Source organism: Stegostoma tigrinum, unplaced genomic scaffold (genome assembly GCF_030684315.1).
Source record: "Stegostoma tigrinum isolate sSteTig4 unplaced genomic scaffold, sSteTig4.hap1 scaffold_94, whole genome shotgun sequence".
In the NCBI taxonomy this organism is placed as follows: Eukaryota; Metazoa; Chordata; class Chondrichthyes; order Orectolobiformes; family Stegostomatidae; genus Stegostoma; species Stegostoma tigrinum.
Genome location: NW_026728819.1, coordinates 291,797 through 363,885, shown reverse-complemented (window position 1 = coordinate 363,885; position 72,089 = coordinate 291,797). Strand labels below are relative to the sequence as shown.

Genomic DNA, 72,089 nt, shown 5'->3' with positions numbered 1-72,089 from the left:
CTGATTAAACTCATAGGCCTCGACTTGCGAAAAATAAAGCAGCCACATGCACATCTGTTTGATTGGTTGCTTTTGCACTCAAATGAAAAATGTGCGTTGTATACACCATATGCTTTCCTGGCTCACAGTGTTCCCAAAATCTCTCGTTCAATACATCCAAGTCATCATCATCAAATTCAAAACTCGTGAATACTTCGATAGCATTTTTTTCTGAAATGCTATTTGTAATGAGGTAGTGTTGGCAGGTGATTTTCTTTTACTTCTGATGCCATGTGTGAGTATTCAGGGATGGTGTTGGTGGGAAGGTGCAGCATGTACCAGGGATGAGGCAATAATATTCGGAGCAAGTGCTGAACATGCAGGAAAGGAGAGATTAACGTTTACCTTGGAACAAGCATATTTAGAGAAAGTTGGGTGAAAGTACTGAGAGAAAGCATTTTAGTGGCACGGTGGCTCAGTGGTTAGCACTGCTGCCTCACAGCACTCGGACCCGGGTTCGATCCCAGCCTTGGGCGACTGCCTGTGTGGAGTTTGCACATTCTCCCCATGTCTGTGTGAGTTTCCTCCACAGTCCAAAGATGTGCAGGTTAGGTGGATTGGCTGTGCTAAATTGCCTGTTGTATTCAGGGAGGGGTACATTAGGAGTGTTATAGATCTGGCTGGGATGCTGTGAGGTTTGGTGTGGACTTGTTGGGCTGAAGGGCCTGTTTCCACACTCTAGGAATTCCATGATTATGGTTCCAGAGCATTGAGCATATCCCAGCATATAGCTCTTCAAGGATTGCAGGAACTTCAAATGCTGGAGAATCTGAGATAACAAGGTGTTTACACCTAGGATTTTTCAAGTTTTGATCAGTCTGCTTTTAAAATTGGTTTAATAAGACTTCATCATTCCTGGGAACACTGCAATACCACAATAATGCATGGAGAAAGCTCGTATTGCAACTCCCTGCTCCAAAAATCAGTTTAATATAGGGTCCTGAGGCAAAGGACATATCGGATATTAAAGCTGATAGGGACAAATGCTTTTTCTGTGGTGTTGTCTTCACACCAAAGCCACTAAAAGCAAGGCCATGTTTCCACACATGAGATAGCCACCAACTGTGAACACTTGGTATAATAAACACTTAATCCTATTTTCCACCAGCCTGACTGTGTGCAAAGACTTGTAAATCACTGCTGACAGTTTTTACTGTTGTTCCCAAACTCCTGGGCTTCTTAACCAGGGCAAAAAAGTCAATTTGCACCAGTGCTTTTCCATCACTTTTCTAGAAAACATCTTCGTAGTGAATGTAGATCATCGAAAATGTACCAATCAGATGAGGTAGGGCAGAGCTGACGTCACCAACAAGCCTCATCAACCAGCTCCATGACGAGCAGCGGGTCAGTGAGATTGCAGCAACAATCGGCAGAGAACCGCACACTCAGAGAATGTCCCAGCACAGAGGAAGGTGCTTCAGCCTGTCACTCTCTGCATCAGCTGTCTGTACGGGTAACTTCACCAGTCCTTCCCGATGCCCTGTAAATCTCTCATCATTCAACTCTCTCCTGAGGGCCATGAATAATTCTGCTTCCAGCGCCCTCTCAGGCAGTGCACAGCCGGCAGGAACCACTTGCTGAAGATGGTGGGTCCACCTCCCTTGATAAATGTGACTCTTTGTTACAAAAAACAGGCAAATCACTATCCCCTGCCCTCCAAACCCATCCCACCCCGTCTGTTTCTTTGGAATGTGTAACTGCCTGCAGTGTCAATGTGCCTCCAGTTGCTAAAAGGGTTTGATTTTTGTGCCGTTCTATTCTGTGCACTAAGCAAACTGAACTGTTAGCAATGCATAAAAATGCCTGCCTCTTCCCAAATCAAATCAAATACTTGAAACAAATTCTAATTCCGATCAAGTAATATCCCTGTCGGGAAGTACTGGGTCACAGTTACAAACAAAATTTCTTAGACTAATCCATCTGACCTGGAATACATGAACTCTGGTCCCCAAACCACTCCAACATCCCTAACGTCACTCCCCGCCCTTCACGGAAATGAGCAGCATGATGCTGGATATTAAGTTCAGTACATTGAAAAGTCACAAATGGTTTGGCTTCGACTCCAAACATTCCAATTACAATCTGGTAATTTAGAATTGCAATTTAAGATCCAAGAGCTGTCGAGATATAACGGATGGAAACAGACTGATTGCTGCAATTTATCTATTCGAACCAGATATCCTAAGTTATTTTAGTCCCATTTGCCAACATTTGGCCCCTATCCCTCTGTCCCCTTCCTATTCATTTACCAATCCTGATGCTGTTTAAGAGCTGGGATTATACCACCTCCTCCATACATGCAGCATTCTCTACATGTAAAACTGTCCCTCAGGTCCCTATTAAACCTTTCGCCTCTCAACTTAAACCATGCTCTCAGGTTTGGATTCCTTTCCTTGAGAAAAAGATATTGACAATTCACCCCATCCAAGCCCCTCATGATTATATAAACCTCTGTAAGGTCACGCCTCAGCCTATGATGTTATAGGGAATCAGCTCCAGCCTATTCAGCCACCTCTTCCTGTCGCTCAAACTATTCAATCCAAGCACCACTCTTGTAAATGTTTTTTTTTTTCTGCAACCTTTCAGTTAAACAATTTTCCTGCAGCAGGGATATTATAACTGAATGCAGTATTCGAAAAGTGGCAATGTTCTGTACACCTGCATTATAACGTCCAAACTCCGATACTCAATACATTGATCAATAAAAGCAAGCGTGCCAAATGCCTTCTTCACCACCCTGTCTAACTGTGGCTCCGCTTTCAAGGAATTTTGCATCTGCACCCCAATGTCTCTGTTTGGTGACACTCCCCAAGGCCTTACCATTAACTTGTAAGTCCTGCCCTAGTTTGCCTTACCAAATCGCATCACATCACATTTATCTGAACTCTATCTGTCACTCATAGGCCCATCTGATCAAGGTCCCGTTGTACTCTGAGATAACATTCTTCACTGTCCCCAACAACATGAATTTGGGGGCCATCGGCAAACTTACCAACCATCCCTCCTATGCTTCCATCTAAATCATTTATATAAAGTTATGGCTAAGCAGTGTCCCAGCACTGATTCTTGTGACACACCACAGGTCACAGGTCTCCAGTCTGAAATATAATACTCCGCCATCACTCTGTGCCTCCTGCCTTCAAGCCAGTCTTGGATCTAAACCACTAGCTTCCACTGGATTCCATGTGATCTAAACAGTCTACCATGAGGAACCTTTTCAAACACCTTTCCAAAGTGCATTCAGACAATGTTTACCCTCTCTGTCTTCACCAACCTTCTTTGTCACCTCTGCAAAATCCTCATGTTAGTGGGACATGATTTACATCACACCAACACCAGAGTCAGATGACTGGGAACAGTATGTGAAGCAAAATGTGTACATGAGATAACAAAATGTGGAGCTGGATGAATACAGCAGGCCAAACAGCCCACAGCCTCCACAGCCAGCAGCCCCAGAGGAGACAGCCACGCTGAGCCCTGCCGAATTTTCACCATCCCCCAGACCTCCCACTGACTGAGGTCAAACGGTTAGTCCTCAGTCAGGGGCTCTCCTTTGTCCTCATTCACCCACACATCCACGAATGGCAGTCACGTTCGGACATTGAGCAGTTTTTCTGCCACCTTTGCCTCTCCAGCTATCTTCTCCTCTATCCATCTTTGATCCGCTACTCCCTCGCTCCCTATTTATATCAGAACCCTCTCCCAAATTCCGCTTTCCTGATGAAGGGTCTAAGCCCGAAACGTCAGCTTTTGTGCTCCGAAGATGTTGCTTCGCCTGCTGTGTTCATCCAGCTCCACACTTTGTTATCTCGGATTCTCCAGCATCTGCAGTTCCTATTATCTCTGATACAAAATGTGTACATTACTGGCTAAAAAAATAATGAAATAATTTCATTGTCTTCAACTTTAAAATCAAATGCTGGAGTCTGCAGCTCAAAAGATATCAGAACCACTGGGGTCAGAGGAAACCCACAGTTCATGAAATGCCCAGGATTCAGGGTGATGTCACTGAGCAATTGCCCGTGTGTGATAACATCACCCACTTGAACACAGAGCATTCGGGTCTGCACAAACAGGTGGTGTGCACAAAGGATGTGAGGGTCTGTGGAGTGATTGAAAGGAGATTGATCAGAATGATTCTGGAACTGAGGGATATTAATTGTAAGGTCAGGTTGGTGAAACTGAAGATGTTCTGCACAAAGCGAAGGAGACTGATGATCTTTGACAAAGATGTCTCGGTCTATGATACTCCCAATCATCCCAGATGTCCTCTTTTTTTCAAAAACCACAACTTCCCCTCCACAGTGATCAAAAATACCCTCGACCATGTCTCCCGCATTTCCCGCAAGTCATCCCTCACACCCCCTATTCGCAATAATAACCAAATTTGAATACCCATTGTCCTTACATACCACATGACCAACCTCCAAATCCAACGCATCTTCGTCTGACATTTCTGCCATCTGCAATCCGACCCCACCACCAAAGACATTTTTCCGTTCCTACCCTTATCTGCTTTCCGGAAGGACCACTCTCTCTGTGACTCCCTTGTCCACTCCACTCTCCCATCCAACCCCACCACCCCGGGCATGTTTCCCTGCAACCGAAGCAAGTGCCATGCCTGCCCCTATATCTCACCCTTCACCCCATCCCAGGCCGGAGGAAGACTTTTCACATCAAATAGATGTTCACCTACACATCTGTCAATGTTATACACTGTATCCGCTGTTCCCGTTGTGGCCTCCTCTACATTGAGGAAACTATACGGAGGCTTGGGGACCGCTTTGTGGAATACCTATCCTCTGTTCGCAACAAACAACTACACCTCCCAGTTGCGAACCATTTCAATTTCCACCCCTCCCAACTCCTCGGATGGCATGTCCATCCTGGGCCTCCTGCAATGCCACAATGATGCCACCTGAAAGATGCAGGAACAGCATCTCATATTTCGCTTGGGAACCCTGCAGCCCAAGGGTATCAATGTGGATTTCACAAGCTTCAAAATCTCCCTTCCCTCGACCACATGCCAAAACCAGCCCAGCTAGTCCCTGCCTCCCTAACCATTCCTCCCATCTCAAGCCCCACCCCCATCCCCTATCCACTATCCTCACGCAACACCCTCCCGACCTATCCATCCTCCCTGGTCTGACCTATCTCCCCTTAACTCCACACCTACAGTCACCTTCACTGGTTTGAACCCCAACTCTTTGACCTGTCTGTCTCCTTTCACCCTATCTTCTCCTTTGTCCACCTTCTATCCGCCTCCCTGTCTCCCTATTTATTTCAGAATCCCCTTCCTCTCACCCATTTTTGAATAAGGGTCCCGACCTGAAACGTCAAAATTTCCTGCTCCCCTGAATCTGCTTGGCGTGCTGTGTTCATCCAGCTTCACACCGTGTTATCTCGAATGCTTGGAGACTGCTTTGTGGAGCACCTACACTCCCCCCTCACTGACCAACCCCCACCCCCACTTCCCACCTACACTAACCTCACCTCGACTAGTCTCATTCCTGCCTCCTCGACCTGTCCGTCTTCCCTCCCACTACTCGCCCCTCCCTCCTCACTGACCAACCCCCGTCAAATCTCCCTACCTACGTCACCTTTACTGGCTTTATCCCCAACTCCTTGACCTGTCCATCCTCTCTCCACCTATCTGCTCCACTATCTACCTTCTATCACTGCCTCCCCCTCTCTCTATTTCAGAGCTCTGTTCCCCTACTTTTTTTCTGAAGAAGGGTCCAGACCTGAAACATCAGCTTTCCTGCTCCTCTGATGCTGCCTGGCCTGCTGTGTTCATCCAACTCCACAGCTTGTTATCTCAGCCTTCAGCATCAGCAGTTCCTGCTGCCCCCATCACCATTCATGACTGGTTGTAGCAGAATAGTTGCAATCCTTCCACCCTGTCTGTAATGCATTAGTTCTGCTGTTTGTAATGCAAGCAGTTGAATGCAGTCGCTATCATGGGTTGGCATCAGTTTCAGGTACGCATGGTTCTGACCCCGGCATGTTTGCCTGCACTCGTCACTGAACCATTGATCAGCTTCATGGGAATCATAGACTGAGGGATTATCCGGGACAAAGTGTCAAAGATTCTGGTGGAATACAATTCTGCTTCTGCTGCTGCTGCTGTGGTTTCCATCACCACATGGATGCCCAGTTTTGAGCTGCAATAAGTGCAATGTAATGTTCCCTAGTTCAGACTGAGTCCCCATTGCCCTTGTACGCAGTGACCTACTCTATTTTCTGATGTGGTAACACTTACATTTTAATATTCTCATTCTACTGACAGTCTCTCCATGGTGTCACATCTCCAATTTGTCACATTGCTCAAAACCCTTTGACATATTCATCTGAACCTTTCCCTTTCCAGTAGGAACATCTTTGGGTGGCACAGTGGCTCAGTGGTTAACACTGCTGCCTCACAGCCCCTGTGATGTCGGCTCAATTCTACTCTCAGGTGACTGTGTGGAGCTTGCATGTTCTCCCATGTTTGCGTGGGTGTCCTCCAGGTGGTCCACTTTCCACCCACAGACCTAAGCTGTGCAGGCTCGGTGAATAGCCCATGCTAAAGTGCCCATTGTGTGGATTAGGTGAGTAATAGGGGGCTGGGTCTGGATGGCATGCTGTGAGAGTCGGTGTGGATTTGTTAGGCTGGTGGGCTTGTTTCCACACTGTAGGAAGGTTTTTAAAGTGAATGTTTCTCTCCCTGACCATGATTAAGAGCTCTGTACTGTCAGTGAGGCTAGAGTTATGTAGTTTCAGAACCAAGTAATTTTTTCACCTTGCACTCTCACTCACTTCTCAGTGTTTGGTGATCCATGTTGGACAGGGTGTTTGAGCAACTTTGACACACGTTTTTGGGATTTATTCAAAAACACAATTTGCTGAAGAAACTCAGCAGGTCTGGCAGTGTCTGTAGAGTGAAAGCAAAGTTAAGCTGTTGGACCCAGTGATGCCTTTTCAAAGCTTCAAAGCAGCAATTTTTCATTTTTCAGATTTCCAGCATGCATGGTTCTTTGTTTTGTTGAAAATTCAGTCAGTGCTGATTCATTTCTGGAGAAATTCAGCAGGTTGAGATGCATCGGTGGAGACAGAGAAACAGGGTTAAGGCTTTAAGTCCAGCAAGACCCTTCTTCAGAACTGAACAGGTTCGGGAAATGGCCTTTTTAATACCTTACGAGAGGTGGAGGAGGGCTAACAGAAAACAGAGGGTGTTGGGGTGCCGTGCAAAATCCAAATCGGCTTTTAATTGTGTTGAAAGAGAAGCAGATGTACAATGGGAGTAAATAAAGTTATGAATGGGGGAGATGGGTTCCCTCAACTGAATGCAATGTTAACAAGACACAAGCAAGACAAGGTCACATCGTCTATGCCATATTGTGTACATCATATCTTCATTAATAACCCTGAGTGTGTTGAGCATATGTGAACAATCTTATATGTCTACACACATACGCTGATTAAACAGTGTATATAAAATCATTTCTCCTCCGTTCCGTTGCAACCTATCGTGTTTTTTTCACCTTGTCAGTCGCCATTCCTTCAGCCAAATTTATTCTGTCTCTTTCTCTGTATTTTGTTTTATTCCATCTATGAAGAAGAAATTGCCTACTGGGCAATATCAAGTTCATCCTGTCCAGACTGCACAGCCACTGTCCCCTCTTCCTCACTGTTTCTTAATCAATCACATAGATATTGTCTCTGACCCTTTCCTCCCAATAAGCAAAGCTATTGGAAATGTAATGTTTACTTTTGGGCTCAGGCTAAAAACATTGGTCAGGAAAGGCTGTATAAACTGCAAAAAAATTGTTTGCAACTTTAGAAGCAAATTATTGAAAATATTGTGTTAAAGATAAAATGTTGCTTTATTAGGGCAGTGAGAGGAAAGTTCAGCAAAACCCACATTTCCTGTCTTTCTCCAGGTTGTTGTGGCCAGAGATGTGTTTGGATTGGCAGTTGTTGTGGTGGAGGAGACTTCGGTGAAATAACAACCTCTCATTTGGCTCTCAGGAAAATGGTTACATACGTCACACATGTGGATAACACAGCAGAATCATCGAGCCTGTGCAGAGAAAGTATCAACTTTCTCCTCTGTCTCTATCATTGTGAGATGAATTGGAGATGGGCATTGAGACCAATAGCAGGCAATGTCACCCAAACCAGGTATTGTTGTTACATTAAAAGTGTCAGAGTGGAAGGGGTTAACGGGAGCTGTTTGTTCAGTGACTCGAATTAATGTCAGTCTCCATGGATACTAACTGTGTCACTGGAGGGTTTCCCTCTTCTATTAATAAGGGGTTTCTCCCAATGCGTTATCCCACAGTATCTGTGGCTGTGGCATATTCAACACAATTGGGATCAGCAGCTCCAGAGATGTGGAGAGATCAGAATCTGTGACCAGCAGATTGGGATGTTCCAAATTATGGATCAGAATCTCAGAACCACAGCCGGGAATGTGACAACAATGTATAAGAATCTGAGAGGAATAGATTGGAATGTTCCAACAATGGACAGGAGTTTATCCTCTGGCCTTTACTATCTTTCTATCAATTGGTTACCATTAACATTGTGGATAGAAGCTGTCCTGATGATTATTCAGGCGGGTTACTATCCCATCCTCGCTATTGTTGGTGTTCCCGGTAAGTCTCTCTATCTCTGTCCATTCATTTATTCTGTGACCAGCGACTCAATTTCTAAGCTCTGTATTTGGCAACGAAGGAAACTATTGTATTCACTTTCAGTGACAAACTCAACTCTTATTCCAGGGTTTTTTTCACCTTCACTTACAAACACCCGAGGAGGAAGAAAAGTGTTCATAACCACCATTGGCCCATTTTGTCCTGATCTGATTTATAACACAATATTCCCTTTATCACCAATAATATCCTCAGTTTTCACTTCCGCTTCAGTGCTGTTTCTGATTAAATCATAATCTGCTCCTTTCCAGTTGCAGCTCTCTTCTGGCCACACTTGCAGTTACTAATATTTTGATTGTATTCTTATTTTTATCTCTACCTCGACCTATGCCAGTTGCAAAGTGTGAAGCCAGTTTGATTCTAAAATGAGGAGGTTACAGCTTTGTGTCAGTGGTTTCAGCATAACCCGTCGATGGCCATCAAATGACAGTTCATTGAACTGTTTAGATTCTAGAACTTTCCAAGTAGCAGTGGTGCCATGTCCATTATCTCTGAAGTGCAGTGCTCCGATGTGTTCACTTGTTGACAGAGGCAGTGTCTCTTCACCCCAACCCCCACTGACCCACTGCTGAGTGGGATACATTACTCTGTCTCCACAGAATAAGATATAGGAAATCTTCCAGAAATTCTACAGGACCGTGACTGTGAAAATGAGAAACTGTGGGAGATTAGAATTAATAAAGCGGAACTGCTCAAAACTAATTGAACTGAAGTTTGGTACTTTGCTCTGGTATGTCCCAGAGATTACATGGAGGTGGGAATAGAGCTTGTGAAAGAGTTACAGGGTCAGACAGCTCTTCAGTCCAACCAGTCCATGTCAAACATAATCCCAAACTATCCCAGTCCCACCTGCCTGGGCTTGGCCCATATCTCTCCAACTGTTTCCTGTTTATGAACTTGTCCAAATGTCATTTAAAACTTGTAACTACGAGAAAGAATTATTGATTACCATTCAGAATTCTTCAGATTCGGGAATTGCCAGTTCCTGCAGAATGGAAGTAGCTGTTGTAACGCACATTAAAAAAAAACTGGAGTGAGAGGGAAATCAAAATAAAAATAAATTTTGGACAACTTGATATCTGTTATGAGAAAAATATGGAACCTTTTTTGAGGGCTGTAAAAACTAGACACTTGGGAAATCATGATATGACTTGGCAGAGTCAACTTCGATTCAGGAAAGGGAAGTTATCTTTGGTAAACCTGTGCAGTTTATGTTAATTGAAACATCCAAAAATTTCAGATGTGTGTCCAAATTATCCCCAGAAATGTCTTCCATTGCTACTCCACCATCTTCCCTAAGATTCTATTCCTAATAACTCCAGCCCGTTCCTTCCTCATGATGTTTTTTTAGTTTCATCACTCAGTTGTAATTGTGTCACATCCAAATGCAAACAATACATTTAAACTGAAAGAGGGAGCTTTGAGAGATAAAACATGGAGAAAGATTGGAGTATTCATTAACTTGATTTATGTCATGTATGTATGAGATAGAGAGAGAGAGAATATGGGTGATGAGATGTGAAAATAGAGAAAACTGCATTATCGACTGAAGTTGATGTACTTTCCAACTTGTTTTGGCAATTCCTGTGTGTTGTGATCCTTTGCCCAGTGCATGTACGACTGAGTAATATGTATATAATAGTTGAAGTATCCACACATGAGAACCAGTGAGAGCGGTGTATTTGAATTTACAGAGTACTTTTGATATGGTTGCACACAGGTGAGTGAATAAAATTAGAGTTGAGAGGTAAGGTGGAATATACTACATGGATTGAGAATTGTTTAGTTGACGCAATACAGAGAGTGGAGCCCTTTTCCAGGCTGAATGCTGCTCGTTATGGGGTATCACATGAATCAGTGTTTGGACCACAGTAATTTAAAAGGCATACAAACTATTTGGATGTGGCCAGCAACAGCATACATCTCATTTTGTAATGATTAAATGATGTGAGGTTGGGAAGTGTTGTGGTCACAAAAGGGCCTGCATGTCCTTGATCATAGGTCACCAAAATTAGTACATGCAGCGCTATCAGTCATGTGGGAAGTAAATGGTATGTTGTCCTTCATTGTAAGATGATTCATGTACATGAATAAAACCATATGTCTGCACATGTACAGCCTTGATGAAAGACTATTTATGGGCACTGTGCATAGGCTTGATCCCTTTTGTAATGAAAGAACTCCTTGCCACAGACACGGTACAAATGGTCATCACCAGTCTAATCCCTGAGATGATGGTACCATGAGGAGCGAGTGAAGAAAGTGAGTGTTTAATATGTTGTGCTGTGAGAGAATCAGAGATTACTGCATTAAAATTACGAAGTTGGTGATGAACTCTTTTATCCACAAAAGAAATTGATAGGGTGAGAAATCCCATACGTGACCCATGTAAATACATGTGGATTTTACATATAAAATGACATAGAGCCCCACAGTGATTCAGAGAGAAGCACAGGCTCTGAATGAACTCTCCCCACATTAATCTGTGACCCTACACTGAACCCGATGTTGTTCACAATCCTGACAGCAGCCCAAATACCCTCTTTGTGACATTAGCCAGACCAACCAGATTCTGATCTCCATAGAGAACGGAAGCATGTATTTTCAGAGGATGCCACTTGTGATTTTGCACAAAACATTAGTCTTCCCACCACACTACTGTAAAACTGCATTAAAGTACTGCATGTGTACCATGAACAATGGAGGCATGTTGACCAGCGTGAAGCAGACTATCTGTACAGCCTAGCTCCATTTGCTTGTCATGTTACCTAAGTCTGTTTACATGTAAGTGACTGTAGGGTCTCGATGGCCTTCTCCTTTTCATATGTAGGGACGCAAGGGGCTGTACAGCAGGGCCAAATGCTGAATTGATCCACCCTGGGCTCCTGAGGAACAGTTCGATGTGTTCATGTGACATTGCTGTAACTGTAAGATATTATTTTATTTTGGTTTCTTTTAAGAGAAGGATTGAACGAGAGGCACAAAGCTGTCTAGTTAAGACCATTGAGTAAACAGTCTTGAGAGGGTTCGGGTTTTTTTTAAATGCAGCCTGAATGAGTGCGACGAGCTCTCACAGATCAGAATTTCTGAGTTTTGCTTTTCTGTTGCATCAGAAGCTATTGGTGTCTCAATGGAGTTGGAAGCTTCAGTGAATGTCTCCTGACTGCAGAATTTTCTTTGGATGATTATTTTCTCCTCCTGAATTGGAGAACCGCATGTGAGAACCTTCTCTGAATTTTATTTCTGACCAAAGTGTCTGTTTATGGGCTGCTACTATGCTGGAACAGTTAATTAGTAATATTTGCTATAGCTATTATACTATAAGTTTATCCACCAGAGCGAGGTTATTCTAAATTCCTTTTTTTTGGTTCTACTTTGACTACAGTGTTTAAATAAATTGTGTTTTGTTTAACATCTGTCAACTATTTCATTAATGTATCTCTGAATAAATGTCAACACAAAGGCAGCACAGACCTCTAGGGAAGAGAATTCCCACTCCAAATGCCCTTTTCAAATTTCTTCTCATCTACCTGATGGAATCAGAAAGTCACACAACGCAGAAACAGATTATTTGCCCCCACTGACTTGATATGTAATCTGATCTATTCCCATTTGCCAATATTTGGTCCATATCCCCCTCAACTTTTCCTATTCTTGTACCAATCCAGATACTTTTTTAGCTGTGTAATTGCACACACCTTCACCACTTCTGACAGCACTTTCTGATCACACACCTCTCTCTGCGTGAAAACGTTGCCCGAAGTTTCCTTCTAAGTCGTTCCCCTCTCACCTTCAACATCAGCACTTTACTTTTGGCCTCCCCTCTCCTGGGAAACCGACCTTGGCTATTCAGGCTATTCATGCCCCTCATGATCTTATAAACATCTGTCATGTCACCCCTCAGCCTCCACACTCCGGGGAAAACACTTCAAATTGTTCAGCCTCTCCCTACAGTTCAGACCCTCCTGTCCTTGAACATCCTTGTAAATCTGTTTTTTTCTGCACCTCTCAAGGTTAACAACATCTTTCCTTTAGCAGAGCCAACCGATGTGTGCGCAGTATTCTTAAAGTGGCCTCATCAATGTCCTGTACAGAAGCAACATGCCATCCCAACCCCTATACCCAATGCTCTGACTGATTAGGGCAACCATGACAAATGTGAGACATTTTTCCATCCCCATCCCTGTCTGCTTTCCGGAGAGACCACTCTCTCTGTGACTCCCTTGTTTGCTCCACACTGCCCTCCAACCCCACAACACCCAGCACCTTCCCCTTAAACAGCAGGAAATGCTACACTTGCCCCCACACCTCCTCCCTCACCCCTATCCGAGGCCCCAGGATGACTTTCCATACTAAGCAGAGGTTCACCTGCACATGTGCCAATGTGGTATACTGCATCCACTGTACCCGGTGTGGCTTCCTCTACATTGGGGAAACCAAGCGGAGGCTTGGGGACCGCTTTGCAGAACACCTCCAATCGGTTTGCAATAAACAACTGCACCTCCCACTCGCGAACCATTTCCACTCCCCCTCCCATTCTTTAGATGACATGTCCATCATGGGCCTCCTGCAGTGCCACAATGATGCCACCCGAAGATTGCAGTAACAGCAACGCATATTCCGCTTGGGAACCCTGCAGCGCAATGGTATCAATGTGGACTTGACCAGCTTCAAAATCTCCTCTTCCCCCACCGCATCCCAAAACCAGCCCAGTTCGTCCCCTCCCCACACTGCACCACACAACCAGCCCAGCTCTTCCCCTCCACCCACTGCATCCCAAAACCAGTCCAACCTGTCTCTGCCTCCCTAACCTGTTCTTCCTCTCACCCATCCCTTCCTCCCACCCCAAGCCGCACCCCCATCTCCTACCTACTAACCTCATCCCACCTCCTTGACCTGTCCGTCTTCCCTGGACTGACCTATCCCCTCCCTACCTCCACACCTATACTCTCCTCTCCACCTATCTTCTTTACTCTCCATCTTTGGTCCGCCTCCCCCCTCTCCCTATTTATTCCAGAACCCTCACCCCATCCCCCTCTCTGATGAAGGGTCTAGGCCCGAAACATCAGCTATTGTGCTCCTGAGATGCTGCTGGGCCTGCTGTGGTCATCCAGCCTCACATTTTATTATCTTGGATTCTCCAGCATCTGCAGTTCCCACTATCACTGTCCTTCCCTACCCTGTCTCACATGCTACTCCACCTTCAAGGAACTATGTGTGTGCACTAAAGGTCTCTTTATTCAGTAACAGTCCCCAGGGCTGTCTAAGTCCTGCCCAGCATCACCTTACCAAATGCAAAGCCTCTCATTTATCTAAATTAAACTCCATCCGCCATTCCTTGGCCCATTGGCCCATTTGATCAATGTCCCATTGCACTCTGAGATAATCTTCACCACTGTCCACTGCATCACATTTTAATATCATCTGTAAACTTACTAACCATGCCTCTGATATTCACACCCAAACCCTTTATATTAATGATGGACAGCAGTGAACTCAGCACTGATACTTGCAGCACGCCGCTGGTCACTGGTCTCCAGTCTGTAAAACAATCCTCTGCCTTCAAGCCAATTTTGAATTCAATTGGCTATCTCCCCCCGGATCCCATGTGATTACCCATTACTAATCTGTCTACCATTCGGAACGTTATCGAACACCTTCCTGAAGCCCATATAGAAAATGTCTGCCACACTGCCTTCATCAAACTTCTTTATCACCTCTTCAAAATAATCAAGTTAGTGAGACACGATTTTCACTGCGCAAAGCAATGTTTACTATCCCGAATCAATACTTGCCTTTCCAAATGCATGTAAATCCTATCCCTCAGAATCCCCTCCAACAACTTACCCAGCTCTCATGTCAGCCTCACTGGTCTATGGTTCACTGGCTTGGCTGATCATTGTTTCCTTTTCGAGTCCCACTCCTCCACTGGTCACAGCAAATTTTAAATGCAACCAGGTTGGTGATGTGGCCGATGATATAGGGCTCAGACTGTGTCAGCATCAGTGTAAGGAGCAAGTCAGGCAGTTTACTTTGATCTGCGAAAACAACATGTTTATGATCAAAACAAATTTACTCAAACTATGATGGAATGAAGAATGACACATGCAGTTCACAAACACACACACACGCACACACACACACACACACACACACAAAGAAATGTGATCAATTCTCACAAATGTTATTCTGGTGCAAAATTTATTCTGTTCGCACAAGTTGTTGGCAATGGGATTACTTCCTGCAGCCCTTAGATTTGGCTGAATTCCCTTTGCTACAGCTGGTGGGAGATTACAATTAATCCTCATCATGAATCCTCCATGAGTGGTAAAGATGATTGGTGCATTTTCAGCTCTCATACATTGATGTGATGAGGAACAAGGAAATAGAGACGGAGCAATAGGCTGTTGCTTTCGAGGCAGGTTACTTTTTTTTCCTCTGAGTTGAATCGCACAATAACACTATCCAACCCACAAACTGGAACATGTGAGGTCTCCTTGAACATTGTCTCCATTATATGCGTACATCACATTCCCTGCTCCACGTAGATGTATCATTGCTGCTGTAATACACAGAGCCACATATGACCGCACTCGTTATAAAGGTATGTTTATATGTGCCTGCATAATATAAAAATAACATGTTTAATATATGTTTAATACATATATAATCTGTGTTAACAAGAATGTGTCTTATTCCTAAAGAAATACAAAAATTACTGGAAAAGCTCAGCAGCCTGGCGGCATCCATGAAGAGAAATGAGAATTAATGTTTCAGGTTCAGTGATCCTTCCTCAGAAACTGTTTTATTTTTAAAATTATTTCCCCAGTTTTATTCCCCATACAAGAGGAAATATCAGTCAGGTCTTCACCATTAACACTCACCTCAAGCTCTTACATAGTCAAGAACATTTCTCGTTCTCAGGCCTAAACTGTTAATCCTCCAGGAACTGAATGCCTTCATCACAGGACGGTATATACAAGTTAGCAAGGAAGGAGCTGAAGGAAGGGCTTAGGAGAGCTATAAAGGGGCATGAGAAACCCTTGGTGGATAGCATCAAGGAAAACCCCAAGGCTTTTTGCACGTATGTGCAGAACAAGAGAATGAACAGAGGAATGGTAGGGCCGATCAAGAATTGTAAAGGGAATTTGTGCACAGAGCCGAAAGAGATAGGAGGGGTCCTTAATGAATACTTTTCTTCAGTATTCACAACTGAGAGGGACCTCATTGTAGAGGAGGACATTGTGAAACAGGTAGGCTAGAGGATGTGGATGTTCGTAAAGAAGATGTACTATGAATTCTGAGGAAGTTGAAGGTAGATATGTCATGCAGCCCTGATGGGATTTATCCAAGGATTCTGTGGGAAGTGAAGGACAAGATCACAGGGCCTGTGGCAATGATCTTTTCATCCTCACTGTCCATGGTTATATTGCTGGAAGATTGGAAAGAGGCAAACATCATTCCCTTGTTCATAAAAGGGAACAGGGATAACTCCAGAAATTACAGAACACTTAGTCTTACTTCAGTGGTGGGCAAGTTATTGGAAAGGGCTCTGAGAGATAGAGTTTATGATCACTTGGACAGGCACAGTTTGATTCGTGATATGCAGCATGGACTTGTAAGGGTTAGATCATGCCTCACAAACCTTACTGAATTCTTTGAAGTGGTGACCAAACACATGGATGAAGGTGGAGCAGTGGATGTGGTATCTGCGGATTTGACCCAGGCCTTTGATAAGGTTCCCCAGGGTAGGCTTATGCAGAAGGTAAGGAGACATGGGATATGGGGAAATGTGGCAGATTGGCTGACCCTTATAGGACAAAGGGTGGTAATGGATGGGAAATATTCAACATGGTGCTCTGTCACAAGTGGTGTACTACGAGGATCTGTTCTGGGTGTTCTTCTGTTTGTGACGTTTGTAAATGATTTGGATGAAGGGGTGGAATGATGGATTAGTAAGTTTGTGGATGATATAAAGGTGGGTAACTGTGGACAGTGTGGACGGCTGCTGTAGGTTACAAAGCGACATTGATAGGATGCAGAGCTGGGCTGAGAAGTGGCAAATGGATTATAACCCTGAAAAGTGTGACGTGATTCATTTCTGAAGGACAAATTTGAAAGCAGAATACAGGGTTAACGGAAAGATTCTTGGCAGTGTGGAGGAGTAGGGGGAATCTTGGGCTTCATGTCCACAGTTCCCTGAAAGATGCCACCCAGGTGGATAGAGTTGTTAAGAAGGCACATGGTGTGTTAGCTTTCATTAATAGAGGGATTATGTTCAAGTGCCATGAAGTTTATGCTCCAGCTGTACAAAAGCTTGGTTCTGCCACATCTGGAGTAATGTGTTCAGTTCTGATCACCTCATTACAGGGAAGATCTGGAAGCATTGTAAAAAGGTGCAGAGGAGATTTTCCAGGATGTCGCCTGGAATGGAGGGAAGGTCTTCTGAGGAACGGTTGAGAGAGCTAGGGCTTTCCTCCCTAGAATGACAAAGGATGAGAGGTGACTTGATAGAAGTGTACAAAATGATCGGAGGTGTAGATAGAGTGGAGAGCCAGAGACTTTTCCTAGGGTGGAGGTAGCTTTTATGAGGGGACATAGTTTTAATGTGAGTGGAAGTAGATATAGTGGAGACGTCAGAGGTAGGTTCTTTACTCAGAGAGTGGTAGGGGCTTGGAATGCATTGCCAGAGAGGGTAGTGGAGTCAGCCTCATTAGGGGCATTTAAGTGGCTATTAGACATGTAAAAATGTGATAGTATAAGGTGGGGGTGGAGGTTAGATAGACCTTAGGTTTAGGGTAAAGGTCTGGCACAACATTGTGGGCCGAAAACCCTACACTGTGCTGCACTGTTCTGTTCTATATAGAGACCCATCTTTGAAAAGTTTCAAAGGCCATCATTTTTTATTAGTTTAGGGCATGATACCTACAGACAGTGCATTGGGTAGAATCTCAGCAATGTCCTGTAGAAATGCAGGGAAATATGCCTAAGATCATACCCAGCACCCTTTGCAGGAAACAGCACCATTCCATTTCCTTTCCAAATCACTTGTGACATCTTCAGATTAACTTTATCTGATTTATGTACCAGGACCCACAACTCCCTCTTTCGCACGCAAACTCTGTGTTCTCCCTCCAGTTAAATAATTTACTGCCGTTTTACCCTTTCCCCAAAACACAAACTTCCCATAACCCACACTGTACTGTTTTATTTGCAATGCTGAAAGTTCGCTCATTATCATCCCCTGTCTACAGCCCGTTATAGATGCTCCGCCTCCACTTGACATCTTATTGAATGACTGTACTGGTGTACTAGCAAATTGAGCTCCAATCTTGTCAGACCTTCGTCCAAATCGTTAATCTAGATTGTGAACTGTTGATGACCTCGCACTCATCCCCAAGGAATTCCAGTCGCTGCAGCTTTTCAAACTGAAAATAAATAATTATCTCTACTCTGCATTTCCTGTTAGCGAACCAGGGCTTGCTGTGTAGCAGCCAAGAAAGGTTGCAGGGCCTCTACTGCAGTGTGTAACTCGTAGACGAGGTGTATTTGAGCTCAGCAACACACCATTAGGGCTATTTGTTGTCAGATCATCAGGTAGAGGTTGTATTGTCAATGATTCCGATCCTTGAGCATTTAAAAAATCAAGCATAGAATATAGACTGACATTTGAGTAGAATGCTGTACGGTCAAAAATGCTGTCTTTTAGATGCAGCAATAAATCTAGTCTACCCTCTCAATCAGGTGCTCAATTTTCCCTGGACACATATTGAGGAGGAGCGGAGATTTCCTATCAGCCTGGTTAACATTCGCCCCTTTGCAAACACCACAAATACAGATAATCTTCATAATTAATTTCATTTCTGGCTGTAGGTGCTGTGTGGAAAATTTCCCATAACAAAATAGAACAAAGTCTTTGACGAGTGACCTTGCAGACGTTTGCAAAGTCATAAGGGGCACAGATGTGCAAACAGCCAAGGTCTTTTCCCTGGGGTGGGGGAGTACAAACCGAGAGGGCACAGCTTTAAGGAGAGAGGGGAAAGGTTTAAAAGGGACTTAAGGGACAACATTTTCATGCAGAGGGTGATGTGTTTATGGAATGAGCTGCCAGAGGAAGTGGTGGAGGCTGGTCCAATTACAACATTTAAAATTATCAGGATGAGTATATGTTTCGGAACAGTTTAAAGATGTATGAACCAAGTGCTGCCAAATGGGCCTAGATTTATTTGGGATATCTGTATGGCATGGACGAGTTGGACCGAAGGGTCTGTTTGGATGCTGTCTATCTCGATGTCTCTCTGAATCCATGTTTGACTGCTCCATTTGTGTAACTCCTGAGAGGGGAAGAATGATCCCCTATCTCATTATAACTTCCTTTCCCTTTGTAACAGCTTTGAGGGGTGGAGTGAGAGAACAACACACAGGATAGGAACTGCAGTTGGCCATTCAGACCCTCGAGCCTGCTGCTCAACTTAGAAAGATCATGGTTGATCTGTTTGTGGCTGAACACCCGTTTCCTGTTTATTCCTAATAATGGACTCTCTTGTCCATTAAAGGTCAGTTGATCTCTGCATTGAATATCTTCACTAACCCAGTCTTCACTGTTCCCTGCGGATGAAAACACCACAGACAGCACAATATTAAAGAGAAAGATAAATTCTTATCTCAATCTTAATTGGGCGACTCCTTAAAGTGGGTTACCCTCACAGCAAGTTACCTCCTCTTTAAAGAGCACAACAAATAGGAGCAGATGTAGGCCATTCATTCCCTCAAACCTATTCCATATTCCGATTGGCTCTGTTCAGTAAAGTATTTATCAATCTCAGCCATCACTGCTCTCTTGGGAAAACATTCCCGATACCTTCAGACCAGACAGCAGAAGAAGTTGGAGCAGAATTAGCCATTTGGCCCGTCAGGTCTGCTCTACTGTTCGATCCTGCTTGCCAAGTTTCTCAAAATAATTCTCTTGCCTTCTCACCATAACCCTCAATCTGCTCATTGATCAAAACGTATCTATCTTTATCTTAAAGACGCGAGTGTGTCTGTGTCTCTGTGTGTGTGTGTGTGTGTGTGTGTGTGTGTGTGTGTGTGTGTGTGTGTGTGTCTGTCTGTGTGTCTGTGTATTTCTGCTTTATGGCAGGAAATATCATGGTCATGTGGGATTGTCCATCAGACTGGAAGCCTGTGATTCGCTGTGATCCACAGGGATTGGTGCTGGATTTATTTTTGGTTGTCATTTCAATAAATGATTTAGATGAAAATGATAGAAGGCATGGGTAGCAAGTTTACATATAACACTGAGATTATTTCAACTGTCAACAGGGAAGGCTTTCCAAGATTACAAAGTGAACTTGATTAATTGAATGAATGAATCATAAAGATGTACAGTATGGGAACAAATCCTTTGGCCCAACATGTCCATGCTGACCAGGTATCTGAAATTAATCTAGTCCCATTTTCCAGTGTTTGGCCTATATTCCTCTGAACCATTCCAATTCATATACCCATCCAGATACCTTTAAAATGGTGTTTCAACAAGCCTCTAGCATGTCATCTGGCAGTTCAATCAAATGTTTTTAAAATCTTTCCCCTCGCACCTTAAACCTGTGCCTTCTAATGTTTGACTCCCCATACTCTGGGAAAAAGACCCTGACTATTCACCCTATCCATGCCCTTCATGATTTTATAAACATATATAAGGTGCACATTTTACTCCAGTCCACACGAATGGCTGTGCTTTCTGTTATCCCGGGCCTGAATTCTGTAATTCAACACTGATCCTTCTCAATCAAGTCACAATTCTGGAAAAAAGTTGAACCAATTTGTTCAGACATTTTATGAAACACTGCTGTGGGAATTGAACCCAGACCTTTGGGCCCAAAGGTGGAGACACTGCCACCACACTGCAAAGGCCCCTGAATCTGCAACATTACTCTCCTGTAAATTTGCTCATCAGCCTGTTCTGACAGGCTGTGACACACCTCTGTGACTGGCAGCACTTGAATCCAGAACTTTTGCTCCGGGGCTAGTGACATTGCCACAGGTTCAAGGACGGAAATCGAATCCAGAGCTGTAGCACAGAGGCATTGGCACTACCCATTACACAAGGCCTAAGTCATGTTCAGATTTTGAGTCACATTTTGCCTGCCAGCTGTCAACTGAGTTTTGGTTTATCAAATCCTGGTTAACTTTTCTGAAGTACACAGGGAAGATTTTTCAGTGTTGACCAAATGCAAGGTACTTGCCTCAACTATTAGCATGTTGAGTGCATTTCTGTGCCATTGAGATCAACTAATAACATCTTGAATTGCTTGGCTATGATTTCCAACTTTCATGGTTATTATCTGAAACCCTCCCTCCACTGACCCTTTCTCTCTCTCCTCCTGGACACCACCCCAAGGCCTCTTACTCTCCCTTGACCTCTTCATTTCCAACTGCCATTGAGACATCAAACACCTCAACCTCTCCAGCCTCTCACCCACTCCAACGTCTCCCCCACAGAGCATTCAGCCCTTTGCACCCTCCGCTCCAATCCTAACCTCAGTATAAAACCCACGGACAAGGGAGGTGCCGTTGTAATATGGCGCACTGACCTCTCCATCACCGAGGCCAGGACCAGCTCTCTGAAATCTCCTCCTACCGCCCCCTGGATCATGACGCCACCCCCGACCACCAAAACATCATCCCCCAGACCATCCACAACCTCATCGCTTCAGGTGGCCTCCCACCCACAGCCTCCAACTTCATGGTTCCCCAACCCCGCACCACCCGCTTCTATCTCCTTCCCAAAATCCACAAACCGGACTGACCTAGTCGACCAATTGTCTCTGCCTGCTCCAGCCCCACCGACGTTGTCTCCACCCTTGTAGACTCAACTTTCTCCCCCTTGGTCTGGGAACTCCCTACCAACGTCTGTGACACCACCCACGCCTTCCACTGCCTCCAAAACTTCCGACTCCCTGGTCCCCAACACCTCATCTTCAGAATGGACGCCCGATTCCTACATACTTGCAGTCCCCATGCAGACGGCCTGCAGACCCTCTGCTCCTTCATGTCCCGCAGGCCCGACCAGTCCCCCTCCACTGACAGCCTTGTCTGTTTAGCTGAACTCATCCTCAACCTTAACAACTTCTCTTTCAATTTCTCCCACTTCCTACAGACAAAGGGGGTGGCCATGGGTAGCCGCATGGGCCCCAGCTATGCCTGCCTCTGTGTAGGGTACGTGGAACAGTCCCTCTTCTGAAGCTACACCGGCCCTATCCCCCACCTCTTCCTCCGGTACATTGATGACTGTATCGGTGCCGCCTCATGCTCCCACGAGGAACTCGAACAGTTCATCCACTTCAACAACTCCTTCCACTCCAACCTTAAAATTATCTGGACCACCTCTGACACCTCTCTCTCCATCCAGGACCTCTCTGTTTCCATCTCTGGCAACCACCTGGAAACCAATATCCATTTCAAGCCTACTGACTCCCACAGCTACCTAGAATACACCTCCTCCCACCCACCTTCCTTGCAAAAATGCCATCCCCTATTCCCAATTCCTTCGCCTCCGCCGCATCTGCTCCCGAGATGAGGCATTCCACTCCCGTACATCTCAGATGTCCTCGTTTTTCAAGGGCTGCAACTTCCCCTCCAAGTGGTCAAAAACCCTGTCGACCGGACCTCCTGTGTTTCCCACAACTCATCCCTCACACCCCCTCCATGCAATAACAACAAAAACAGAATCCCCCTTCTCCTCACGTACCACACCACGAACATCCGGACCCATTGCATCATCCTCCGGCACTTCCGCCACCTGCAATCGGACCCCACTACCAAATCTGCTTTCCAGAGGGACCACTCTCCCCCTGACTCCCTTGTCCGCTCCACACTCCCCACCAGCCCCACCATCCCCGGCACTTTTCCCTGCAACCGCAAGAAGTGCAACAGCTGCCCCCACACCTCCTCCCTCACCCCCATCCCAGGCCTCATGGAAACCTTCCACATCAAATAGATGATCACCTGCACATCTGCTAATGTGGTATATTGTATCCCCTGTTCCTGATGGGGCATCCTCTACGTTGGGAAACCAAGCGGAGGCTTGGAGACCACTTTGTGGATCACCTACGCTTGGTCTGCAACAAACAATTACACCTCCCAGTCGCAAACCACTTCAACTCACCCTCCCACTCTTTGGACGACATGTCCATCATGGGCCTCCTCCAGTGCCACACGATGCCATCTGAAGGCTGCAGGAACAGCACCTCATATTTCGCTTGGGAACCCTGCAGCCTAATGGCATCAATGTGGACTTCACAAGCTTCAAAATCTCCCCTCACGCTACTGCATCCCAAAACCAGCCCAGCTTGTCCCTGCCCCTGTAACCTGTCTGCTCTTTCTCCCACCCATCCACTCCTCCCACCTCAACTCCTACCCCCACCTCATACCTACCGGCCTCATCCCTGTCTCCTTGAGCTGTCCTTCTCCTCTGCATCTATCTGATCCTTTATCCATCTTCCATGTGACTTCCCCTCTCTCTCTATTTATTCTAGAATCCCGTTCCCCTCTCCCATTTCTGAAGAAGGGCCCAGACCTGAAACGTCAGCTTTCCTGCTCCTCTGATGCTGCTTGGCCTGCTGTGTCCATCCGGCTCTAAACCTTATTATCTCCGATTCTCCAGCATTGGCAGTTCCGACTCTGTCTGTAAACTTCAATGTTAGCGAAACAAACTCTGCAGACATATTCTGCACTATAGAGAATCTCGATTAGACATTACTGAACACCAGACATGGCCAAAGAGCATAATTTCCAACCCCAAAAGAGCATATTGCAGATCACGATTTCCTGTCTCTAATGTGTGGCTGCCCTACCCTAAAACCATTAAATGTTACAAGGCAACAAACTATATTCGAGGAACAAAAGCAAAGTTGCTGGAAAAGCTCAGCAGGTCTGGCAGCATCTGTGAAGGCCAAAGAAAACAGAGCTAATGTTTGGGGTCCAGTGACCCTTCCCCAGAAGTTATGGCTGCTGGGAAAATGTCAGTTTGTCTGCCGAAAATAGGGAGGTGGGTGGGGTAGGGAGTAAACAATAGGATAGGGCGCAAAGAGCGAGAAAGAAGTTGGACAGACAAAGGAGTTAATAACGATCAGGCTGGGAGGGTGAGTAGTTGCTAATAGGGACTGTTAGTGACTAACAACAGGGAGTGTGTAATGGCAGGGTATGTGGTAACAAGGCCTGGTGTGTGCAGTGGGGTGTGGGACATGGGAGAGTTTAGGCCCTAAAATTATTGAACTCAATACTGAGTCCGGAGGGCTGCAGGGTCCCCAAGTGGAAAATGAGGTGTTGTTCCTCCAGCTTGCATTGGACTTTGCTGGAACAGTGCAGCAAGCCAGAGACAGAGATGTTGGCCAGGGAGCTGGATGGTGCATTGATGTGGCAGGCAACAGGTAATTCAGGGATAATAAAATGTGAGGCTGGATGAACACAGCAGGCCAAGCAGCATCTCAGGAGCACAAAAGCTGACGTTTCGGGCCTAGACCCTTCATCAGAGATCTCTGATGAAGGGTCTAGGCCCGAAACGTCAGCTTTTGTGCTCCTGAGATGCTGCTTGGCCTGCTGTGTTCACCCAGCCTCACATTTTATTATCTTGGAATTCTCCAGCATCTGCAGTTCCCATTATCTCAGGTAATTCAGGGACTTTTCTTGGGAGCAAAATGTAGACGTTCTACAAAGCAGTCTCCAAGTCTACACTTTGTTTCCCCAGTGTAGAGGAGACCACATTGTGAGCAGCAAATGCAGTAGACACGATTCTGGGAAGTGCAAGTGAAGTGTTGCTTCACCTGGAAGGTATGTTTGTGTCCTTGGATACTGGGGAGGGAGGGGGTAAATGGGCAGGTGTTGCACCTTCACCGGTTACAGCGGAAGGTGCCGTAGGGCTGTGGGGAGGTTGGCGGTTTGGACCAGGGTGTCCCAGAGGGAATGGCCCTGTAGAAGGCAGACAAGGAAAGGGAGGGGGATCTGAGTTTGATGCTGGCAGCTCGCAGAAAGTGGCGGAAATGGTTTCTGACGATCTTCTGGATGTGGATGCTGGTGGGATGGTCGTTGAGAATAAGGGAAACTCTATCGCTGTTGCGGGAGGGAAGAGAAGGGATGAGGGCAGAAGTGTGGGAGATGGGTCAGACCTGGTTGAGGGCCCTGTCGACAACGGAGCTGGGGAATCCTCGATTGAGGAAGGAGGTGGACATGTCAGACGATCCCTTTTTGAAGTTGGCTTCATCTGAACATATGCGACCGAGACGGGGGCACTGACAGCATGGGATGGAGTCTTTACAGGAAGTGGGATTGAGGAGGTATAGTCCAGGTAGCTGTGGGAGTCTGTGGGTTTGTAATGGACGTTAGTGGCCAATCTCTCCCCAGGAATGGAAACAGAAATGTTAAAGAAGGGAAAGGAGGGGTCAGAGATAGACCAGGTGAAAGTGAGGGCAGGGTGGAAATTGGAAGCAAAATATCTGAAGTTTTCTAATTCCAGATGAGAGAGAGAAGCAGTACCAATGATATCATTGATGCATTGGAGAAAGATTAGTGGGTGGAGGCTAGAATAGGACTGGAAAACGGAATGTTCCACGTACCCCATGAAGAGACAGGCAAAACTTGGGCCCATCCAGGTACCCATGGCAACCCCTCTTTCCTGAAGAAAATTAGTCTCCTCATTTGGTCAGCAATCCACCCTCCACCCATCTCCTCCTGCCCACACAAGGCAAACCAAGCTCAGGGTCTTTGGGAAAATGCAGACTGGAGTTTGTAGAGATTCTGGAGATGGGAGGGTCTTTCAAAACATGTCAGTGTTGTGTGGGGGTGGTGGTGGGAATATCACTCACTGGGCTTTGGTGGGGCAGATTGTGTTTAATTTGCATAAATGCGAGACATTGTTTTTGGTGAAACAAACAAGGGCAGGACTGATACAATTTAAATTAGGGCCTTTGGTAGTGTTGCAGAACAGAGACTAGACTGTCAGGTATAATTCTGTGAAGTCTTTGTCACATATAGACAGGCTGGTTAAGAAGGTGCTCAGTTTACTGTCTTCATCGCTCAGGCCTTTGAGTTTGGGAGTTGGGATGTCATTTTCAGATTGTACAGTACGTTGGTGAGGCATCTTCTGAAGAACTGTGTCCACTTCTGGTCGCACTGTTATAGGAAGGATAGTATTAATCTGGAGAGAGAACAGCAGAGATTTACCAGGATGTCGGTGGGAATTGATGGTTTGAGTTATAAGGAGAGGCTGGACAGGCTGGGACTTTTCTCAGTTGTGCTTTGGAGATTGCGGAGAGACCTGATTGAGGTTTACAAAGCTTGAGGGGCACAGATAAGTTGAAAGTTAGTCATCTTTTCTTGGGGGTGGAAGATTTCAAGATGATGGGGATATTTAATTTTTTGAGGAACAAATATCTGAAAAGACATGAGGAACAATTATTTTACAGAGTTGTTCGTGCATGGAACAAACTTCCAGACAAAATGGTGAAAGTGCCGACAGTTACCATGTTTAAAAGACATTTAGATAAGTACATGAGGAAGAAATCAGTTTGGATGGTGTTGTGAGCTGCTGCCTTCCCAGGCCCTCTCTGAATAAATCCCAGATGGTCCTCATCCTCTGCTGCTGCCTGTGCAGTGGCGTGTGGAGACCAGCAGAGGGTGGCATTGCATCACACCAAACAGCACAGAGACTGTCAGACCTGACCCACACAGAGACACACAGATACATACACAAATACACCGATACTTACACATATAAGGGGAGACTATCAGAATTTCTCTGGCTCTGTGGTTTGTCAATATTTCATTCATTCCATCTGGTGTGTGTCAGGATTCCTGTTATTCCGTGGACAGCATTTCATTATTTGAGTCACTCCATGAGAGTACATCAGTATTTGCTCTCTCCAGTGAGTGTGACAGTCTTTCAGTTGTTCCATGGGGACTGTGACTCTGTGAGATTTTCAATGCTTGATTATTGAAGATGTAGGGACAAGTTGGGAGACTAGTAAATATTACAGGTTAGATTCAGTATCTGACCTGTCTGAAGGAGGAGGTGTAGGAGGGAGACTCCGTGCTCCCTTCCTGGGAGCTGGTGGAGACGATGTGTTGTGAGCCCACCCTCCTGCCCACCGAGACCGTGGGGATTCCATTTATACCGGCTCGATATAAAAGGGAGATGGCATCAGGGGCACAGTTTCTAAGCTGTGCCAGGTGGAAATGGAACTGACAGTGGGGTTAAAGTGAGAATTACCCTTCACTGAACATTGCTGCTTACTCGGTCGGTGGGACATGTATATTTTGGAATCTCCACACGGGTCGTCCTGGTTCTCTCCAGCTCATTCCAGGGTCCACCCCATGCGGCGGGGGAAGGTGGGTGAGGGAACTGATGTGGGGAACACCACCGCCCTGCTTGGCCTTTTCTGTCCTATCCCAGGCTGTTCCTCCTGGAATGAGGGAAAGGGAGGGTTGGAATGAAGGTGAATGTGCATGGCCCTGCTGTTAGTGATGGTGTAGGTGAGGGGGAATTGGTGAGGTGTCCGGATTGAATCAGTTGACAATGTTGATTCCATGCAATGTTTTCAGTGTAGGGGAGTAGCGGAGGTGGTGTGTGTGTGTGTGAGAGAGACAGAGAGAGAGAGTGAGAGAGACACAGAGGCAGAGAGAGAGAGAGAAGGAGAGATGGAGCAGTGAGAATACAGTGTTGTTTATCCTGACGGAGCGGGGAAGGCTATTGTTGCCCTGTGTTGCTGGACATTTCTTCAGACTGCAGGTACTGCACTGGGCTGTGTGGTGAGCTCAGGCCATGCTCGGTGGGTCTGGTGGTGTGGTTTCCTCTGCTAAAAGAATGGTCCTCCTTTGTACTCGCCCATGCACCAGGATCTCCGTGTCCCTTTCGATCAATCTTGGTGCAATTGCTCCTGATCTGCCAGGCTCGGGGTAAACCGTGTAGGCTGGCACCAAACTAAGAAAGTTCTAATGTGTGCCCATTGGCCTTTTAAAGAATGGCACCTGCACCAGGGATGGAATACCTGGGCCATCCAGGCGATGGGAACTATTACCAGCCATGATGGGTGGGAGAGTCAGGCTGGCATTGAATGAGAGGAATGGCATGTGCTGGGTGAGGGAGAAAATGAGGGGAGTTTGATAACATAGCATCAAAAAACTAGCTCGGCCTCCTGCAGACTATCCTTCTGTCAAACTCAATTGAAATGTCACTGAGACAAATTATTGTTAGATTCAGCCCAATGAGTCAAAAACTGTGCTCACCACACTGTCTGTCACAAATGCAGAACAAATGCTCATTCAAAACTCTCCATCATCTGAACTCACAGCAATATCCTATTCACACATCATTCCTGAAACACTGACCCATGTTGCAAGATGCTATCAAAATGTCTACATGTCAGTATTCTAAAACTTGTGAGCACATCCTTCCATGACACAGTCTCTCAATCTCCCCGTCTCTGTCTAGAAATCCAATCCATCCCATTTGTTCGTATTTAAACTGATTCCCCACCATCTCTCTCTGGCAGTGATTTTCACACCCATGGCACCCCTTGTCATGGCACATTGGAGATATGGAGCTGTAAATGGATGGGAGCAGCACATCCTGTCACTTCCAGCATGGGCTGCAAGTTTCCCCAAACTGGGCAGCGATTTAACGCAGCGTTAACCGAGCACCGCACTGGAGTGGTCTGTACAGATCTACACGCTGGGAGGGTAACTGCTCCGGGTTTAGAGATCAGTTCAGTGGTGTTCACTTCACAGCCCCCCGTGCTGGAGAGGTACCTGATCCAGGGTTATAGATCGATGCACTGGTGTGGTCTGCACAGCTCCCCGTGCTGGACTGATATCTATGTGACTGGTGAGGCCTGCACAGTGTCCCACTCTGGGCAAATTGCCGGGTTGCATTGAGCAGGACACTAGCCTGGTCTGCACAGTGCTCCATGCTGAACAGATATTCCATCTGGGTTTGTGGTGTCTGGGCTGGTTCCGTGAGGTGAATTGAGAATGTGAGATAACTGACCACTTCAGCTGATCTGGCAATGCCTTCAGTTTGTGTTTGCCAGTTGTGTTGAGTTTGGGGAGAGATTTCCACCGCGAGGCTGTGTTTCTCAACAAAACTGATGGACAGAAGGGCCTTTGTGATGTGGATCTTTATGACTCCATCACATTCTGTAACCGACATTCCCCGGAACATTCTGTCACCGACTTTCCCCGGAACATTCTGTAACCGAATTTATTTGTGAATGTTTGGATGTCAGTTAATTGAACAAAAGATAAGATCCTGAGGGAAATGATCCCTTTCCAGGGAGAAGGAGATACTGTTTCAAAATTTCCTCAGGGAGTTAAAGGGGTGAATACATTTTCCCTGTGTTCATGTTTCTTCACATCTGAAAATTGACCACAATTTAGACAAACAGACAGAATTTTTTATACTCTGTTTGTCTTCAAGGAACTGGGAAAGAATCCTTCAGGAATGCAATGTCTTCACCCTCTGTATCAGGAACTGTGAAGAAGTGACCTGTGACTGCGCAGGTGGGAATGTTCCAGAAAACATCCGTTCTTATGGATGTGTGTCTGTGTGTTTCGGGTGGGAGTGCTTCTTGTGTTTCATGTTGCGTTTTTCACAAACAAAATTGAGAAATTACTATTTGTTATATCAGCTTTTTTTCCCCGCAATAAATCAGCGACACATTTGAAAATGTCACTCGGTCCTCAATCAAACTGGTAACTTTGCTTCCAGGCTGGTTTATGATTTGTTTGTTTTCCTTCCTCACAGTTAACGTAGTGACAATCTACGTCCTGCTTTATAAAGATTGTGGATTGTCTCCATGTGTCAGACGTTACCTGGGGGCCATGGCAGTGGCGGATCTACTGGTCATTATCCTCGACCTGATATTGAGACACATTCCCATTGTTTATTGGACACAATTTGATTTCGTGCAGTACATCCTCGTGTGTAATATCCACGCCGTCCTGCTTTATGCAGCCACTGACTGTTCTGTCTGGTTAACCGTCACTTTCACCTTTGATCGATTTGTGGCCATTTGTTGCCAGAAGCTGAAAAGTAAATATTGCAGTGAGAAAACGGCGGCTGTGGTTCTGGGAACAGTGACTGTGCTGAGCTGTTTAAAGAACATTTTCTGGTATTTTATGCTCACAGCTCACTATTGGCTGGTGAACGCCCCCTGGTTTTGTGAGGGAACAGACGATGTTCAATCATCTCGTGCCTGGGTCACAATCGAGTTCCTCCACCACATTCTAACCCCGACTCTCCCATTTCTCCTGATTCTGCTGCTCAATGTTTTCACCGTCAGACACATTTTAGTGACCAGCAGAGCCCGCAGGAGACTCCGGGCTCACACCAATGGGGACGGTCAGTGTGACACAGAAATGAGAAATCGAAAAAAATCCATCATTTTACTGTTTGTGATCTCGGCCAATTTCATCCTGTTATGGTCAACGTTAATGGTGTTTTCCATATGGTCCCGGATGTGGTTGTTTGGGTATGACTCTGTGTATCTAGATCCCTTTGTGCGGGAATTGGGCTTCATGCTGCAGCTCCTCAGCTGCTGCACAAACACCGCGATTTATGCCGTGACCCAGACTAAGTTCAGGCAGCAGCTGAAGAATGTGCTGAAATATCCCTTTACCCAAATATATCAATCAATCAAATTCACTCATTGATCAATCCATCCAGGATTTTCTCATTTCAGTTCAATGTTTCAGCAATGAAGTAGCCTGTCGCTATGGTAACAGGCTGGAGGTAGCGCTGGTCCAAACTTATCCCACAGGGGGTTACAGGGAAACATTTCAATGATTGTCTCAATTCAGTGGGCCAGTGAGAAAAGGCACCATCCCACTGACTGTACCTATCACTTCAATTTGTAATTGATAAATATGTATATTAAAGAGAGCCAAGCAGCAGAGAGAACTGTATTATTGTTGCTGTTCCTCCAGTTTCCAGGTGCCATCAATGTGACACTGGAGGAGGCCCAGGATGGGCATGTCGTCCAAGGAGTGGGAGGGAATGTTGAACTCGTTCGCTACTGGGACGTGCAGTCGTTTGTCACAAACCGAGCGTAGGTGTTTCACAAAAAGCGGTCTCTGGGCCTCCGTTTGGTTTCCCTGACATTGAGGAGCAAACATTGGGAACAGCGGATAAAATCGACCACATTTGGGGATGTGCAGGTGAACATCTGTTTAACGTGGACGGTATTTTGGGGCCTGGGATGGGGGTGAGGAGGGAGGTGCAGGGGCAGATTTAGCACCTCCTGCGGTTGCAGGGAAAGATGCCGGAGTTGGTGGGGTTAATGCGGGGTGTGGAGCGCACGAAGGAATCGCGGAGACAGCAGTTCCTCAAAAGGCAGATGGGGTGGAGAGGGAAGTATAACCCTCATATCCTCCACACTCCTCACCAGATCTCATCCCAAGACCAGCATCAACCCCCAATCCCTGTCTCCTTGACCGGTCCATCTTCCCTCCCACATATCCGCTCCTCCCACCTACCCGCTCCTCACACCTATCCACTCCCTCCACCTCACTGACCATCCCCACCAACCACACTCACCTCCCCGGCTTCATCCACGCCTCTTTGACCTGTCCGTCTTCTCTCCCACCGTATCCCTCCACTATGTACCTTCTATCACCGCCGCCCCTCTATTTATTTTTCAGCCTAATTCCCCCTCCCCCATTTCTGGAGAAGGCTCCTGACCCGAAGCATCAGCTTTCCTGCTCCTCTGATGCTGCCGGCCAGCTGTGTCCCTCTTGCTCCACACTGTGTTATCTCAGACTCCAGCATCAGCAGTTCCTACTGCCTCTGAGTGAGTTATCTTCAATGTTCAGTGAAGTGATGGAAGGGAAGCGGACAGGGCTCTCAGGCATCACATTCTCAACAATAAGCTGCTCACAGACACTCAATATCTTCTAATGTTCGCTGTCTTAGTTTGTCCATCGTCCCATTTTGCTTCTCACATGAGATTTATCACCTTCCTTCCGTTCACTCACCATCACATCAAACATGAGCTTTCCTCATGGTGGGCCAAACTCGAAGGATCAGACAGAGAGAGAGAGAGGCAGAGAGAAAGGGAGGGAGGAGAGAGATGGAGTGAGAGAGCAGGAGAGGCAGAGAGAGGGGGGGCAAAGACAGAATGAGGTGGGGGATATATATATATATATATAGAGAGAGAGAGAGAGAGAGAGAGGGATCTATGTCTCACTCCCGATTGCTCCAGAATCTGCAGTTCCCATGATCTCTGATACAATGTTAACCTCACTGTGAAGCCTTTTCTAACCTGAAGAAGTTACCCTCCTCCCTCCGGACCAACCTCAGGTGATCTCTCTCCCACTGCAAACCATCTTCGGTCCGCCTCCCCCCTCTCCCTATTTATTCCAGAACCCTCTCCCCATCCCACTTTTCTGATGAAGGGTCTAGGCCCGAAACGTCAGCTTTTGTGCTCCTGAGATGCTGCTTGTCCTGCTGTGTCCATCCAGCTCCACACTTTGTTATCTCCGATCCCGATTGCTCCCTTGTGTTTAAAGTGAAACAATATCCCCCTCTGCTGGCCTCCTCACGCCACTGCACAAGGATGATCGATGGTGAAAGCCAGCAGGGGCTCAGTCAAAGAGAGAGAGAGCAGCACACAGCAGCGTCAATACACACAGGCACAGACACACACACACACACACACACACACACAGAGACACAAACACACACACATATAGGCACAGACATGGAGACACACAGATACATTTTTACACACATATGTACATGCAGACCCAGTCATGCAAAGACAGAAGCACACAGATAGACACAGCCACACACAAACGCAGAAGCACACACCACAAACACACAGAAACACAGACACAAAGAAACAAAATGACACATACAGATTCCATGTGCAGTCGCAGGCACAGCCCTGACATTAACCAGCTTTAAGACAGTTCTTGTCAATCAGGTAATTCCCAGCTTTTACAAATGAAATGCCGATGAGAAAGTGGGACAGTGCTGTGATGCCCCTTGGCTACTGTCAGGGAGAAGGTGAATGTGTTTAAGAAACACATGATCATTTGTGCAATGTACATACGCCCAATGGTGCAACAGATCCATGGCATCACTTGATGTCCATCTGTGAAACTGATTGATGTTCATTCTCAGAAAATCATTAAAAGTAAACTCGCCAACTGTACTGGTTCAGTTCAATCCCACTCACATCTTGTGTTTGAGTGAAAGTATTGTGTTCCCCTGTGGGATAAATGTGGGTTCCCTGGCTGCAGAAAACTCTGTTCCCTTTTCAGAATGAAAGGGTGTTGTAGCTAGTTTTAAACTGCAGTTTTGTATCTGTGTGGATTTCAGGCCTGGTGTGTGTGTGTGTGTGTGTGTGTGTGTGTGTGTGTGTGTGTGTGTGTGTGTGAGAGAGAAAGAGAGAGAGAGAGAGAGAGAGTGTGAAGGAGTGTGAGAGAAAGGGAGTGACTGTTTAAGGGGGAGAAGGGAGAGACAGACAGGAGCCACTGGACAGAACTTTTGAGTTGTTGCTTTTTCTCACACCACCTCACATCCTGCTTTAATCTCACAAAGAAGCCTCTTACTCTGCTCTGTACCTGAGGGAGGTGTATGTCAGGTAGGGAGAGCTGGGAACTGACTGGAAGAACTGGGATCTGGGAGGACAGAAGGGATTGAGGCACGGGCCTGGGACAGAGACAGAGAGGGAGTAGAGAGCAAAAGAAACCAGCGAGAGAGACAAGACAAAACCCAAGGAAAGGAGCAGAGAGAGAACAATAAAGCCACGGGGTGAGAGAGAGAAGAGAGAGAAATGCCATTCAGAGCAAGGAAAAGGGCAGAGAGGTGGGAGTGGGGAATAAATCCAGCATACAGAGAGAAGGACTGACAGAGAGAGGGAGAGAAATCCCAGGGAGAGAACGAGAAAGGACAGGTACAGAGAGAAATCAAAGGAGAGGAGAGCAAATAGATACCATGGAGAGTGAGTGATGGAGATACAGAGTGGGGTGGTCACAGATAGGATGACCATCAGGCGGAGAGAAAGGTGTCGAGAGAGGTGGACTGGGAAGTTCAGAAATGGGAAAAGCTGGACGTTAAAACAGTTCCTGCAAAATCTGGGGAAAGGGGTGAGAGAGTTGCGGGAGAGACTTGAGGTGGGGTATTGGTGAACGGGGAGATGTGAAGGATGTGGGGGAGACAGAGATTTATAGAAAGCAGTGGGAGGTACAGGAAGCTGAGATTTGGAGGCAGAGAGAGAGGGAGGCAGTGAAATCTGTGGGATCAGACTGTGCAGCAGCCCCACATCATCTGGGGTTTCAGCTCCCAAGTCAAATCTCCTCGGGGGCAGGTGTGGAAAGACAGAGAAATGAAAATTGAATAAATAAATTATAGCATCTAAAGCACAGCAAGATCCCATTGCTGCTTGGACTTCACAACCTGACAGCTTCCCATTCCCCCAGCAGAGCCCCTGATGTTAAACTGAGAGAACGCCAAACAGGAAGGTGTCTCAACCTGTCTCAGGCCTGTCCCAGTGTTTCTGTTTGAGGGGAGGGGGGCAGGAGAAATGTTTACTCCAGAGGCTGGGATTCACACACCCATCCCCACTCCCAGACTCTGTTTGTCTCCCTCTGTCTGTGCCCAAGTTTCAGTCTCTCAGAAATCCCCCAGGGAGAGAGAGAGATGGAAATTGATCACATCAAAGCCAATATATTTTGAAACAAAATAACGAGGATCAAAACGAGGTCCCATCACTGACTGACTTCCAAAATCAACCCAATTTCTCAGCACTTTCCCCTGACTTTTAAATCCAGAGAATGGGAACAGATTTCATCTGGATTCGAGGGGCAAATGCTTTCTGACTGCCCCCAGGGTTTATTTTCTGAGAGGCTGGGCAATGACTCAGTGGTAGGAGTGACACCACAGGGCCTGTGTCTCTCCCTCCCTCCGTGTTTAACCTGCCCCCTCAAGCTGGTTCTCTGACATTATGGGGTGGGGGATGTTGAAAAACAAAACCAGTGCCCTCCTCCCCCCGGTCCACTCCCATTCACCGGGCTCAGCCCCCGTGTCCATTCTGTCTGGGATTGGTTCTGATTCTACATTAAATATTAGACGTGGATCTTCCACTGGTGCAGTCACCTCTCTCTCTCTTTCTTTCCTTTCCACCCCTTCCCCTTTCTCCCTCTCTCTCTGTCCCTATCAATGTCTTCATCTCTGTTGAGCTTTCTCTTGCCCGATAATGGCTCAATGCCTCACTCTCTCTCTCTCTTCCCTCTCCATTTGACAGCAGTGCCCTCTCCTGCCTCACATTTGCCACGTGTTCCCTTCTCCCCACTGTGTCTGGGAGGCATGACACTGTCACATTTTGGTGGGTGAGGGGGTGACGAGAGGTGGTGGAGAGGGGCGTGTCTGACTGGGGTGGGGGGGCGCACAGCAAAAGGGAGGGATTTTACACCCCACCCACTATCAGACTGTCAGAAAACTCAGCCTGGGTCCCTTCAGACAGCCTGAGGGTGACATGCTGCCAAAGGGGATACACAGCGAGATCCCACAGACTACAGTATGCAGGACCTCCAATGGATTCCCTTAACGACCTGTTGGAGCCCATCCTCCCACCCCCACAGCGCCCCCACAAGGAGAGGAGCTGACATAGGAATGAAGGACATTCTGCACAGCAGGATCCCACCTGCTGTCCCCTGCAATGCCCTTACCCCACACTGAAGAAGCCTGAACGTTTCTGCATCATTTCCACCCAATTTCGGAAGCCCTCCCTCCTCACCCGCCCCACCACATCTGAATTTGGAAAGTGTAGCCTCGCTACTGTAAAGGGAACGGCTACAGGCTGTCCCCACACAGCAAGATCCCACAGGCTGCAAATTGCAAAAAGGGGCCTCCCCACCAGCAAACACTGAACTCTCCCATTTCAACTTGGAGCTGGGCTCGGCCTGAACACTGGAGTAACCTCCTCTCCCCTATCCCCCCCACCCCAGATCCTGTACCTATCACCCCCCCCCACCACACCCACCTCTCCCTCTTTCAGCTGTCTCCCTTTTTCCCTCCTGCATCACCATCCACCCCTTACCCTACTCAGCTCGGTGAGATCCCACAAGTAGCTCCCATCACATATACATAGAACATAGCACAGTCCAGGCCCTTCGGCCCATGATGTTGTGCCAAACGTTTACCCTAAATCCAAGGCCTATCTAACCTCCACCCCCACCTGAGATTGTCATCCACATGCCGATCTAATAGCCACTCAAATGCCCCTAATGAGGCCGACTCCACTATCTGCTCCAGCAATGCATTCCACTCCCCAACCACTCTCTGAGTAAAGAACCTACCTCTGACGTCTCCCCTATATCTACTGCCACTCACTTTAAAACTATGCCCCGTCATAATAGCTACCTCCTCCCTAGGAACAAGTCTCTGGCTGTCCACTCTATCTATATCGCTCATCATTTTGTACACCTCTATCAAGTCACCTCTCATTCTCCTTCGTTCTAAAGAGAAAAGCCCTGGCTCTCTCAACCTTTGCTCGCAAGACCTTCCTTCTGTTCCAGGCAACATCCTGGTAAATCTCCTCTAAATCTTTTCCAATGATTCCACATCTTTCCTGTAATGAGGCAAGCAAAACTGGACACAATACTCCAGATGTGGCCGAACCATGCTTTTGTACAGCTGGAGCATAAATTCACAGCTCTTGAACGCAATCCCTCTATTAATGAAAGCTAACACACCAAGTGCCTTCTTAACAACTCTATCCACCTGGGTGGCAGCTCTCAGGGAACTGTGGACATGCACCCCAAGATCCCTCTGCTCCTCCACACTGCCAAGTATCTTTCCGTTAACCCTGTACTCTGCTTTCAAATTTGTCCTTCCAAAATAAATCACCTCACACTTTTCAGGATTATACTCCATCTGCCATTTCTCTGCCCAGCTCTGCATCCCTTTGTAACCTAGAACAGCCCTCCACACTATCCACAACTCGACCCACCTTCATATCGCCTGCGAACTTAATAATCCACCCTTCCACTCCTTCATCCAAACCATTCACAACAATCACAAATAGAAGAGGACCCAGAACAGATCCTTGAGGTACACCACTTGTAACTGAGCACCATGTTGAATATTTTCCATCCACTACCACCCTTTGTCTTCTAAGAGTCAGCCAATTCTGAATCCAATCTGCAACATTTCCCCCCATCCCATGTCCCCTTACTTTCGGCATGAGACTACCATGGGGAACCTTATCAAATGCCTTCCTTAAATGTATGCTTCCCAATGTGCTCCCCTGAAATGACCCCTGCCAAAATGAGCCCTAGAATTTTGTGGCATGCAATTTTGAGCCATTTTCTGCCTCCTGCCCAAATCTTCTGTCCAGCATGTTTCACTGTCTCCACGTTTTGCCCCTTTTTACCTCCCCAGAAATGTGTCCTCCACTTTTTCCCGACCATCACAATATTGTACCCCATCTCCAAATCCTGTGCCTCCCCAAAACAATATTGCACCCCCCCATAAGTAATTTGACCCTCCCTGTCAAATATTTTTCCCTTATATTGCTGCTTCCCCAATTTCAGTTACTCTCCACAATATTGCCCCCAAAGCTTGCCCTCCTTCCCCATTTTGGGACTCCCCCACTTTGCATTTCCCCTGATATTGCCCCCTCAATAAATGTTTGCAACACCTTTCAAAATTCCCCAACTTGAGTTTTACCACACAAATATTTTGTCCCTCACAAAAAGTTTCAACTCTCAGTTTATAATTACCACCCCCCCCACATAGAGCTCCTCTCCCCTCCCAGTTCCTCCGTGACCGCAACTCCACTGTATATAAATGGCCCTCTGCATTTCCTTCTGTGGACAATCCCCCCTCCACCTCACCAAGTCATTGCCTCACCCTGGGGGCAGAGGTCACAGGGCATAGGGCGAGAGACTCAGAGGCCTTTTCACTGACTGCCTGACATAACAGCAAGACCCTGGTCCCCAGGCAGACCCTGCCCCCCTCAATGAGACAGGTAACCCCCCACCCCCCTTTCAGTTTAGAGAGAGCAGGCAAGGGTGAAACTCAGGTGGGGCAGGGGCTCAGGGAGGGTGAGGCAAGCAATGGGGAGAGAGAGTCATAGACAGAGAGGGAGGGAGAGAACCCACGAGGAGAAAAGAGGCACAGACATGCCAAGGGATAGACAAGCTATGGGGAGTAAGAAGTGGAAACACACAGAAGGAGGGAGAGGGGTGAGAGAGAGAGAGAAAGAAAATCCAACAGGAGAAAAGAGGTATAGAGAGACAGAAGAATAGTGAAGTGATGTGGAGAGGGGAACAGATAAAGAGAGAGGGACAGACAAAGAAAGAGAGGGAGAGAAGAAAACAGGGGCGATCTCACTCCAATAAATATACACCCCTCTCCACTCTGGCACAAAGCCCAAACCCACTCTAGGGAGAGAGACAGAGAGATACAGGCAGACAGAGTGACACAGCCCCAGGGAGGGAGAGAGAGCAATGGGCAGGCAGGCAGATAATCCCAGGGAGGGAGGGAAAGTGAGAGGGGGGAGAGGGGGAAGGAGAGAGAGACAGAGAAAGATCCCAGGGAGTGAAAAGGTGTAGGACAGAGACAGAGGGAGATGAAAAGATAGGGAGAGAGAAACAGAGGGTCAGATAGAAAGGGACAGAAAGACCCCAGAGAGCGATAGAAGGATAGACAAGCGAGAGAGACACACGGACCGAGAGAGTGTGAAACTTGAGGCTGGAAAACAGACGATAGACAGAGAAAGATTGAGGAGAGAGACAGAGAAACAGAAAGGGAGAGAGGCAGAGGGAGGGGAGAGAGAATGATCTCAGCAAGAGAGACATAATGAGGAAACCCAGGGGCAGAGGCGGAGCAAAAGAGTACCACTGGGAGAGTCAGAAGGGCAGACAGACAGGGCAGAGAGAAATCCCATTGAGAACAAGAAAAAGGGCAGATAGAAAGAGTGGGAAAGAGGGGGAAAATAAACTGAGGTTAATGTAAACTCAGCAGGACATAACACCAGCGCTTCGTCGGAGGCTCACTGATGGTGTTACCTAGAATGGTGATGAAACGTCTGAAAATGAACCTTCCAGCTCAGCGAGCAAACTTACATCCAGAAACTCAACCTGAGCTACAAATTTTCTCAAAACCCGCTATAAACTCAGGTAGAGAAACAGAAAGCAACTTAGAGTGAGAGCAAACCCAGGGATAGAATGGAAAAGGACAGGTAGAGAGGGAGAAATCCGAGGGAGAGAACACGAAAGGACAGAGAGAGAGAGAGAGAGAAATCCCAGGGAGAAAATAGGAAAGGATAGAGAGAGAGAGAGACAGAGAGAAATCGAGTGAAAGAAGAGCAGACAGAGAGATACCATCGAGAGTAGGGAATAGGGAGACAGTGAGGGAGCATGCAGATAGAATGACTGTCAGGCAGGAACAGCAAGATCCCACAGGACAGTGAGAGAGTGAAAGTGCAGAGAGAGGTGAATGGGGAAGGCCAGATTTCAGAAAGATTGTACGCTGGAACAGTTCCTGAAAATCCCAGGAAGGGAGCCAAGTGATTCGAAGGAAGGATATCAGAGGATCAGGGGAGAGTGGATGGGGGAGATTTGGGGATGTGGGGGAGATGGAGACTTATGGAAAGCTGTGAGAGAGACAAGAAGCTGGGAATATGGAGTCAGAGGAAGGCAGTGAAATCTGTGGGATCAGACTGTGCAGCAGCCCCATTTTTCCCCTTCGTCTCCCCCAAGCCCCAGCCCAGGTCTCACGCCCTTGTGGTCCAAACTCCAGAGACTGCCTGAGCCCCATAATTCATTTTTCCTGTGAGCATGTGAGTGTGGAATTGAACGACAAGGACACTGGATGGTTTATTGTGATTCTCTCTGTCTCGCTCTCTCTGGTCCCAGCTCCTGTCTGACGATTCCTCACTGCAGAATGATTTGATTCTCTCTGACTCTGCATCATCCCGAGTTTCAGCTCCCGAATAAAATCTCCTTGGGGGTGGAGGTAAGACAGAGAGAAATGAAAATGGATTTTTTTTTTAAAAAGCACCGAAAGCTCAGCAAAATCTCACCGCTTGCTGCCTTCAGCAATCTGAGACATTCCCCACCCAGCACAGCAAGATCCCACTGCTGAACATGCCTGAGTATCCACAATCTCACACTCTCCTCACCCCACCCCACCCCGCCCTCCACCCAAACACCAGCACAGCTCCTGATTTTAAACACAGAGAGTGGGGAACAGGAAGATATCTCAAACTGCCTCACTGTCCCAGTGTTTCTGTTTGAGGGGAAGGGCAGGAGAGATATTTACTCCAGAGCTGGGATTCACACCCCCCTCACACATCCCACACCCCCACTCCCAGAATCTGTGTGTCTCACTGTCTACAAGCTTCAGTGTCAGATATCTCCCCCCCTGCCCCAGCACAGAGAGAGAGAGACAGAGAATGAGATGGTGGGGTGAGGGGTGAGCGGGGGAAACAGAGAGAGAGAGAGAGAGAGAAAGAGAGAGAAAATAAACAGACAGAAATTGACCAAATCAAAGCCAGGATATTTTGAAGAAAAAATAAACAGAAACAAAGGCAATCCTGCCACTGACTGACCTCCAACATTTCCCCATTTTATCAGCACTTTCCCCTGGTTTTGAACCCAGAGAAATGGAAGAGATTTCAACAGGGATCAAGGGGCAGATGCTTTCTGACTGTCCCCAGGGTTTAGAACATAGAACATAGAACAGTACAGCACAGAACAGGCCCTTCAGCGCACAATGTTGTGCCGACCATTGATCCTCATGTATGCACCCTCAAATTTCTGTGACCATATACATGTCCAGCAGTCTCTTAAATGACCCCAATGACCTTGCTTCCACAACTGCTGCTGGCAATGCATTCCATGCTCTCACAACTCTCTGCGTAAAGAACCTGCCTCTGACATCCCCTCTATACTTTCCACCAACGAGCTTAAAACTATGACCCCTCGTGCTAGCCATTTCTGCCCTGGGAAATAGTCTCTGGCTATCAACTCTATCTATGCCTCTCATTATCTTGTATACCTCAATTAGGTCCCCTCTCCTCCTCCTTTTCTACAATGAAAAGAGACCAAGCTCAGTCAACCTCTCTTCATAAGATAAGCCCTCCAGTCCAGGCAGCATCCTGGTAAACCTCCTCTGAACTCTCTCCAAAGCATCCACATCTTTCCTATAATAGGGCGCCCAGAACTGGACGCAGTATTCCAAGTGCGGTCTAACCAAAGTTTTATAGAGCTGCAACAAGATCTCACAACTCTTCAACTCAATCCCCCTGTTAATGAAAGCCAAAACACCATATGCTTTCTTAACAACCCTGTCCACTTGGGTGGCCATTTTAAGGGATCTATGTATCTGCACACCAAGATCCCTCTGTTCCTCCACGCTGCCAAGAATCTTATCCTTAATCCTGTACTCAGCTTTCAAATTCGACCTTCCAAAATGCATCACCTCGCATTTATCCAGGTTGAACTCCATCTGCCACCTCTCAGCCCATCTCTGCATCCTGTCAATGTCCCGCTGCAGCCTACAACAGCCCTCTACACTGTCAACGACACCTCCGACCTTTGTGTCGTCTGCAAACTTGCTGACCCATCTTTCAATTCCCTCGTCCAAGTCATTAATAAAAATTACAAACAGTGGAGGCCCAAGGACAGAGCCCTGTGGAACTCCACTCACCACTGACTTCCAGGCAGAATATTTTCCTTCTACTACCACTCGCTGTCTTCTGTTGGCCAGCCAATTCTGTATCCAAGCAGCTAAGTTCCCCTGTATCCCATTCCTCCTGACCTTCTGAATGAGCCTACCATGGGGAACCTTATCAAATGCCTTACTGAAGTCCATATACACCACATCCACAGCTCGACCCTCATCAACTTTTCTAGTCACATCCTCAAAAAACTCGATAAGGTTTGTAAGGCATGACCTACCCCTCACAAAGCCGTGTTGACTGTATTTGATCAAGCCATGCTCTTCCAGATGGTCATAAATCTTATCCCTCAGAATCCTTTCTAACACCTTGCAGACGACAGACGTGAGACTTACCGGTCTATAATTGCCAGGGATTTCCCTATTTCCTTTCTTGAAGAGAGGAATTACATTTGCCTCTCTCCAGTCCTCAAGTACGACTCCAGTGGAGAGCGAGGATGCAAAGATCTTCGCAAGTGGCGAAGCAATTGCATTTCTCGCTTCCCAAAGCAGCCGAGGACAAATCTGATCCGGGCCTGGCGACTTGTCAATCTTAATGTTTGACAAAATTTTCAGCACATCAGCTTCGTCTATCTCTATCCATTCCAGCATGCACACCTGCTCTTCAAAGGTTTCATTCACTACAAAGTTGGTTTCTTTCGTAAAGACAGAAGCAAAAAACTCATTTAGGGCTTCCCCTACCTCCTCAGGCTCCACACACAAGTTCCCTATGCTATCCCTGATCGGCCCTACTCTTTCTTTGACCATTCTCTTATTCCTCACGTAAGTGTAAAATGCCTTTGCGTTTTCCCCGATTCCTTCTGCCAAGCCTTTCTCGTGCCCCCTCCTGGCTCTCCTCAGACCATTTTTGAGCTCCTTCCTTGCCTGCATGTAATCCTCTCTAGCTGAACTTGACCCTAGCTTCCTCCACCTTATGTAAGCTACCTTCTTCCTTTTCACAAGAAGCTCCACCGCTCTCGTCATCCAAGGTTCCTTAATCTTATCCCTTCTTGCCTGTCTCAGAGGGACATATTTACTCATCACTCCCAACAACTGTTCCTTAAACCGTCTCCACATGTCTATAGTTCCCTTACCATGGAACAACTGCTCCCAGTCCATGCTTCCTAACTCATGTCTAATCGCATCATAGTTTCCTCTTCCCCAATTAAATATCCTCCCATATTGCCTAATCCTCTCCTTCTCCATAGCTATGTGGAATGTGAGGCAGTTATGGTCACTATCACCAAAATGCTCTCCCACCACAAGATCTGATACCTGCCCCGGCTCGTTTCCGAGCACCAAGTCAAGAATGGCCTCTCCCTTCGTCGGCCTGTCAATGTACTGCGTTAGGAAACCCTCCTGAACACACCTTACAAAAACAGCTGCATTCAAATCTTCTGCTCGAAGGAGGTTCCAATCAATATTAGGAAAGTTAAAGTCACCCATTACAACAACCCTACTGCGTGCACACTTTTCCAAAATCTGTCGACCTATGCTTTCTTCAATCTCCCTGCTGCTATTGGGGGGCCTGTAGTAAACCCCTAACGAGGTGACTACTCCCTTGCTGTTCCCAATTCCCACCCATACTGACTCGGTAGGCGGATCTTCCTCGACAATGGAAGCTTCTGTAGCTGTGATACTCTCTCTGATTAGTAGTGCTACACCCCCTCCTCTTTTTCCCCTTCCCTATTCTTTTTAAATGTTCTAAACCCTGGAACATCCAGCAACCATTCCTGCCCCTGAGAAACCCATGTCTCTGTTATGGCCACAACATCATAGCACCAGGTACTGATCCATGCTCGAAGTTCATCACTTTTATTCCTGATACTCCTTGCATTAAAGCAAACACACTTTAACCGATCCCTTGGTTCCTTCCCAGGAAAATCCTTCCCACTAGCTGGTCTACCTCTTGCTACTGCCTCACCTGCATCAACGCTCACCTCTGGTATACAGCTCAGGTTCCCACCCCCCTGCCATACTAGTTTAAACCCTCTCGAACTACTCGAGCAAACCTTCTACCCAGGACATTGGACCCCTTCCAGTTCAGATGCAACCCGTCCTTCTTGTACAGGTCCCACCTTCCCCAGAAGGCATCCCAATTATCAACATATCTGAAGCCCTCCCTCCTACACCAGCTGCGTAGCCACGTGTTCAGCTGCGCCCGCTCCCTGTTCCTCACCTCGCTATCTCGTGGCACCGGTAGTAAACCAGAGAACACTACTCTGTTCGTCCTGCTCTGCAGCTTCCATCCTAACTCCCTGAAATCACTTTTTATACCCTCAAACCTATTTCTGGCTATATCATTTGTGCCAATATGTAACACGATTTCTGGCTGGTCGCCCTCCCCTTTTAGCACTTTATACACCCGATCGGAGACGTCCCGGACCCTGGCACCAGGGAGGCAACTTACCTTCCGGGAATCCCGATCTTGCCCACAAAATCTCCTGTCGATTCCCCTAACTATCGAGTCCCCTACCACGAGTACTTTTCTATTCTGCCCCCTTCCCTTCTTTGCCACAGTGTCAGGCTCAGTGCCAGAGAACTGACTACTATGGCTTTCCTCTGGTAGGTCATCCCCCCCAGCAGTATCCAAAACGGTATACTTATTGCTGAGGAGAATGCCCACAGGGGATCTCTGCACTGTCTGTCTGTCCCCTTTCCTCCCCCTAACTGTAACCCATCTATCCTCGCCCTGAGCCTTAGGAGTGACCAACTCCCGATAACTCCTCTCAATTACCCCCTCTGCCTCCCGAATGATCCGTAGTTCATCCAGCTCCAGCTCCATTTCCCTAACACGGTTTTCAAGGAGCTGTAGCTGGGTGCACTTCCCGCAGATGTAGCCAGTGGAGACGTGTGCCACATCTCCCAACTGCCACATTCTGCAGGAGGAACAAGCAACTGCCCTCGCGTCCATACCCCACTTATCTGAACACCCACTCAATACTAAAGTAGAAAGCTTACGTCAAATAATAATAACAAATTAATAACAAACTTATATTCAATAGAGAAAGTTTAGAATGAACCTTACCTTACTAACTAGGTTAGAGGAGGAGGGCGGGTGGGAGACTCTACAGTTGTAGAGTCTCGGGTTTAGCCGCCTTGCTGATATATATGGTCACTGCTTTCCTTCCCGGCTGCCCCTCTGGTCCTCGTCACTTCCTCCGCTGCTCCCGCTCCTTCTCTGAAAGAGGAAAAACACTGCTGCCCGCTACCGGTAAGTAATTTTAAAAATAAACTGCTTTACCTTAGCTGCAGTCTTCCGGGTCCGTCTTGCCTCCGCTGCTGCTCGCACTCAAAATGGCCGTTGGCGTCGAAGGGTGAGTATTTATACTCACTGCTTTCCTTCCCGGCTGCCCCTCTGGTCCTCGTCACTTCCTCCGCTGCTCCCGCTCCTTCTCTGAAAGAGGAAAAACACCGCTGCCCGCTACTGGTAAGTAATTTTAAAAATAAACTGCTTTACCTTAGCTGCGGTCTTCCGGGTCCGTCTTGCCTCCGCTGCTGCTCGCACTCAAAAAAGGTTTATTTCCTGAGAGGCTGGGCAGTGACTCAGTGGTGGAGAGTCACCCAACAGGGCCTGTGTCTCTGTCCCTCTCCATCTCCCCACTCAGTGTTTAACCTGTCCCCCCCACAGCTTGTTCTCTGTCACTCTGGCGATGCGGTTAAAAAAACACAAAGAAATGACCAATGTTCCCCTCTGCCCACTCCCATTCACCAGGCACAAACCTCTTGCCCACTCCACCTGGGATTGGTGCTGTTTCTACATGAAATATTAATGATGAACCTTTCAAAGTGTCCAGTCGCCTGTCTCTCTCCCTCCCCATCTCTGTCTCTGCCCCTATCCATGGATCGATCTCTGTTGACTTTCTCCTGCTCGAGAATCGATCAATGTCCCTCACTCTCTCCATTTCCTTCAAGTTTCAATAGCAATGCCCTCTTCTGCCTCACGTTTGCCATGTGTTCCCATCTCCCCGCTGTGTCTCGTGGACATTTGCAACATCATTGTCGCATTTTGGAGGTTGCAGGGGTGAGGGAATGTGGGGTGGTTCTGGGCTGCGGTAGGGTTGGGGAAAGAAGGGGTGACATACAACTCAGTGCACGCACTATCAGGCCATCAGCAGTCTCAGCCCAGGGCCCTGCAGACAGCCTCATGTCGACGTGAGGGTGACCTGCAGGCTGCATTGGTGCACAGTAAGATCCCACCGGCAGCTGTGTGCGGTACTGCTGAGGGATTCCCTCAACACCTTGTCGGAGCCTGGCCCACCCCCTCTACAGGCTGCAATGTGAAAACAGGCCTCTCCCCCACTGAACCCGCCTGCAAATATTACACTCCCCCATTTCAACTTTTGAGCAGAGTCGGACTGAACACGTGAGTTAGCCTCTCACCACCACCTCCCAAGATTCTGTACCTAGCCTCGCTAAACGTGTCCACCTCTACCTGTTTCAGCTGTATTCCTTTTCCCCCCAACACTCCCATCTTCACCCCAACCCCACCTCCACTCTCCGCGCTGTGTGTGGTTGCATAAACAGCAAAATGTGAAAATGGCCACACGTTGATGGAGAATCTTAACTCATCCTGAACACTGGCGTAGAGGGAGTGGGGGGTGGGTGTGATGTCAGTCCCTGCAGTTTCTGCCCCTTTGTAATACTGAGCCCCTCCCCGTTCCAGATCCTGCACTGACACCCCCACTCCCTCACCCACAGCCCTCCCAGAGATCAGAATAAGGTCCCAGTCAATGGGAACAATTCCCTCCATTCACCCCAAAACCTCACAGACAGGCCAAGAGGGGCCAAGAGGTGGCATTGGGACATGGGGTGGTGGGGGGAGGAGGAGGGATTGTAGTCTTCCTTTCCCAGATCCTGGCAACCCATCCTACCCACCTACCTCTCCATTAAAATGACAATAAGTCCCAGCGGAATTTCTCCCAGATATTCCAAGATGAAATGCAGGAGAGAAAACAGTTTGATGGATCGACAGGAGTATCCAGCTCACCCCTCCCTTCCAATCTCCTATGGCCTTCAGCTCGCCAATACACTTCATTCGGGTGGTGCCTGTGAGATGTTATTGGGATAACATCCCATTGATGTCTATACTTCTATAAATTAAAGTCTTTTATTTACCTACACATCGGTATGCAGGCACTACCCTGAAGCTTCCTGCCCAGCTAGGAATTCAGTGTAAAACTTTTGTAACTCCTTATCTTCCCACTCATCATTATGCAAACACTGTCTTCAGCTTCCTGACTGAATAAAACAAGAATCAAACTGTTTCAAATAAGGTTAAGTAAGGAACATTTGTAAAGGTGTGAGACCTCTGAAGCATGTAACTTCTGTCGCTGACAAAGGGGCCAGGGCACTGACTTTGTTCCAGCCAGAAACACTGGCAACTTGAAATCAGAATCTGTCCTGGACAACAACTCGAAATCGCCTCCTGCCATTAGCAGCTACTTCACTGGCAATCGATACTATATCCTGGTCTTTTATGTTGTTGATGTAATCATTGTTTGGTATCCTGTTTTTGTCTGTTGTAGTAATTGTTTCATGCATCATGTCATTGTAAAATGTGAAACTGTTTTATGTATCAGGGTAACAAAGTGTGAAGCTGGATGAACACAGCAGGCCAAGCAGCTCCCATTACATCTGTTTTATGTATCATGTCTTTGTAAAGTATAAAAAGCGGGGACTGTCCACTGCTCGGGGAGAATTACTTGTGAGACTCTGCGCTCTGTGCCGTGTTGAGTACAATAATTCTCCACAGCTTGTACTTGCTTGGTTATAAAAGGATTTGTGTTTTTCTAAACAGGTCAGTGTCTTGTTATTGCAGCAAGTCCATGAGGGTCTCCGAAAACGAACCTGACACCTGCATCTTCCATTGATTGCTTGCTGCCATGTGGCCCCATCTGAAACACAGATATGACTTCCAAAGCTTCACATATGGTTAGGATTCCTGATCTCCCCCAACTCTCCCCTCTCCCCGTCCCATATACAACACCCAGAAGGGGCTAAATTTTGAATAAACAAACAACTGCACAGCAAGATCCCAATGACTACTGATCCCCCACCACAGCCCTTGTATCTATTCCCCGCCTCCCATACATCCCCACCTCCCCACTCCCACAGCCCTCCGATCTCACTCCCATCCCCGCCTTTCTAAGCTTTTCCTCTCTGTCTCCATCTCCCTTTCCCCCCAACACTGTCTCTGAATTATACCTCTGTGACTGAAATGTTGTCACCCCTGCCATTTAGTAACCCTGACCTGTCACACTGCGGCATTGACTGTCTAAAACGGTGGGACGGTCTGGAGAGAGTGGTGGGAGTGGGGAAGGCCTAAACTGAGGAATGGCAATGGAGAGAGGGAAATGGGGAAGAGATAAAGTAAGAGAGAAAGAAAGAGCCAGAGTATGGTCAGAGAGAAAGTGAGGAAGATCCCAGTCTGAGGAAGGTGCGTGGAGAAGGAGATGGACAGAGTGAGACAGAGAGACAAAGAAAATGTAATATCAAAGGCTCTGTAAACAACATTTGGACACTGGGCATCTTGTTGCAATGTAGGCCACACTGCAGGTAATTTGACACACAGCAAGATCCCACAAGCAACAGTGTGACTGCAGATAGATTGTGGGTTTCACTGATGCTGGTTAAGGGCTCAATTCTGGCTCCAGGCTGACAGAGAGGGACCAATCCTGCTGCTTGCGAAATTCAAAATACTTCCTTCTCTCCCCTTCACCTCTGATATGTCACTCTCTCTTTTCCAGGCTCTCTCTCTTTCCCTTCTAAATCTCTAATCTTTCGATCTTTCTTCCTCTCTCACTTGTTCCCTCCCCACCTCCCCATTTCTGATTTTTTTTCTCTCTCTCTCCCAGATTAAATCCTGTGCATTGTAATCGTTATCATTTAAAAAGACTGTGACATTGATGTTGGAGGATATTCTGTTTGATAAGCCAGGGCACTGTTTCCCAGCATTCTGTGCCAGTAATGCTGCAGGTCATTGATACACATTGCGATCCTACAGGTCGCCCCTTCCTGCTCCAAAATGTGTTGAAATCACAATTTCCATTCAGGGAAGAGGCTATCAGTTTCTTTGGGACAAAAAACACCCCCTCCATCCCAGGATTTGAGTTGGTGGGTGGCACTTTCTAGAACAAAGTGATTGGAGTTGGGCAGTGAAGAGATATTGGAGACCCCAGTTCTCTCACCAACAATATGCCACCTCCCCCAGATCCTGTCTCCCTTTCCCAGCACAGATACAAAGACATATCTTGTCCCTTTATCCCTCACACCCTCCCACTCACACTTTTTGTCTACATCTGTATTTTTTTTGGTAAAAAAACTTTGTATTGCAAACTATTTCTAACTCCCCCTCTGTTTCTGTTTGAAAAAAAAAGTGAAAGGAAGCTGGAGAGGGTTCAGGAGAGGAGACAGAGTGAGAAAGACAGAGATGCCCTCGCAGTTACTCAGGGGATTGAAGTAAAATGGCCAAAAAATATTTTATTTATGTGATTATCAATTTTTTTTCATCCTGGCCTGCACATGTCACACATTACACTGAAGTGAGAATGAGTCTTTGAAGAGAGTTTCACATTTATGGTTTTAATTTCCTCCGTGGGGAGTCCTGTCTGTCAGACACTCACTGGGAGGAGAATTAACATGTTTGTGTCAAATCCCAAAGCCCTGGTTACTTTAACCCCAGACTTCAAACCTGTTCTTAAAAGTTACCTGGAGGCTCCTAAAAGAAAACCAGGGTACACCAGAGGAATTCAAATCTTGAGGTAATAATCAAATACAACTGACATGGGCCCCGCAGTCTGCAGCCTTTTGAACAGGCCTCAGGCCAATGCCTGAACCCCACCCCTCCTCGCTCTGAAGGAAACTTGTGTCCAAGGGAAGGATTTCTTATCCCCTTGTAGTTTCAAAATAAATAGACAGAGAAAGGGAGGAAAGTTATTGGAACTGGAAAGGAAGGACATTGTTAAAGAAATCGCCCAGCAAGAGGCTAGGGTTTGATGTCTCCCCTTCACACAAGCCATCCCTCATCAATGCCAGGCTCTGATTGAATTGGGGAAAACTTTGGGAAATTTCAATCCCAGACCCATCAGGCAAGGTTAAAAGGAGGAGATTATCGAGACAGTCGCATTGCTGCAGGACAATGAGGCACAGCAAGATCCCACTGCCAGCAATGTGTCAGGAACAAGATAAACCCAATGTTGGTTAAATGGTAAATATTTTCTGTATTCCCCAGGCACTATCGTGACAGATACTTAAGAATCTCAAATGCCTCTCACTCCGTCCCTCTCCATTTTCTTCTGCCTCTCTCCATGTTGCAAGTCTGTCTCTCAATCCCAATGTCGACTTCACATTCTCACATTATTACTCTGACTTCAGAACATGTCTTTTGTGAGATTTCACATTTACAATTTTGATTTCCTCCTTGGGGAGTCCTGACACATGTTTGTGCCAAATCCCATGGCCCCGATTACTTTAACCCCAAGCTTCAAACCCTGGGGTGCAGCCTGTCCAATAAGTCTCAGGATGATATCCCCCTTCGGAGAAAGCCGTTGTTCTATGCGTTGTGGGCCCCAAAAACCTCCCCTTTGGTTCTTCAAAAAATAACTGATCCCTTTGGAGAAAAAAAAGAGACAGCATTAGTTGAAAGGCAAAGCAGAGACAGTGCAGCAAGATCCTGGGATTTCCTCTCTGTCACATGGACAATCTCTTGGCAACATCTGAACACAAACATATCGGGTGGTGCGTTTAGTTTCCATGCCAGTCCCTTCGTAAAGCTTTGAAATGATGGGTGAGCTGATTAAAACAGTCACAGCCTGTAACAATGGCACTGGGACAATTAATACACAGCAAGATCCCACATGCAGCAGTGTCCCAGCAGCCAGATAATCTGATTTTTTTCCCCATCTGTGATGCTGGCTCAGTTTAATTATTTCCTGTGACCCCAGAATCTGACATTACAGTTAATTCACAATCTCAAATACTCTCTCTGGCTCTCCTGTTTGTCCTGCTCTCTCAGTTCTTCAAATCTTTCTCTCACTGTCACATCTAATCACACTGCCCTCCTCCATAACCCATATAAACTTCAGGGTCAGAAAGAGAGAGGACTCATATGGGCCCCTCATGGTATGCAGTGGGAACAGGCATCAGGCCAATATTGTCCCCCTCTGGAAGTTTTTTTTTCAAAGCTTTCCTGGCCCCAGACATTTTGGATCTTCACATTGTCACTTTCCAAACCAGAAATTTCAGGGGATAAAACAGAAAAGATTACTTGAAAGGGGGAGCTACAGCATTTTGCAGCAAAATTACACAACAAGAGGTCAGTCTTATGTGCACTACACCACCTCCACAGCATTACAAAACATCATAGCAACATCAAACTACCAAATAAATCATAAGCTGGCAATATAACAGAGGTTTAAAATAATAATAAACACACATACTCACACACCATCTCAATCAAACAGGGAGAGCTGCTCACTACGCATTATGTCAGGATAAATCTGACACATTTCTCAGTGAGTGGTTTGCAGACTCCACCTCTGACACATTGCAATGTCCCTCAGTCTGCTCATTAAGGAGGCCTCTGTGTGATAGAGATGGTAATTCCCAGGATTGGAGTCTTTTGTTGGATTTTCCTGGCCATTGAAATGTTAATTCTCTCGCAGCAAAGATTTACCATTCCTTGTTCTTTGAAACCTTTTTAAAGCCATGTTATCTCTGTCAGTGCAGCTTGAAAATATTTAACATTGGTCTCATAATAGCACCTAAGAGCCGGACTGCAGATGCCCCAAGAGACAGGAATAGAAAGATAATGGGGATATTTGCTGAGGATCTGTCGGGATTTTCCTGCTGTCAGTGTGGCTCCCAGAATCAAACTCCTGAGATGCTGCTTGGCCTGCTGTGCTCATCCAGCTTCACACTTTGTTATCTCTTTCTCACTCTCTCTCTCTCTCTCTTCTGCCCCTGTCTCTACCTGGTCTGCACAACATACAGCCATTTCAAACTTGACATTCAAAACTTTGTTTCTTCTCCTCCTCCTGAAAATGTCAGTAGAGTTTGAGAATTTAAAGCATTGATCATATCACTGCCCCTCAAACACCCACATTTCCCCATCTCCGCTCCCACTTTGCTCCCAGCACAGGACTGTGGAGAACATGGGAGCACTTTATACAGGTTTTATCAGGGGCTGTAATCAGTGAGGCTCTGAGCTCAAGGGGTCAGCGTGTGTGTGTGTGTGTGTGTGTGTGTGTGTGTGTGTGTGTATGTGTGTGTGAGCATGCAAGTATGTGCATGTACGTGTGAGTGTGTGTTTGTGTGAGTGTGCACGTATGTGCATGTACCTGTGTGCATGTGCATGTGTGTGTTTGTGTGCATGTGTGAGCGCGCATGTGGGTGCGTGTGTGTGTGCATGTGTTTGAGAGCGCACGCATTTGTGTATGAGCACATGTGTGTGTGTGTGTAAGTGTGTGTGTGAGCATGCACATTTGTGTGTGTGTGAGCGCACATATGTGTGTGAGTGCGCGTGCATGTGTGTGTGTGTGAGTGCATGTATGTGTGTGTGTGTATGTGAGTATGTGCATGTGCATGTGTGTGAGTGTTTGCATGTGTGAGCATGTGCGTTTGTGTCAGCGTGTGTATGTGTGAGTGTGTGTGTGTGTGTGTGTGTGAGTGTGTGTGTGTGAGCGTGTGTGTGTGTGTGAGCGTGTGTGTGTGTGTGTGTGTGTGTGTGTGTGTGTGTGTGAGTGTGTGCATGTGCATGTGCGTATCTGCATGTCATACAGTCCGACAGCACAACAACAGATTCTTCGGTCCAACTAGTGCATGCCGAACATAATCCCAAACTAAACTAGTCTGACCTGCCTGCTCCTGGCCCAAATGTATTTTAAGTGATGTAATTGTACTCACACACACCTCTTACTCAGGATATTTATTCCACACACTTACCACCCTCTGTGTAAATACTTTGCCCCTTATGCCTTCTCTGAATCTTTCTCCTTTCGCCTTTAAAATTGTGTACCCTAGTCTTGAAATGTCCCATCCTAGGGAAATGACAGCTACCATTACCTCTATCTATACCCCTCATTATTTTATAAACTCCTTATCAGGTCACCTTTAAACCTCCTACGCTTCAGTGAAAAATATTCCAATATATCCGGCCTTTCTTTGTATCTCAAATCGACCATAATCAGCAACATCCAGGTAAAGAGCATGTGCATGTGCATGTGTGTCTCCGTGTGTATGCGCACGCGTGTGTCTGCGCGTGTGTGTCTGTGTGTGTCTCTGTGTACCTGCGCGCGTGTGTGTCTCTGTGCATCTGTGTGTCTGCACGCACGTGTCTCCGTGTGTTTGCGCATGTGAGAGAGAGAGAGAGACCCAAAGAGAGGCTCTGTGTGTGTGCGTGCATCAGAAAGAAAGACCATGCATGTGAGTGTGTCCATTGGACTGCAAAGTTTGTGTCAATGATTCCATCCTGTAATTTCATTATGTGGCTGTCTATAAATCATGTGTTTCTTCCCCTGCCCCAGTAAAGGGTCTCAAACATACTCAGTCCCTTACTCTCAATCACACACTCTCTCGTGTGTGCAGACGCTCTCACATACAGTCTTGTACATACACACACTCACATTTATTCACAGGGACAAAAAGAAAGAGAGAGACACACACAGAAAGACACAGAGATGGAGAGAGAGAGAATGATTACACTTGTAAGTGTATCAGCAATTCGACAATTTATACAGTGAGGTTGGGAGAGACACAGATTTTCACAGGTTTTGAGGGAGACAGAGAGAGAGGATGACACAGATAGGTGCAATGACAGAGAGAATCACAAATAGACACAGTGACAGGGCAGAGAGAATAACTGATAGACGCATGGAGAGAGGGAGAGAGAGAGAGAAAGAAAGACAGAAAGAGAAAGAGAGAGAGGGGGGAGAACCATCGACAGACACAGACTCAGAAAGAGCGAGAGAAACAGATAGAGACAGGGTCAGAGAGATAGATAGATAGGCACCATGGCTCAGTGGCTAGCACTGCTGCCTCACAGCACCAGGGACCCAAGTTGTCTCCCATCCTTGAGTGACTGTGTGAAGTTTGCACATGGTCTCCAAGTCTGTGTGACTTTCCTCCGGGTGCTCAGTTTTCCTTCCACGGTCCAAAGGTGTACAGGCTAAGTGGATTGACCATGCTAACTTGTTCAGCAATGTGTATAACAAGTGGGTTATGGGGTTGTGGTGGGAGGCTCTGAAGGATAGTATAGCCTTATTGGGCCGAATGGCCTGTTTCCACTCTGTAGGGAATCCATGAATGAAAGAAACAGATATTCACAGGGACATAGAGAGATTGCTGATATATATAGGGACACAAACAGAACCACAGATAGACACATGGAGCAGAGAGAGATTATCACACTTATGAACTGATCACAGAGACATCGCAGCTACATTCAGCAACATGGAGTGAGATTCACAGAAACAGAGACAGACAAACAGATTCACAAAGAAATGGCATGAGACAGATAGAGAAAGAGACAAAGCTAAGATGAAAACGATGACACTGTTATCACAAGGAGAAATGGAGAATGAGACAGACACTCTCTCCCCTTTACTATGAGTACAGTGGCACAGAGTTGTACATCATCTAAAGGTCCCTGCAGGGATCACTCAGGATTATTCAGCAAAAATGATCTTCCACAACAGCACCCACTATTCCAGGATTGACTGCTTTCATCCTTTTGGGAACATCCCCATCCCCATTCTCTGCTCCCAGACACAGTGCACACTGACTCCGAACGATATTCCCATTGCAATGCTGTCAGTGGGTCTGAATCCATGAAGTGCCACCCTCACAACACTGTGGGTGAGCTACATCTCATGGACTGTGAAGCATTCACACCCTGACTGATTGTCACTCATATCCCATGAAGGAAGTAGAAGAACATTGGAAGCTGGAGAAGGACAATAGACAATAGACAATTGACAACAGGTGCTGGAGTAGGCCATTCGGCCCTTCAAGCCAGCACCACCATTCATTATGATCATGGCTGAGCATCCACAATCAGTATCCTGTTCCTGCCTTCTCCCCATAACCTTTGATTCCACTATCTTTAAGAGCTCTGTGCATCTCTTTCTTGAAAGTATCCAGAGAGTTGGCCTCCACTGCCTTCTGGGGCAGACCATTCCATATATCCACCACTCTCTGGGTGAAGAAGTTTCTCCTCAACTCTGTTCTAAATGGCCGACCCCTTATTTAGACACAAAGACAAGGAGACACAGATGCCGAAACCTTACCAATGACTCACTGCTACGCCATCTGAGTGCATCTCCCCCACAGTCTCACTGTGCCCAGTTCCCACTTTTCAGGAATGCTGGGGAATAGTCAGAATAGCAAGTGCAGCCTCATTCCAGTGAAAGAGCTCATTTACTGCAATCCTGGATAATCGTAGGGGAACTCTCAGCACCCAGTCTCCAGCAGATCCTTCAACACAATCACAACATTATAATCACAGGGACAGAGACAGTCACAGAAACACACAGGTACATAAGAGGCAAACCATGAAATCCGAAAGGACAGAGAAATAGGCCTCATCGTATTATCAATGCCACTAACACACAAACTCAGCCCAAGTCCAGGGGCACCCAGGTTCAAATCCAGCTACGACTGAGGGTGGAATTTAAGTTCAATAAAGAATTCAGAGCTGAGAATGCAACAATGATGTTGAACCCATTGTCACTGTTTGGGAAAAAGAAAACACTTGATTCAGTAATGCTCGTTGTCTGGTTTGGCCTGTCATGGAGTCCAGGCCCACAGCTCTCTGCACAGTCAGTGATGGGCAAGAAATGCAGGCCTGGCCAGAAATGTTTCCATCCCAGATGTGATTAAAATAAATAAACACCGGGGCAGAGAGAATCAGAGACACGGTAGTGAGAGAGACAAGAGAAATATATACATGGGGATAGAAAGAGAGAAACACAGTACAGGCCATGTCAGAAACTGAGGATCACAAATGCACACAAGGACAGAGAGAGACACAGCTCTACTTAGGAAGAGAGAGAGAGAGCTAGAGATGGACATGCACACATAGAAAGGCACACAGAGATCAACACAGGGATGAGAGAGACCTAGAGGTAGACACAGGCAGAGAGAAAGAGACACAAATAGATCAACACAGGGATGACAGAGATAGTCATAGATAGACACCATGACACACAGCGAGAGAGAGAGAGAGGGAGAGAGAGGGAGAGAGAGACTGGCACAGTGAGAGAGACTCACATTTAGACACGGGGGAGACAGAGTGTGACAGATAGACACGGGGCTGAGAAATTATTACGGATATGAAATGAGACACAGCTACATTCTGGGCCACAGAGAGAGATTTACAGGAATACACAGGGACAGAGAGTTACGGAGAGATTCACAAAGAACACGGAGTGACAGAGAGAGAGAGCACAAGAAACAAATAGGGGCTCACAAACGTAAGATGAAGACAATGACAGCTCTACTCAGGGGAAGATGGAGAATAAGAGAGAGAGTATGTAAAACCTTAATTACTCTAGCCCTTTACCATCAGTTCAGAAGGACAGACCTATGCATCATTTGCAACAGCCTCTGCAAGTATCATTCAGGGTTATTCAGCACCTCCTTCCAAAAATGACCTCCCCAAACAGCAACCACTATCCCCAAATGGACAACAGCAATCCATGCCTGGAACATCCCCATGTCCAATCTCTGCTTCCAGGCACAGAGCGCAATGAACTCAAATGATATCCCCATTCTGACCCTGTCACTGGGCTCGAATCCCATCTTCACAACACTGTGTGTGAGCTACACCGCATGGATTGCAGAGGGATCACTCACCGACCGATAGACACTCATATCCTATGAAGAAACTGGAAGAAGGAGAGAAATAGAAGCATGCAGGAACAAAGGGAGGCTCAAAGATACACCCAGAGACAGAGCAGGGAAATTAGCACAGATTTGGTCTGAAGTTGCTCTGTGGGATCTGAGGGATACTCGATGGGCCAGCTGTAATTCCCCTTCACTACCTGCCCTCACAAAGGTGATGGTGATTGGTTTCGCTGACCCAAAGCAATCCATCTGGTTTAGGGAAGGCCAGAGTGTGATTTAGGAGGGAGTTCCTGGGTGAGACACAGTGCCAGGGAAGGAGCAACCATCTTGATCACAGCCAGGACATTGTGCCTCTTGCAGGGACACATGCAGGTGGGTGGCAGATGAACTCCAAGTGCTTCTGTCACCCTGGTCATTCTCAGTGGTGAGGGGTCATATAGTTGCTGTGAACGAGTGTTGGAATGTTGCTTCCATTGTTGTTGCTGTGGGACACATGCCTGACCCTCTGCATTGAAGGAGAGAGAGAGAGGATGAATATACTTGTAAATGTCACATCAGTTAGAGAGTTTATGTAGTGAAGGAGGGAGAGATAGTTGTAGATGTTTGGGGGGGGGGGTGTGGTGAGAGAGAGAGATAGGGACAGAAAGAGAGAAACACACACACACACACACACACACACACACACACACACACACACACATACGCAAAACGATTGAGTGAGAGACAGAGAGATATTGATAGACACAGTGACAGAGAGAGATCATCACACATGAACTGAGACAGAGACAGATTCACAGCTGCATTCAGGGATATGGAGAGAAATGTACAGGAACACACAGGGACAGAGAGAGACCAAAAAGATTCACAGAGAACACAGAGGGACAGAGAAAGAGAGCACAAGGTAGAAAGCAAGAGTCACAAATGTAAGATGAAGAGAATGACAGATTTACACAGGGACAAATGGAGAATGAGAGCAATACCCTTCACCATCAATACAGAGGGACAGAGCTGTGCTTCATTTCCAAGGACCTACAGAGATCACTTTGGATTATTCAGCATCCCCTTCCAGAAATGGTCCTCCAAAACAGCACCCACTATTCCTGAGTGAACAAGAGCAGTCCATGCCTGGAACATGACCATCTCCAATCTCTGCTCCCAGACACAGTGCACACTGGCCCGAATAATATTCCCATTCTGACACTGTCACTTGTCTGAGTCCAGGAAGTGCCACCCTCTAAATGCTGTGGGTGAGCTACACTGCATGGGCTGCAAAGGGTTCAATCACTGGCTTATGGCCACTCACATCCCATGAAGGAACTGGAAGAATATTAGACACTGGAAGAGGGGGAGAGAGACATAGAGAGGGAGAGACAAATACACAAAGTCAAGGGGAGGTTCAAAGATACACACAGAGACGGAGAGCGCGAGCGAGGGAGCGAAGGACAGAATTGGTCTGAAGTTGCTCCATGGGATCTAAGAGACACTCGATGAGCCAGCTATCATTTCCCTTTCCCACCTGCCCTCGAGAAGGTGATGACACTCTGCTTTGCTGAGCCAGTGCAGTCCATCTATTTGAGGGAATGCCACAGTGTGATTTAGGAGGTAGTTCCTGGAAGGGTCACAGTGCCAGGAAAGGAGCGATCCATCTTGCTCACAGGTAGCATGTTGTGCCTCTTGCGGGGCACATTTAGTTGTGAGGTGGGTCCGATCTCTGCGCTCCTGTTGCCCTGGTCATTCTCGGGGTGTGTAGGGCGGGCAGGGCAGGGTCACATTGTTGCTGGGAATGAGTTTTGTAGAGTGGCTTCCATTGTTGTTGCTGTGGGACACATGTCTGACCCTCTGCTCTGAAGGAAGAGAGAGAGAAAGAGAGGATGATTACACTTGTAAATGTCACATCAATGAGGCCGTTTATGTAGTGACGGAGGGAGAGACACACACAGATAGTCACAGGGTGAGAGGAAGACTCAGACCCAGGGATAGAGATAGAGATACACACATAGCAAATGGGAGAAACACAGAGAGAGAGAGAGGCAGATAGTCAGACAGACAGACACATGCAGAATCACAAGTAGACAAAGAGAGACAGAGACACACATAGGCACAGGGACAGAGACAGACAGTCACAGATTAACATCAGGACCAACACAGACACAGGGCCGGGAGTGTGGGGGGAGATATCGTCACATGGAGACAGGCAAAGAGTGACAGATAAACACAGGTACAGAAACAGAGAGAGATAGAGTCTCAGATGGACACAACAATCAAGATAGAGACAGATACACATAGAGACAGAGAGAGAAAGAGACAGACACTGTCTGTGTGGAGTTGGCATGTTCTCCCTGTGGCTGCGTGGGTTTCCTCCGGGTGCTCTTGTTTCCTCCCATGTGCTGGCTGGGTGGATGGGACAAGATAAGTTGCCCATAGTGTTCAGGGATGTGTAGATTAGGTGGGTTGCAGGGAGATGTGTCTGGGTGAGGTGCTCTGAGGGTCGGAGTGGCGTTCTTGGGCCGAAGGCCCTGTTTCCATACTGTAGGAATACTCTGAATTCTATGAAAACAGTGCTGAGTGATCTCTGATGGGAATATTGGAAACAATGCACGGCTCTGTCCCTCTGAACAGATGGTGGAGGGGTGGAGTTATAAAGGTGTTACACACAGTGTTAGTCTTATTCTCCATTTCTCCCTGTCTAAGGCTGTCATTGTGTTCATCCTACATTTGTGACACTGTCTCTATCTCTTGTTCTTGCGCTGTCCTTCTGTATTCTCTGTGCACCCGCCCGTGCTCTCTGTCGCCGTGTGTTCCTGTGTATGCGTCTCCATAATCCCTAAATGCAGTTGTGAATCTTTCTCGATCTCACTTTACATATGTGATGATCTCTCTCTCTGTCCTTGTCTATCTGTGACTCTGTGACAGAGAAAGAGAGAGATGCAGATCGTCACAGGGACAGACAGACAAAGAGAGACAGATAGACACAGTGACAGAGACAGAGTCACAGATAGACAAGAATAGAGAGAGATCATCACACATTTCAAGTGAGATCGAGAAAGATTCACAATTGCATTTCGGGATTATGGAGAGGCATGTGACTGAACATTACTTTCTGCAGATTAAAATATTCTGTGAATCAGTAATCTCACAGAATTACAGTCAAAGGAGATTGTGAACTTGGCAGATTCATATTGAAACAACCGCCTGAATAAAAACAGCTCATGACAAAGGCACTGAATCCTCACTGACAAGCAACACAGGTATTATCAGCTTTACAGGTAGAGATCAGAATTGTACAGAAAATCTTACCAGAACATGCTGATGACGATGTGTGCTAGAAATTTTTCTCAGTGAAATAACTTCGTGATCTGCCACTTATTTGCTCAGAAATGATTCTGTGCATCATCTATGAAAAGCAGGTGTATAGTTTACTGGCCACCTGATTGACAGACAAAGGAAAGCTGATCGGGTAAATTACACTGTTAGTGACAGTCCATCGCACACAACAACAAGAGTTTCTTACACTGAGAACAGAACGGATTCTAGTTAAACAGACGTACATACCAAAATGAAAATCTGCTGCTTTGACAAGCATGCTGCCTGTTTGAACAACATAAACATGTTGCCAATGTAGTGAGACATTTGAACTGCCCAATACAACTGTCATGTCTTTCTCAATTCAATAATCACTGTTTCTATGTATTTTTCAAGCTATTATGAGTTGTGTATGTATAATTAGCTCCTGGGACAATCTAGATATTCTGTTGAATAAACACATTTACAACCTGGATATTGCTTAGTCTAATTTTCTAAGTAAAATATAACCTTTTTCAGTCAATCACAGTAACTATCTTTTAAATGGTAGATTCATAATCACAATAAATTTCTAATTATTCTGAGCGAGGAACACCTTGCAAAGGAAATTATTTTTCATGTCCGCACTGACATTGTGTATTTAACAGTTTCCAGTGCCATCATCCAACTCTGTGTACAAGTATCCCTTAGGTCCATAAAGCTGAAACTAAAGCTCTTTTTCTGATATCCTTTCATTACTTTGTTGTTGAGTTACGCTTAATAGCATAAAATATTACAGGCATCAATTAAGATTGAATTGTCAATGCAAAAACTGGTACAAATAATCGCATATTATTCAGCTCATTAATTGTAGTTAGTTTCTAATGTTTTTTTTCACTGTATGATCACATTAATTTCACTGATGTAATTACATTACACTTTTTAGCTCTATACATATGTAAAATGAATGTCAAGTAATTCATAAGTGATACCAAAAACTGTTCACGTTTTGTTCTTTTTTAGTCCAACAATTACAGAATATGTTTTCCAAAAATAAGTAAATTCTGTCCCAAAGAACATTCTCCAATAATTTCCCAACTACTGACCTAAGGTTCACATTTCTGTAAATTTGCTGAAATGGGAAAATCCTGGATGGATTGATTAATGAGTGAATTTGATTGAATTTGGGTAAAGGGATATTTCAGCACATTAATTAATGTTTAATGTTTCAGGTCATGTTGCTCTTCCTCAGGACTGATTCCCATTTTTTGTTTCAGATCCAATGACTTCATTCCACAGGGACAAAGCTTCCAATTTGTACCAGGTTAACTCTGGCCTACTCTTTTCTTTAGAAAAGAGTTTGATGCTATTCAGTCTTTACTGGCAATTACAACCTGCATTGTGTAAGATTTGTGAATGACCCTTTATTTTCCCAATCCTTGTGAGTGATGCCAGCAGCAGAAATATTTCCTAATCTGCAAGTGATTTTGGTTGGGAAATCTCTATTTACAAATTCACTCTTATCCTCAAATAGACTGTGTAAACCATAAAAGGTCTGAGCACAAACCCACAAAAACACGAAGGCAGCATGACAGCCTGAGCTGAATGAACCTGGTGATGTGTGAGCTGTCATGAGGAAAACATGACCATGAGCACAACTGGTTAGAATCACATCCCTACAGTGCAGAAAGAGGTCATTCGGCCCATCACTATACTGACCCTCTACTCCCATAACTCAGCATTTACCAGGGTTAACCCAACCACTTAACCTGCACACTAGGGGGCAACCTAGCATGGCTTGTCCACCTAACCTGCACATTTTTGGACTCTGAAAGGATCACAGCTTAGCTATAATGACGCAAATTTTTGAATGAAGAATAAAAAAAACTCAATGTTGAAACAATTTCACAGTTTTTGTTTTAAAAATAAAATCTAGGGAAAGCTGCGCCACAAAGATTTCAGATTTTCTCTGGAGGAAGAGAATTCAAAACTCGTGCCACTGACGCGGGGGCACAGTGAGGTCACAGAGGGCTGGCACCCATCAGAAATGTAAAAGGTATTGAGCAAGGTAGGGGTGAGAGAGGGGCAAAAAGGCAGTCTGTCACGGGGGAAGGCAGGAGAGATTAAATTGCAGAAATGTTATTAGTTTTTCATGGCCACAAAGATTGGAGTTAGGCCTCAAAAAAAAACAACAAAAGATGTGCCTGTGCTGGGTGTGTAGAAGACACAGAAACAAATTGAAACGAGAAATGCAAACAAATAGGGGCAGAGTTCACAGCCTGAAATTGCTCTTCTCAATGGTGAATCCAGAAAGCTGCAAACCTGTGTGTTTCAATCTCAACCAACACAAACATGATGGGCCAAATAATACTGGCCAGCCAGCGACACCCACATCTCACAAATAAATTTTTAAAAATGGTCTTGGTCTGTGCTGGAATGTTCTGATACTTTTGTTTTGAAATTTGGAGTTTGTTTCTGACGATGTTTATAACCTCTCAAATTGGGCTAAAGTTTAACATTCTAGGGAAATGTAAAATAAATCAGCTTTGTTTCAAACACATCACTGTAGCTTGTTGTATTTGTCCTGAGGGTTGAACAGCACCCGGAGCTCAGAAAGGACAATCTCAGGGTTGGGGGGGAGGTGGGTGGCGAGTGGGGGCATTCGAATGGCAGCGACAGAACTTCAGCCAGGACACATCCTTCAGGGTCTCACTGAGGGGGTCAGATGGCACTTTACTCTTTCACGTCTCTATTCACTGACAGCCAAGCCACGGTATGGGTTAATCCTGCTGTGTCTAAGAAATGTGTCCCAGCTACTGTCTTCCATGGCTCACAGCTCCCAGTCACGGAACAGAATTTCATTCCAACTGGGTTTAGAGTCAGAGGAAGAACAACGGTGAATGCTGGAAATGTGCTTCAAATCAGAGGTTAGCGTAAATCAATGACCTGTTCCTGACTGGAAGTGAATCTGCAGGTTTGTAATTCTGCTGCACTGGTAAAGATAAAACAGTATTTGGTAAATGTATAACATGGAGATCAAAAGTACATGAGCAATGGGAGCAGGGGTATGAGCAGCCTGTCACTGCCTCTGTTGTAACCACACAGAATGCGCCAGGGTGACGTGAGAGAAGGGCCTGGGTTAGAAATTATACTTCACCGACAGTGAGTATACAGGAAGGGTTCAAAAATGTTAATTTTCATTTTCAATAACCATGTGCAACATTTATTGGTCAGGAAGGGGTGTAACAGGAGTTTATGCTGGCTGCAGGAAGGCTTTTCTTTCTGAAGAAGACTTTTTGAGGAAAATTTCTGAATGGCAAATCAAGCCAATCATCGCTTCAAAATCTGAAAGGATTTCTCAATTTATCAGGGCCTGCGTATCAGCTGTGGAATGTGGAAAACGAAATAACTGAGAAAGCACTAGGACAGATGCAACATGAATGGGAGACAGTAAACTGATGATGAAAAGAGCTTTATGCAGTCACTGTGCCTGAATGACAGTGCTGCAGTCGGTGAACTCAGATGTGTTCTGTGTGTAGACAAGGTGTAAAGTGATTGCTCAACGTGGAGAAAGACAAGGACATGGTCACCTTGGAGAAACATTGGAATTGTGGGAAATGTGGGAAGGGACTTAATTACCCATCTCAATTGGAGATTCACTCATTCAGTCACACCAGGGAGAAGCTGTTCCACTGCCCCATGTTTGGGAATGGATTTACATTACATTCAACGTTACATTCCCATCAAAGGCCTCACTCTTCCTCTGACTCTAAACCCAGTTCGAATGAAATTCTGTTCCGTGTCTGGGAGCTGTGAGCCATGGAAGACAGTAGCTGGGACACATTTCTTAGACACAGCAGGATTAACCCATACCGTGGCTTGGCTGTCAGTGAAGAGAGACGTGAAAGAGTAAGGTGCCATCTGACCCCCTCAGTGAGACCCTGAAGGATGTGTCCTGGCTGAAGTTCTGCCGCTGCCATTCGAATGCCCCCACTCGCCCTCCCTCAACCCTGAGTGATGCCATTACCCTGCTCTGTGAGTGGGAAAGGGATTAATTCTCTGTCTCAGCTGCTGGGGCACGAGCTGGTTCACATTGATGAGAGATAACAAGGCAAAGAGCTGGATGAACACAGCAGGCCAAGCAGCATCAGAGGAGCAGGAAGGTTAATGTTTCAGGCCTAGACCCTTCTTCAGAAATGGAAGAGGGGAAGGGGGATCTGAAATAAATAGTTAAAGAGGCCGGGATGGAGCCGGTGAATGTAGGTGGGGAGGTAGGGAGGAGATAGGTCAGTCCGGGGAGGACAGACAGGTCAAGGGGGCAGGATGAGGTTAGTAGGTAGGAAATGGAGGTGCGGCTTGAGGTGGGAGGAGGGGACAGGTGGGAGGAAGGACAGGTTAGAGAGCTGGGCTGGTTTTGGGATGCAGTAGGGGGAAGGGAGGTTTTGAAGCTTGTGAAATCCAAATTAATACCATTGGGTTGCTGGGTTCCCAAGCAGAATATGAAGTGCTGTTCCTGCAACCTTCAAGTGGCATCGTTCTGGCACTGCAGGAGGCCCAGGATGGACGTGTCATCTGAGGAACGGGAGGGGGAGTTGAAATGGTTCGCGACTGGGAGGTGCAGTTGTTTAGTGTGAACCGAGCATAGGTGTTCTGCAAAGCGGTCCCCAAGCCTCCGCTTGGTTTCCCCGATGCAGAGGAGGCCACAACGGGAACAGCGAATACAGTATACCACATTAGCAGATGTGCAGGTGAACATCTGACTGAGGTGGAAAGTCTTCTTTGGGCCTGGGATGGAGGTGATGGGGGAAGTGTAAGGACAGGGGTAGCACTTCCTGCTGTTGCAGGGAAAAGTGCTGGGTGTGGTGGGGCTGGAGGGTAGTGTGGAGTGGACAGGGGGGTCCTGGAGTGAGTGGTGCCTCCGGAAAGCAGATTAGGGTGAGGAGGGAAATATGTCTTCGGTGGTGGGGTTAGATTGCAGATGGCAGAAGTGTCGGAGGATAATGCGTTGGATTGGAGGTTGGTGGGGTGGTACATGAGGACGAGGGGGATTCTTTTTTGATTGCTATTGCCAGGAGGGGATGTGAGGAATGAGTTGTGGGAAATGAGGGCGACACGGTCGAGGGCATTCTCCACCCCTGAAGGATGGAAGTTGAGGTCTTTGAAAAACAAGGACATCTGAGATGTATGGGACTGGAATGCCTCATCCTGGGAGCAGAAGCATTGGAGCCGAAGGAATTGGGAATTAGGGATGGTGTTTTTGTGGGAGGGTGGGTGGGAGGAGGAATATTCTAGGTAGCTGTGGGAGTCAGTGGGCTTGAAATGGAAATCAGTTTCCAGGTGGTTGCCAGAGATGAAAACAAAGAGGTCCAGGAAGGAGAGAAAGGTGTCAGAGATGGTCCAGATGAGCTTAAGTTTGGGGTGTAAGGTGCTGGTGAAGTGGATGAACTGTTTGAGCTCCTCGTGGGAGCACAAGGCAGTGCCGTTACAGTCATCAATGTCGCGGAAGAAGAGATGGGGTTTAGGTCTCACATAGACGAGAGGCTGTTTAACTGCTCTGATTGTGAGAACAGCTTTAAAAGATAAGCTGGGTCAAACACCAGCTTGTTCACACTGAGGAACAGCTTCATGCTCTCACTGCTAAAGGTCATTTAGACACTCATGGATCCTCATTAAATATCATTAGATTCACACCGGGGAGAGGCCGCTTCCATGCTCCCTGCGTACGAAAGCATTCACTCGCCAATCTGACCTAAATTCCTATCAGCCTGTTCATATGGCTAACAGCCATTTTGAATGTTCTGAATATATTCTGAATGTAAAAGCAGAGGACACTGCTGAGACACCAGTGAAGACACATCGGGGAAGAGAGTGTTCATTTGCTTCATGAGTGGGAAGCAACTCACTCAGTCATGTCACTTATAGACATATCAGTGAGTTCACAAGCGACCTTAGGGGATGGATTGTGTTGTTGCTGCTGTTAATTACAACAGAGTTCATGCTGAAAGTTGTGTTTTATTTCTGTTGATGTTGTTAATCCCAAATCTGGACTGGAACTTACGTACTCTATTGAATCAAAATGTATGAATGTAATTTGAAACAGTGTATCCTCAGTTTCTGGAAGATACGATGAGAATAAGTGATGTCCTGTTGATGACTGCTGCATGTTTAGGGCCCTTCTCTTTTCTAACTCGGGATTCTTTCTGTTCCCAAACTTCGGTTACTCCTATGGACAAGAGAGTGTCTCCCTTCATCTTGGTATCCAGCAAAGGTCCTGTGATCACTTAAAAACAAAACCCAATCTTTCTGTCACTTTCAGCATCAAGATCTAATATGTGTCCCTCAGCAAACATTATGTAAAGCTGTTGGGAAAATATGGTGCGACTTCAAAAATGAAATTCTCAATGTCAAAGACTGAAAAGTCAAATTTTCCACCCAAGATTTTAACAGAGACAAAGAGCTTGGTGGTAAGTAGTGAGACTCCTGTTTGCATGCACTTACACCTCATTATTATCTATTCCCACCTGATTTATTTGCAATTTGATATTCTCCCGTGTGGCAGTGAGAAACTTGGTGCTGATGATTTCCAGCATGGAAGTCTGACCAGGTAATCAGTCACTCTTGCCTGCTTCTGCATCCTCCATCTCGGCAGCGTTCCCCAACATTTCAGGGTTCATGCTCCATGTGCAGTGATTTCCTGCATCTTCCTTCTTCTGAGGTTGACATTGGAAATGCACGAGCCTCCCATCATCTCCTGGCACATCCCTGGTTCACTTAGAGAACAGTTCACCACTTCAATATGGAGCATACAGAAAGAACTGGGTGGGAATGTGTGGAAGCTCAGAACTGATAGGGTCGACAGTATCACAAGAAACAAAATGGAATGAAGGTTTGGGAGAATCATCTTGATTAAAGGGCTGAGATATGGCTCAAACTGCAATTGAGGAAACAGTTTCTACCAAACTTGGAGTGGGCAGAGTAAGTGGCTGTTCGTGTCTGAGGACACAGGCTCAGTGAGTAATGTGAGAGCCTTCTGGGGTCAAACTACACTAATCAGACACTCAGAGACTGGGTTAAAGAAATCTGTAATCATGTGTCCTGTATGTGAAACCCATGCAGCGATCAACAGTGTGTGATTCCATTCCTGGCCACAAACAACCTTAGCCATGTCATTGATCATCCCATGTTGATCACTGTCATCTCTGTGAAGCAGAAGTAATCTGAGGTCACCTTAGAATTGTCAAATGCAGGGATCAGAGATTTTTGTGAATGGAATCAAAGGTTGTTTGGAGTATACAGGAGCAGACATGATCTGATTGAATGGCAGAGCAGGCTCAAGGGGCTGAATGGCCTACTTTTCCCAGTATGTATATTTGCAGGTTGGCAGGAATGACTTTGTCACCTGGTACCCAGAAGCAGCAGTACAAACACTATCAGCTTAAGCAACTGACCAGGGCTCCTGAGACAGCACATTCCAAAATGATAACTTGATCACCCAGAAAGTCAAGGGCACCAGATACTTGGGAAATAATGGTGTCTACAACTTCCCCTCCAAGCCACACACTGTCCTGACTTGGAAATGCATCATGTTCTTTGACTGTTTTAGGCCAAATTTGCAAGCCTCATTGTTCAATCATCTGTTTCTAACTGGAGAGTAACTAACATGTTTGATGAAGTGCAGGATGTCCTCTTCAATTAAATGTTAGGTGCATAATTAATTTTATTACCTTACTTCAGTCAAAATAAGTTTAACTGTTCAGAAGATAGAAGCAGAGAAGATAGAAGGATCAGGAGGGCATTTGGCCCGTTGAGCTTGCTCCACCATTCATCACATCATGGCTGATCATTCAAATCAATAGCCTAAACTTGCTTTCTCCCCATAACCTTTGATCTCATTTCCCCCAAGTGCTATATCTAGCTGCCTCTTAAATACATTCATTGTTTTAGCATCAGTTACTTCCCGTGGCAATGAATTCCGCAGACTCACCACTCTTTGGGTGCAGAAATGTCTCCTCATCTCCATCCTAAATCGTCTACCCCGAATCCTCATGCTGTGACCCCTGATTGAACACACCTACCATCAGGAACACCCTCCCTGCAATTATCCTGTCTCGTCCTGTTAGAATTTTATAAGTCTCCATGAAATTGCCCCTCAAACAAACTAAGCTTCAGCGAAAACAATCCTAACCCAGTCAATATCTCCTCATATGTCAGTCCTCCCATCACTTGAATTGGCCTGGTAAACCTTCATTTCACTCCCTTGAGAGCAAGAGCACCCGTCCTCAGAAAAGGAGACCAAAACTGCACTGAACATTCTAGCTGTAGCCTCACCAATGCCTGTATAACTGTGACAACACATCCCTGCTCTTGATCAAGTTCGATTGAAATTCATTACCCAAGCCATCTTATTGGTATCTGAAGATATTTGCTTATTTCCCCTATTAGCCCCAATACCTCAAGCAGTGGCCAGGCTATCAAATGCAGTTTTATTGAAATATTCATAGAAAAAGATACAAAAATCTACAAGAGAAGCTTTCTAGTTATTAGTCTTACCTAAACTTTCCTTTCACTGGAATCTCCATCAGCAAAAAGAGTGAACTTAATCCCTTTCGACCCCTCCACCATTCAATGCAAAGAGGACTGATGCTTATTCCAAATTGCTCGAAGACTTTAACAAAAATCTAACACTGCAGTTTTAAAATGTATAGTTGGTCCTTAGTATCCATAAACTGTTGGAGAAAGTTTTACGTTTTAATGCTCCATATTGCTGTCACACTGATATTTCTGTCTTCGGCTCAATGCACTCTTCCAATGATGCTAAATGTCAGCTCCAAGAAAGCAGCACACCTTTCAATTCAGCACTTTACAGTTTTTTGGATTCACCATCGAGACTAACAATCAGTGTGTGAATGCTGCCCCCTATTCTGTTCTCTTTGTTTGTTTCAACTTGTTTCTTTGTCAGCTGTATACCTGTCCCAGCCACATATTTTGTTTCTTTGTTTCCTTCACAGCCCCAATTCCATTCCCCATGGCCTTGAGAGGCGAATTAATGTTGTGTTCCCTGCTCGTCTAGTGGTTAGGATTTGGTGCTCTCACAGCCTTTCCCAGGCTCAGTCCTCATTCAGAGAATTGTTGTTCTTGTACAAACTGATAAACCCCAGGAATTGTTCACAGTGACAACAGCATAAACAGTGTAACTCTATCTGAATCACTGCGGGTTTTACTTCAGAGATGAAATCAACACACTACACCGGGAACAAATCACATATTTGTCCACTCCTGAGTATTTAGCTGCTCCTAAATACTGGCCACAGGACTACATAAGCCCTGCTCCTTATTGAAACAATAAGACTAATAGACTAATAACTAGAAAGCTTCTCTTAGGAGCTTGACAGCTTCTTGTCAAAGTTGTTTCCCCTTCTGGGACAATCTTAGAACAGAAAATAGAATTTCAGAACTAGGTTCACACACTTAAGACAGAGCTGAGGAGGAATTTCTTCTCTCTGAGAGTTATGAATCTGTGGAATTCTTGACTGCAGAGAGCTGTCGAGACTGGCACATTAAGTCAGATTTCTAATCAGTAAGGGACTCTAGTGGGGAAAGTCAGGAGAGTGGTGTTGAGAATTACCAGATCATCCATAATCTATTTGAGTAAACCATGACTCAAAGCCTGAAAATACATTTCACTGGAGTGGCTGACCGTGAGTAAAATAACAGAAAGTTCCAGCACAGATAGAAGGGCATACTGAAGCAACTACCTGAGAACAAATGTGTTTCTTTTTTGCCGGTGAAATTCACCTAATCTCAAAGTGGGGGCCACTGAAGAGCAGCAGTGATGGTGATGTTCCTGTTAACACCACAACTCTGCAGCATGTGAACACTAGCAGGTCAATGGTGTAATGAGTAACACATCTGACTGCAGATCTTAGGTTTGTAGGTTCAACACCTACCTGACTTGTGTGCAGTTTGCAGGTTTCCCATCAGGAAATGCCACTGAGAACATCAGAGTCCTGAAGTTGGGTGTTGGGAATTGCAAGTTGCACATGAGCAGCTTATGAGTTGATTTCACCTTCCCTTTCTCTGAGGCTGCTGGGACATTGACTCTGGCATTCTTGATGATATTTACTTATCTGAGACATTGAAAGGATTCTTGTTTCTGCATATCAGGAATTCAAATCTCACCTTCGCTTGAGCATAGTGAGAAAACTGATATGAGAACTAACTCTGTTCTCGTATTTGTAATATACAGGAGAGCTTGTTAAGGACAGAACTTGGTTGTATTTTCTGTTAATTACATTCAACAGACTGCAAAGTCAGGCATATTGTCTGATGAAGGGTCTCGGCCCGAAATGTCAGCTTTTGTGCTCCTGAGATGCTGCTTGCCTGCTGTGTTCATCCAGCTCCACACTTTGCTATCAGGCATATTGTGTGCTCTGATTAGACGGTGGTGACCCAGGGAATCCTGGGGATTGAGAGTCAGTGCGCTACCACCCAAATGGGGAGGTGATGGCCTAGTGGTATTATCGCTGGACTGTTAACCCAGTGACTCTGAGAATGTTCTGGGGCCTGGGTTTGATTCCCACTGTGGCCCATGGTGGAATTTGAATTCAATAAATATCTGAAATTAAAAAGCGAATGATGACAGTGAATCCATAGCCAACTGTCAGGAAAACCCATCTGGTTCACTACTGTCCTTTTAGGAAGGAAACTGCCATCCTTCCTGGTCTGGCCTACATATGACTCCAAACCCACAGCAATGTGGTTGACTCTGAACTGTTTCGGAATGGACAATAAATGCTGCCTAGTCAGTGACACCCTCATCCTGTGGAAATACATTTCTAAGTGTCTTTTAAACAGTGTAACTGTGCTGACATCCACTACTTCCTCAGAAAGTTCATTCCATATGTTAGAAAACGTGTTTTTTTAAAATTTGTCTCCTCTCACCTTAAAAATATGCCCGCTTGTCTTGAAACCCCCATCCTTGGAAAATGGCACCTACCATTAATCCTGATTTTATAAAGCCAATAAGGTCACCCCTCAACATCCAATGCGCCAGAGAAAGCAGTCCCAGCGTATCCAGTCTTCCTCTGTAACTGACATTCCATGCTAGCAACATCCTGGTAAATCTCTTCTGAACCCTCCCTAGTTTAATAACACTCTTTCTTCCTGTTCTTTAGTATCATTCTTTGTTCACTCAAATTTGTACAATCTTCTGACCTACCACTGACCTTTGTAAATGGGTGCAGTGTTTCTTTAAATTTGGAAGTATTCTTAACTTCATTATTTAGTCACTTTCTGACTGGGATACATTGTTGCTAAGATTTGGTAAATGTCTTCTTGAAGGTCTGCCAGTATACTGCTGCAGTCAAACCCAGTTTCTCCATAGTGTCACACTTACCTGTATTTAGATTTCAAATGCTGTTCTTAGAAATGTAAGAAAATCCCCAAACCTGCCTTATGTATTTTCATGCCTCTAACCATGGACCAAATAAGATGAGAATACCTATGAGCTGTGACTATCACCTGGAACAAACTGTCCAGGTAACTTTCTCCCTGATATTTTGCAGCGTTTGTATTATAACATCTAATTCAATGATTATGGGCTGAGGTTCCTCTAGCCACAGACACTTATTGAAGATATATCAGTCTGGGATCACACCAGTCTCCAGGAGTTCCCACATCCTGAAGTCACAACTCATCACCTTCCCTACCACCTGATTGGGCTTTAAAAACTAATTATTTTATTTAAAATAAGTAAAATTTACTGCATCTACTTATGTTCTTCTTATTTATTATGGGTGTAATTAAACCAGGGGAGGAAATCCGCCAAATAATTATAGAATGGGATTAACTTGGTCACACAGCACCACAAACAAACAAGGAGACAGACAGTTCTGACATTTCAAGAGTGCAAAAGGACTTATTCAATTTTTCTTCCTTCACATGTACAAATTTTGAAACTTTAAAGCGTTCCTTCCATATTCAACACATTTAAACTGAAGAAAGGTTATTTTAAATAGGTTGAAAATGAACAGTAATTCAGTTAATTCTTCGACATTCTTCATAGTTCCCATAACCCCACTAAAAACATTATCTCATTGATTTCAGTCTGTTCCTGCACACAATGTGTGGAGAATTCAAAGTAGACAAGGGAGAGGGAAGGAAGAGACTGGAGTGGAGAAATGAAATTGTATAAATGCTCTAATATTTAGATTTCAGCCAACGAGGGCCAAGATTAACAGATTCACTACAAGAACAGGTTTAAAAAAGATCCAGCAGAGCACCAAGGTCCCACGAGCAAACACTGCTGCTGCTGCATGCAGACCTGAGAGTTCAACACAGCAAGGGAAATGAGCAGCAACACTCTCAGGGAACAAAGAGGGCGTTGGGTGAACAGGACCAGAATTCCCTCTCATTTTTATTCTGGTTGTGCAGGCCTCCAGGGATGGTGCACGCTCATGACTTCCAAAACTGGAAGTCAATGCCTCAGTCAGACCACTTAAGCTTGG

At 46.1% G+C, this 72,089-nt stretch overlaps 1 long non-coding RNA gene across 1 annotated transcript; it reads left to right on the top strand.

The window, feature by feature from the left end:
• The first annotated feature begins 30,754 nt into the window (after nucleotides 1-30,754).
• On the top strand, nucleotides 30,755-62,141 carry LOC132209440 (uncharacterized). The gene is made up of 3 exons (XR_009445528.1): nucleotides 30,755-30,944; nucleotides 44,707-44,887; nucleotides 60,861-62,141. It is a non-coding gene; the product is annotated as an uncharacterized LOC132209440 (long non-coding RNA).
• Nucleotides 62,142-72,089: the final 9,948 nt, after the last annotated feature.